The sequence below is a fragment of the Rhinoderma darwinii genome, chromosome 3 (assembly GCF_050947455.1).
Source record: "Rhinoderma darwinii isolate aRhiDar2 chromosome 3, aRhiDar2.hap1, whole genome shotgun sequence".
In the NCBI taxonomy this organism is placed as follows: Eukaryota; Metazoa; Chordata; class Amphibia; order Anura; family Rhinodermatidae; genus Rhinoderma; species Rhinoderma darwinii.
Window position 1 is genome coordinate 42,871,340 of NC_134689.1, and position 72,089 is coordinate 42,943,428.

General features: G+C 42.6%; 1 protein-coding gene across 3 annotated transcripts; it reads right to left on the reverse strand.

Moving 5' to 3' along the window:
* Positions 1 to 2,090: 2,090 nt before the first annotated feature.
* LOC142750960 (F-box/LRR-repeat protein 21-like) lies at positions 2,091 to 29,166 on the reverse strand. 3 transcript variants are annotated; one of them, XM_075859942.1, is made up of 8 exons: positions 28,938 to 29,166; positions 26,770 to 26,818; positions 14,355 to 14,450; positions 10,273 to 10,350; positions 9,975 to 10,155; positions 9,004 to 9,126; positions 7,700 to 7,871; positions 2,091 to 2,852 (listed from the first exon to the last, which is right to left on the reverse strand). In XM_075859942.1, the coding sequence occupies exons 3-8, from the start codon at positions 14,414 to 14,416 to the stop codon at positions 2,209 to 2,211; spliced, it is 1,260 nt and encodes a 419-aa protein (XP_075716057.1). In that variant the 5' UTR covers positions 14,417 to 14,450; positions 26,770 to 26,818; positions 28,938 to 29,166; the 3' UTR covers positions 2,091 to 2,208. The 3 variants fall into 3 exon arrangements, with proteins under 3 accessions (XP_075716057.1, XP_075716055.1, XP_075716056.1); XM_075859940.1 differs by having other exon boundaries at positions 9,975 to 10,350; XM_075859941.1 differs by lacking the exon at positions 14,355 to 14,450 and having other exon boundaries at positions 9,975 to 10,350; positions 28,938 to 29,165.
* Positions 29,167 to 72,089: the final 42,923 nt, after the last annotated feature.

Sequence of the window (72,089 nt, forward strand, 5' to 3'; positions counted from 1 at the left end):
CAGATTTCAGGGCATCGTATGACAATGTTGCTCAAGTGCTTTCTCATGCCTGTATGTTTAGCTGAAACCTACCAGAGGAGCATAGGACATCTCCAAAACTATAGCTGTAAGGTAAGTAAAACTTTGGGGGCAGTATAGGGAGAAGTGTAGTAATAGGCATTTACAGAATTTTCCACAGAGTACAAAAAACAACAACACATAATTGATGCCACATAAAAACATAAAGAAGTATATGATAAACTTGCTTAAAAAGATCTACTTTGTCTGATTTTAGTATTTAAATTGTCACTAAAGTTTAAACAAACTTTGCATAAATCAATTGTGTAAGTGAATATGAAAAACTTTGTGATATATATTTTTAGAGAAAAATGCCTTTCTCCATATGAGGCTTTTTTCCTCTCTCCTCACTGTTCACTCACTCTGGATATACTGCTAAATTCGTATTGAGGGATGAGATGGTCCATCAGCTCACTGAGGGATCAGGTTAGTACTGCCATAGAAGTCTATGAAAAGTGAGGAGGGAGCAGAATGAGAGAGAGGCACAAAGATGCAGCAGCTTCCAGTAAGTGTTGTATCTAACCCCTGTACTGGACTTACAGCTGCACTGCTTATTACTGATGTGTAATCCTCTACATGCTGCTGCAGCTTCCATATATATATATATATATATATATATATATATATATATATATATATATATATATATATATGTGTGTGTGTGTGTGTGTGTGTGTGTGTGTGTGTGTGTGAAAGATAGAGATAGGATGTGCGTATGTCTTCTATGTGTGCAGTGTATGATAGCAGTAAGGCTCAACCAACTAGCACAAAGAAAATTAAGAATTACAGATAGAACGTGTAGAGGGGAAATTAGCTAAAAAATAAAAAAAAATGCTGAATACAAGTCCTATAATGACCAAAAATAGTGTTGTTCCTCATGTGCACAAATATGACAGCTTATTCTGAAAGGTTAGATCTGCTTTAAGGCAATTTGGGTTAATATAGAGGAGCAACTACTCAGAACTGCTCTCACACTAGGGACCCTGCATGTCCCAGTTTCTTATGTGAGTCCCAGCAGAAGGACACCATGTGATCAGCTGTTTATCAGAGGACTCTTCTAACAAAAGGGCAACCCCTTTGAGATTACACTGCAAGGAGTTCTAAGCAAAGCTGCACAGACCACGATCTTTAATAAGCATATGAGTATAGTCACACGGTGCAGTTGCGCTGTGGTTAGAAAAAAACACATTTTAACTGCTAATGAAAGTTGCATGCATGATTGACCAACGCACATGCTGTTTTTGTATTCTATTTTTTCATTTGCATTAATAACGCGGTTTTATCAATAATTCCTCCCTTGGTAATTTTCAGGTTGCTAGTGAGCTGATCTAAGTTTTTTTTATCCGCGGTTTTCACCCATGCTGGTATATTTAATGGAAAGCATGGGAGAGAAACTGCAGTTATCACATTATACACAACCACACATTTATGTTACAATCTATTTGAAAAATGCTACAAAAAAACAAACATACCTCAACTGCCCGGTGTGAATATACCCTAAAGGGGTTTTGTAAAACACTCAATTACCCCAATTATAAACAGGACAAAGCAAGCAAAATAGGAAAATTATTTCACCTGGGTTGCTAGAATTGCACTGTCTTTTAGTAAATTTTTTTTTTACTTGATTCATGACATTACATGTATTCATTCCATAAGTAGCATAGTAATAGGAGTTGAAGACATTGCAACCAAATAAGTACCCAAGTCCCTATTGCAGTGTATCCTACAGTCCTACAAGTAGAGCCTATACTACCTGATGTCATCATATACAGTGGCGCAGTACATTAGTGACCATTGGTGCGGTGGGCCTGGGCATTGCATTTGAATCAGGGTCTTGAAGCTTCCAGCTACACGTTCTATTCAATGCAACGTAGCTTGCATGTTAGCATGGTAAATGAACTCGTGCCATGAAGGCTATTACCCACTGTCCCAAATTGATAGGAGCTGTATAATTATAAACCATATATTACCAGCCCAGTACTCTCTCGTAGAACGGCTTAACATTTCATGTTGGGGCTAAATAATGGTGTTGGTTTTGAAATTACTTTGTTTGGTTTGTAAATACATCTTCATTTGACATCTTATCTATGTAACATATAATTGCATAGCAAGCAAAGGTAAGACACATCCTAAGTCATAGCCTTCTTTAGTCTACCACGTAGGCATCATATCCGGAAACCACATTCTTCCAAGGTGCTTCGAAACTTCATAATGAATTTGATCCAAGTTGTACTTGTTGTCTGGAATAAGTACTTCCTCCATAATAGACAGTTGTGTCAGTCTTCTCCCACACGTTTTTACAAATTCAACAAACGCACTGCAAGACACTTCACACTCCCCAAGACCGATGGCGGTCAAGTTTTTGCAACGGTCAGCAATACGAATCAGCTCATGATCCAAAGGCTGAAGTCCATTTGCACAAACCACCAGCTCAATCAGTCGTGGACAGTTCATGCCTATACGGCCTAGCATTGCCTTGCTCACAGCACGCCCAAAGTACAGGTGAGTTACTGGAGTCTCCTCTCGAAAAAATGCATCGAATTCCTCTTCATACAGGAAGAAGTACATAACAATATTGACTTTTGGAGAGTGTCTGATTAGAGCGTCCCAGCTTTGCTTCTTAATGGTGTGAAATTGTGTTTGACCTGGATTTTCACTGACTACATCAACACGAAGGTGTTCAAGGCGGACATGTTTTTCCGTCGAAAGGGCCAAAAGTAATTCATCGCTCAGAAGATGGTAATTCAGGGCAAGTTCTCTAAGTCCATGACACTGATCAGCAACGCACAAAATTCCTAATGATAAAACAAGAATCATGGTTTTATTAGTGTTTTAGACTACCATTAATACATGGTTTTAAAGGTCCTATCATAGACACCAGCTGACCATCAATCCTTTATTGATTTATTTAAACGTTTTGTCCTCTTTTTGTCCCCATTATCTAGTTCCATCACACACAAGCCTAAGATTTTTTTGTTAACTTGATTGATTACTGCTTTTGATTTTCATACATGTTGGACTGTATCTGCAGAGGTTGTGACCACAATCCACAAACCATAAAGCAAAGATACCAACCCTGTTACACTGTTGGACCTTAGCTAACCCTATTAATAATTAAAGCATACCTATCATTTAAAGGGAGCCTGCCACATCTACCATGCTGTCCAATCTGCAAGCATTATGTTATAGAGCAGGAGGAGTAGAGTAGTTTGATATATTGTTTTGTGGGAAAAGATTTAGGATCTTGTAATCTATTGATTTAAATCACCAGTGACTCTGTGCTAAAGAGTCCAGTGGGATGTTTTAACCAGTGATTGACAGCCTTCCTTGCATTTGTGCCGAAATCACTGCATAGTACTGCCCACTGGACTCTTTAGTCTACAGTGAGTAGAAATCTAAATGAATAATTAAAGATTATCCTGAACTTTTTCCAACAAAACTATATATCCATCTTTTCAGCCCCAACTTCTCTATAACATGCTGCCAAAAGATGGGACAGCATGTTTGATGTAACAAGATTCCTTTAAAAAAAAATGTCTATGGAAAGATAATAAACCTTGTAGTATATCTGATTAAAGAAAAAAATCTCTTTCTCCATTTATCAGATGGCCCCTTCACATCTGTCTGTATATGTTCAGAAACTTTGCCCTCACAACATCTACTATTAGGTTGTGTTCACATATTGTGGTCATTTCACAGTTTTTGCTGATATATAGTACCAAAACTGCTGTGGCTTTGCAAAACAACTGGGCTTTTTGCAGCTATTTTGACATTGTGGTCAGAAATAGTTATTCCCTTACCTCCTGCGGCAGCACAATAATGGGGTATTTCTGCCCCTGTGAACTAGTAGGACAGATGGAATTTTTAACTAAATCAAACTAATTAACTAGAGTCTCCTGCCTACATAAGGACATCTAGCCTGCTTTGCACTGTGTTACTGTTTTCATTTGTTATGCTGAACTTCCTAGATTCCTCGGAGGTGTACTAAGGCTTCGTTCACATCTGCGCTAGGGTCCCGTTCCGACAAAATATGGAAGCACGGCCCGTAAAATCAGAAAAGTAGGACATGCTCCATATTTCCCGGCACGATACAACGGCACGGACACCCATCCGTAGCGCTACGAAAAGGTGTCCGTAGCCAATAGAACCGGGCAGGTCCGTATTTGCGGACCGTATTGTAGTCCGCAATTACAGAGTTTTTTTTACGGTCGTGTGCATGGGGCCTAACAAGGGTCTGTGTGCAGCCCCAGCTGTGGTTGTAAAAGAAAAAGAACCTCCAATTGAAAGCACAATAGCTGCAGGGATTGTGATATCCGCCTGCCTGTAGTTATGAACTTATGATATAAGTGCCAAGATTGTCGCCCTTGTGACCTTGCTGGTGAACCATCACTACAAGATGAGGTCAATAGCTATTGTGAGCTAATTGTGCCTGCTCTTGTCAGATTGCAGAAGCTATATAGCTTAAGGCCTAGCAAGTACCTATATGGAAGACCAGTGATTTAAGGATTTTTCAAAAATCCATGCTGAGATGAAAGAATCAGTCTTCCTTCTATCAGGAAGGTCTAAGCATTGCCATGGGCAATGCCCTCAGTCAATTTATCATTCTAATGGAAATAGTTGAAGTCCACCCGGTCAAGGGACCACGATGTTGACCAGGGGGAAGCTCTAGTCTCTACATCTAGGGGACCTAGGGCCTTCAAAGTGGAAAAAAGCTATGATGGCAGAAGAGTAAACATCCTGATTACAGTTCATGTTTCCTATGGATGAGCTACAATTAAGCAGTGAGGTCCTCCTCCAAAGATTTATAAGGCTATCGCCTAATTTGTCCAGGCTACTGTTGTACCTGCCGAGTTCAGGTCAAATCTTCAAGTGTGCGCTTGAAGGGCCTACTCTGCTGAGCAGGTTCAGTGGCGCAATTTACTACGCGTCGGGCTTCGAATAACATGAATGCATCTTAGCAACCTTTGGCGCTCCAGCTCTTGTGAAACGACAACTCCCAGCATTCCCTGACAGCCAAAGACTTTTTTTTTTTTTTTTTTTAAATACCTTATCCTACAGCTAAGCTAAATGTGCCTGATCTCAGATCTTGCACGGCTGTGGGCCAGGCGGGTGTCAGCATGGAAGATTGGCTGGGAATCCCTGGTTCCATTGTTTTCTGGAAATTTCCAAGGCTCACCAAAGTTGGATTCTACAGATCCAAGTTGATATAGATGCCAGAGCTACATGTGATGGTATCATTAGTTTGGCCCCTGACTACCAGGGTGATACTATCCAAACAAGTAAGGTTGTCAGACAAGACAATGGCCCTATCTACCACTGGTAGACATTCTCTCTGGCTTAAACTCTGAGTCGCAGTCGAGCTGATTAAAATTGTTGAGAGCTTCTCTGACAAGAAGGGGTAATCTTTATCGCAGTATTTGAGGTAGACATAGACACTTCAGTCATGGAAAAATTTCCTCCGATGCCACAGAAGTAAATATCAAGGCAGAACAAGATTCCCTAGAAGGGTATTAAGAGGCTCCATAGCCCTTAACAAAGTCAATCAGGATGACCGAGCAGTCTTGGGCTCTGCATGAAGGACAGGTTCAGCGCCAAGGTGGAAACATTTCTTTCCCTTTATCAGGGAGACAATCTCTCGGCAGTGGATGTCCTGTGTATCCCTAGGAGGTTCAGGCTGGTCTATGTTTTTCCCTCTGGTTTCCTTGATACTCAGTGTATTGATGAAAATCAGGCAAGACAAGGCCACGGTAAAAGCCATCATACCGTTCTGGCCACAGAGGTTATGGTATTCCTACCTCATTCAGATGAGTCGAGGATGTTACTTGGCACTGCCCCCAGTGCAGAACTTGGGGTCTCAGAGCACTCAACTCTGCCAGCACTAGAAGGGTTTCAACCTGACAGCCGGAAGGTTGACCAGCCCCTTTTATAATCTAAAGGACTCTTTAATGAATTTATGAAGACCTTCTCACAGTTTGGGTCTGGATCTACCAAGAATACTTACACAAGGTTCAAATTGATTTTTTTCAGCTTCGTATTCCACTCAAGGAGTGGATGGTTCAAAGCTGCGGATTAACAACATCCTACACTTCCAGCAGGAAGGATTCTGAAAACAACTGAGTCTACCAACTTGAAAGGTCCAAACTTAGTTCAGGTCCGCTTTTTTGGGTAAGATCCTTGTCACAAAAGCCCTTGGTCAAAAGGTTCCTGAAATGGTCTGATAGAATGAGATCTACTATCGTCAGACCTATGGCAAAATTAGACTTTGTTTTAGTACTAAGAGGTTTATGCTCGCCTACCTCTGAACCTCTGGAAGAGGTCCCACATAATTACCAATCCTAAAAAGTTATTTCCTCCTGGTCATAATCAAGGGCTGACACAGGCGGTAGAGAGTCCCTGGTGTGGGATGTGTTGGCCCCTATGCTCTCCAATAATTTACCATGGCACACTACGTGGTGTCTCTCCAACGGTGCACCAATAACTTTGAGACACTGTCTCAGTCCCTTACATGCAATGTACTGAGCTCCTGCACGGTTTGCACATGTGATGCGTCCGCCCCTAACCATAACATCTGTCAAGAGAAAGGGGGCGGACACATCACAATCCATACATCCTATTCCTCCATGACATGGTCTCGCTAAGGCTACTGCCAAACTTCACTCCAAAGCTCCCTCATTTGTACTCCCTTCCAGTGTTCTGGCACGTGTCTTCCTCTCATGAGGAGCATAATCTCCATTCCTAGATCTGTGCTGTTGTCTTCAGATCTATTTGGCTGGAGTAAGAGATTAGGAAGGTTGAGAATTTATTGTTTCCTGTAAGAAACAAAGAATTAAAATTCACCAAACGTACCCTGGATAGATGAAGTGTAGAGGCCACTAAGGCTGGCTTACATTGTTAAATCTCTGATTCACCTCATTTTTCTAGAACCTACTCTACTAAAGCAGTGGCCACCTCTTGGGTTGAATAAAGTCTGATCCCGCTGGATCAGATTTGCTGTGCAGCTTGGAGCTATCACTTAATATTTATCAACCATTATAGGCTGAATTTTTGGTTCTCCGAGGAGACGGCTCTTGAGCGGTGAATTTTGAGTTACATTAGTCAAGAGGGCCCTCCCTATGGGGTTATTTCTTGCTATTTCCCCATTATTGTGCTGCTGTAGGACGTAAGGGAAGAGTAGATTTCTATCTGTTTTCCCCTAGTCCTAACAGCAGCACAAGCTTGCCGTCCTAATTAAGGCTACTACTTTATAATAAACACATGGTAGGAGGGGTTAGATGTCCCTATGTAGGGAGGGGGCTCTAGTTGAATAGTTTGATTAAATAAAAAATTCCATCTGTTCTACTATTACACAGAGGCAGAAATACATTATTGTGCTGCTGTTAGGACCAAGGGAAAACAGATTAACGTTAGAAATCTAATGGCTTATTCTGATTATTTATCTAGAATTATAGGTATACAAGTATATAAGATATATAAGGTATATAAGACTTCAAGAAGTACAGGATAAAACTGCTGACTGATATGGAATAGGGAGCACAATTATGTTGAGAAATATTCTAAACTAAAGTTGAAGAATGTTAAGTATAGGAAAAGATACGCAGATGATACAACTTTAGCAAAAAAAACCTCGACTAGCTTCTCTTACCAGCAGGTGATACATGAGGACAGCTGCTCATTTTCAATAGCTTCAAAGTGTCGCTGTTGTTCGCCACTAAAACCTTTAATGAAGGGTCGTCCACAGGAGTATCATCAATTTTTATTGAAGACAATGACTTTGAGTTGACAAAGACTACAGTCAGTGCAGATACGAAATGAGACTGAAACAGAAAATACATTATTACTGATTATATATTGTACGGCTATTATAACACACGGTTAACCCATGTGTCAGGCATAAGTGATTGTCATTTATAGAAAGCATGTTATGAATATAAATCTCCTATACCCACTTCCTTTACCGCTATCTACACAATGAGCCTCATCTAATTGAGCACATTTAACCTATGTTAACAAACCAAAGGCTGTCGTGGCCGTTCTGGAGCAGCAGCTGGTTGGCAGCTCACGTGTAACATCCGGCAAGGGTAGACGGAGAGTAGTGCAAGAGCATACACATTTAAGCTTATTATATTGTGTGGCTGGCACTGTTATTTGGGCACTGACTATGAATGGCACTGACTATGGCTGGCAAAGCTTTTGGGCCACTGTGACTGACTCTATTAAGGGGGTGCTTTATTAGGGTGGTCATGTGGTTATTTCATTTAAAGAGGTGCTCTTTTATGGGATCAATGTGGCTTGTTCTATTATGCACTTCAAAAATGGTAACTTATAAAGCATTTATCACACTGTACGCAGCTCGCCTCATGTGCCTGTTCTTGTTTCCCATCTCCAGAAGTTAGGCGACATGTTTTTACACAAATATCCTCTTTGTCAGTAGTTACCATGATAATAGTGCATTTTACTATTGTTATCTTTTAATGCACAAAATGGTCATCGGCACTTAAAGTGTAGCTAAACATTCGATAAACTTCTGACATGTCATAGTGACATGTCAGAAGTTTGGATTGGTGGGGGTCCGAGCACGGAGGCCCCCACCAATCTCTAGAACGAAGCAGCTGAAGTGTTCGTGTGAGCGCTCATCTGCTTCGTGTCTGTTCGGCTATTTCCGGAAATAAATGTATCGGTGTAAGGACTCAATAGAAAGTCTATGAGCCCGTACATCGATACATCGGCTTTCCGGAAAAAGCTGAACAGAAACTAAGCAGCTGAGCGCTCACACGGACGCTTCAGCTGCTTCGCTCTAGCGATTGGTGGGGGTCACAGTGCTCGGACCCCCACCAATCCAAACTTCTGACATGTCTCTATGACATGTCAGAAGTTTGTCGAACGTTTAGCTACACTTTAACACAAATCCTCAATTTGAAACCCTAATATAAATCCTATTATTTTTACCTTGGAAACATTCATGAAACTGGGTTTTGCTGTAGATATTAACCCAAGAGTTTTAATGGAACAATTTACAAGCTGAGAGAGAATGTCACAAGCTGCTTCTGCTGATTCTGTGCAGCTATCAACCTGAAAAATAAAGAGAAAACTCAATGGTATACAATCCATATATATCAGTCATATTTAATTTATAATGAGTAAATATAGTGAGGGAGTGATAGCAGAGGACCTCTCTTAAAGTAACGCTGTGCGTTATCCATTCCCCCCTCCGGATCGTACATAAAATAAAAAAAATATATGCTCACCGCTCCTCTTCGCTTCGCCTCTCCGGGTTCCTTCAGGCTTCCTTATAATACCGCAGCTCACACAACATCCTGAGTGCTGCGTCACATACAACGTCTTAACGCTGCCCAGCATCGGGACCTTGTATGAGCAGTAGCATGCTGAGAGTGCCTAAGAGGACAAGGAGGGGAGGGGCTGTGAGGTAAGTTAACTTTTTTTTAATTGTCCAATCTGGGTGGGGAAGGAGGGTAGTTCGATTAATGGGGGGCAAGGTACAGGGCCTTTACCTTGCTGCACCACACAGAGGAGCTGGCGTAGACTTCCGCTATAATTTTCTTGCTTAAATTATAAATCCATTCAAACTCCTACTAGCTGGCGTCTTGCGACTGGGGGGAACGGTAACTGTGGTATCCCATTTTGACGATAGGTGATCAAACCGCTACAGATGTAGCATTTATCCACCTATTGAGTGGATAGGTGAAAAATGCTAAAGGCTAGAATACCCCTTTAAGGATTAAAGCCGAAACTTCAGGCTGGTATATATACAGATAACAGAAAAAGGATGGTACTCCCAACAGAACATCAATATCAGAGATTTTCTTTCACTGACAAATAAGGTTTAACGAATTTAGGATTTTATTATCACATTAGTTTCTTCATGTATTCTATTATTGCTAAAGTGTTCTGTACAATACCTTGAAACTAACATACTGAAGATGGTTAGCATGTCTTTTAATGATTTGCTGGATGAGATCAGGGTGAGTAGACTTCAAGTATGATGTAGCTGGCTGGTTCAGTTCAAACTCAAACTTTTTCCATAGTTCAGGAATATGAAAAACTTCATTCCAACGGCGACAAACAGATGATGCACGAGCCCTGTCAACAAGTGGAAGGTACTGAAAGATATGCAAGACCACATGGTGAGGCAGACTCCCCCAGTCCAGCATGCAGGAATGCATTTGAGATTTCTGAAGTTTAGGTGATAGAGCGTACTTTTTTTGTTTCTTTATTCTTTTTGGTCCTTCGACAACTTTGCTGTCATTAGTAACAGTCAGTCTAACTCGTTTCATTCTGAAGAGGATAAAATATTATAAAAGTCAGTATTGAGAAAAGCAAAAACAGAGTTGTAAAATGGTTGCACATTACTTTGTTCTGTATTATGTTAACTATTATTCATGTTGTCACCAAAAACAAACCAAAAATCCAACTGACCGCCTATTCTCCATGCCATGTATAGTAGGCAGGTGTTAGGCATAAAGAGGGGATTGATCATCTAGCGATAGCTGCCCTTTTCCTGCTCCCAGCTATCAATTTAGGGTTACCCTTAATAATTATGTTACTCAGAGAAAAAATACATTTAGGTAATGGGTTTCAAGGTCAGCAAATTTAGTTTTGGGGTTTTATGTAAATTAGGCCTATCTACTGGTTTGTTCACATTTTCACCCTTTTCAAGATATCTGTATGACTCCTTATGTCAGGTATCTACATACTCTCCCCTTCTATATACCACGTACCTTCATTCGCTTCTATTCACTGGAATTTAGCTCTACCTACCCCTATCTATGAGTAATGGCTCTTGTGAGCTAGAAACGCGCCAGAGGGGACAGACGTTTTACGTATTTTGTCCACTTTAAGCTGTTCAGCCTTCCGCTGGCTATCTAAATTAATAAAAAAATATTTATTTTTCAAATTCCACAAGGAGTGCTGATCTTTTCCTCCTGAATGTTGTTCCTATAGCTTGGAGATCGCTGTCTTCTTTGTTTACCTGGAAGGGTGAGCTGATATTTCCATTTATTTATTGCTATACCTACTCTGCCCTACTGGACTCTAGGTACCTGCCTACTATAATGACCCTCCTTTCTATATCTCCGGTGACCTATCTACCATCTTCCACTGTACGTTAGCTATCTACTCTCCAACTTGCATATACTCTCCCCCACTAAAAACCAGGCTATCAAAAGGACAACTAGTACCTACCTACCCTCTCCCTCCTGGACACAAGGTATTTGACTATTCACTTCACTTTACAGCAGGTCACTTACTTAACATCCTCTCTGAACATTAAGTACCTACCTAACTACAACCACTGGACACTGGTCCTACCCTCTCCAACTGGACCACAGGTACCTACATACAATTTTTTACTCAACATCAGCTACATAACCTCCCACCACTGGAGACCAGGCCAACCTACATACTTAATAGTCATCATATCAATCTAATCTAATTGGACTTTAGGTACTAACCTACCCTCTCCACTCGACACTGGTCCTGGCTATGATTGAAATTGGACATCAGGTACCTACTTATTGTATTCCACGGAAAAGCAGGAACAGCCCTAAATCCTACAGTTCTACCTATTCTTCAAACTAGACATTGGTTACGAACCTATGCTCCTTCACTGGACGTCAGGTATCTAACTACCCTCCTCCACAATAGACACCTGAAGGTCTACCTACAGAACAATAGATAACCTAGATACTCTCTTGCTCCTAACAAGACATCTATGGGATACTTTACATCTATTTCTAAAAGAAAATTGTCTCTAAAATGGGATGTGTGAACCTGTGAATGACTAGGACAGGTGTTAAGATATCAATGATCTTTATTGCACAGGGGCCAAGAATGCTTTCAGTGTGCACTCGGCCAGAGGTGCATATTGCAGATTGCTTGTGGTATTTGGAGAAAATATAGAAGACGAGCGATATACAGGATGTGTATGGTCAATGCCCTGACAAATATTGCTGAAGTCCCTATGTATAGAAATAGCAATATGTATGTATTGTTCTAACTTCTGATTACTAATATATGACAAATTTATAGATATGACCACATGGTCCTGGTACTCGATTTGCATAGGAGACATGAATGGTAGTTTGGAGTGGCGGATGGATCCTCGAAGGGGGAGAAGGTTTCTTTTTCTTAGGATATCTATTGATTTGTGTCATATCCTATTCAATCCCTTCAAATAGTCGTATCTTCCATAACCTGAGAGCAGAGTCCAACATAACAATTCTTCATCTAAAAAAATAGAGTAACAGTCAATGAAAACTAAGACTACTTTCTAAAGTTCAAGGGCTTATACACTATATATGGAGCTTGGGTGGCTGTTTGGAGCTCAGTGAAAGGAGGAGGATCTCAGCTCATGTTAGCTTCTGCTCCGAATTGAATGGCCAGTGTGGAAAGGGCTCCTCTCTCCACAGACCACAAAATGTTAGCAAAAAAAGGTTATATTGTCCATCTCTCCTCCAGGAAGGGGTGAACAATGCTATTAACTTTTTCTGCTACCGAAGCCCTTTGGAAAGTTCACAACAGAAAATCCAAGGTGGGAATCGGTCGCACCCCCAGTGCTGAACTATAGAACTAGTAATGTGAGTAATTCTAAATGACCACCTCTAAAGTTGTCTGCATTTAATGAAGAAAAGATTGCAATGGCGCTCTGGAATGAAGGTCACTGGAGTTTATGTGCGCTGTTAACTATGCTGTATATGGCTAATAGGATTATCCTCAAAATGATTTTGTGAACCTCCACAAAAGTGAAATTTTAGGGTCAGTTCGCACTGAGTTTTTCGGCACTGTTTTTGATGCAGGAACCGCGTTGGAATCTGCTCCAAAAATGTCCTAAATCGCCCCTCTCCCATTTCAATGGGAGGCAGAGACGGTTTTTTCCCGGGTGGCTTTAGGCCGCTCGCGGGAAAAAAAAGTGTCATGCTCTTTTTTTTGAGCGGTTTCCGCCTCTAACCTCCTGTTGAATTCAATGGGAGGCAGGGAAAACCCACGGCGCTCATTTCTGAATGGTTTTGTGCGGTTTTTTTTACAGCAGTCCTTGCATTAGATTCAACGGTCACGGGCATACTACACCACAAAATAAAAAAGCGTTAAAACAACGCTGGCAGTTCAAGATCTGCCTCAAAATTCCTTCAGACTATTTCTGCCTGCAAAAAAACTCTGTGTGAACTAGGCCTTAATCTGGTGTTAATCTAACGCAGAATGATTTTGGGCAGATCTTGGAAGATATTTGTGGCTGCGTGTGGATAAACCAACTTACTAGTTAGGTGTGGCCTTATCACTGCTTCTTTACTATGATGTTTTATTTGTTCCTTTAAATTTTTATAATAAATCTCTAGTGTTTTCATTGGTTTGTATGTAAATTATATATTTTTATATGATATATTTGTGAATGTAAAAGTTGAAAATGTCCATTAAATGAAATAATCTTAGAATAATTTATTTTAATGTCTCAGAAGATTTCAAAGATGTTATTCAGCTTTCATTTTAACTTAAAGTGAAAGTGCACATTTTAACATCATGTCATTTTTAGGTTGAAAGCTCTGTGCTGAATAATCTCTTAATTTATCTTAATAGTGGTAATAGCTCAGTTTTTCTGATACAAAACACCAATTCCCTGAATCGTAAACTTCTAGCTTCCTGCAACTACCACTAGAGGGAGCTTAGGAGCAAACCGCATACTGTATATATTTATTGAACTCAACAATAACAGTGTGCAGTAAGCTCCTAGGCTCCCACTAGTGGTGGCTGCAGGTACAAAGACTACAATTTTTTTTAAATGCAACCTGTCAGCAACTTTATGCTGCGAGTTCTGTGCGAGTGCTGGGAGGAAGGAGTCCAACTTTATTCATGAGCTGCCGCTCCCACCGCCCAGCCGCCAATGATTGACAGCTTTCTCCCTATTACTGTGCGCAGGGAGAAAGCTGTCAATCAGCGGTGGCTTTGCGGCGGGAGCGGCAACTCAAAAACATGCTGGACTCATTACTCACAGCGCTCATATCGCGCTGCAACACAAAGGGCAGCATAAAGTTCACTTTAACTTTGTCTATTCAGAGGATTTGGAGATCTTTATCAGAATCAGACCTAAAAATACAGTTTATAAAATTAATCAGCATAGAATTTTGGACCAGTTAAGATTAAAAAAAAACAACGAAATGGTGTTAGATAGTGGAAATTCACTTTAAACTGAAATAAAACAAGTGATGGACACAATGAACTCAATTACATCTTTTCTGGTTTTCCTAGAGTAAGAAGTGCATTTCCATAATGGGAAACAAATTTCTTACCTAAACAATGTTTCCAAGTTATAGCTTGTACTCGATGAATGAACTGAGATAGCCGCTGCCATGGGGCATTCACCAGCATCCGTCCACTGTGACCTCCTACCTCAGCAGAACACCATAAAAACAGGCCCGTCAGTGTATATTAAGACATGTGCAAGACACTCACAAGACCACAAACCATACTATTACTATGGAATGTACAGAAATGTCCATAAATGCTAGGTGGGGGCGAATTTAAAAAATGACATACAAAAGGTTTAAAACACCAAGTATAAAATAACTAAAAACATTTTTTAATTAAGCACCCAACAATAAATGCTTATTCTGTGTAAGCAATCAGTGTTACTAACAAATTATTGACACAGAGCCCATGGCACAAATAGGTTTATGGTCGAAACTAAAACTATGGTAATGGTCAAATTTCGTGTACATATTTACATTTAATGGCCAGAAGAATGTGGCACCCAAACATCACATTCATACTGTATGTGCTCATTCCAAAACCACAGGAATTAATATGTATTTTGCCAAAATAGTAGCTTCCACTCCACTCCTGGGAAGGTTTTCCACTACATGTCGGAATATAACTGCAGAGATTTGAGCCATAAGGGTACAAGGTTATTGTTGTTTTGCAATAAGGCCGGGTTACAGTTTATTGATAAACCATTTTTATGGATATATTTGGTCAAGGGACCAGGCTCAAAGCTTTGCCACAAAATTGAAAGTAGTCAATTAACTGGAATGGTGAAAAAGCCTGGCCTAAACCATAAAAGGAATGCCAAAATCACTATCTTGCTTCGAACATACTGTTGTAAATGTGCATATAGGCTGGAAGTATTCTCCTGTCATCCACCAAACCCATATTCATCCATCAGAGTATCCAATGTTGGAGCGTGATTCAATGCTTCTGAGCTTAAGACCTCTCCAGCTAACACTTGGCATTGTGCTTACTGATCTGGGGTTTGTATGTAGCTGCTCGGCCAAAGCTCCCTTCATGAGGCAACTAAAAGAAGGCAATTTTTTTGCACTACAGGCTTCAGGACTATTACTTTGTGGCTCAGCTGTTGTTCCTTCTTCGTGTTCCCACTTTACAATAAGAACAAAAAAAAGTTGACCAGGGCAGCTCTGGCTGGGCAGAAAATTGGTAAACTGACTTATTTTGACATCCTATGACATTGTCATAGTTAAACTAATCTCTTTGGTATGACCCATTCTATTGTGAATGTTTATGTTTGTCACAATGGGTGAGGCTGAAATGGCTAAGTGAACTAATTAGAATGGGTGCCCAGATACTTTTGGTCAAGAGGTGCTGGAGTACTGAAAAGTTGTCGCGTACATAGGCAATATAGCCACAATGAGCATTGAATTTAAAGCACAGTATATAAAAGTAAAGCAGATCACTCCTTTCTATTCCTTTAGGCCCTATGCTTGAGGTCTGATAGTTCCCATTGCTAAAAAGCTGATGCCCCAACTGGAGACATAGTAGGATCATTCTTTTAGAGGGGACTGTGCAGGAAACATGGCACTTGCCTACTATGACCCATTTAGAGGAACACATCCTGCTGCATTCGTCAAGGCTTTGCAGTTTTAACGCCTCAAAAAGAATAATGCAGATTACCAGTAATTTCAGACCATCATTTCCAGATTAACAACATTTATGACCACCATCACAGAACTTCATCAGAAGTGTATTGTAATCGAACCTGTTCATGTCATTTTAGACAATTTATATAAATAAATATACCATGGTATTTGGCAGTGATTTTTAGTACCACTGGAAGGGGTTGATACATAGACCAAATAATCTTGCTAGTCTACATTACCCGAAGAGCCAAATTATGCCTTTCCATAACACACATAGTTATGTATGGAACATTGTCTGCTATAGAACTCATATTGCAGCGGTGCTGAAGAACAACAATTATACTCTTCTTCTAGTTTTAATTATCTAGTGTACACATGCTATCATATTACTAGATGAAAGTGTTACTGCAAGCAAAATCTTCTAATTTAGCTTTTGGCTAGTTTAAGAACTCTACATGTCCCCCAAATGTTCACTCACTTTAGTGGCACCATTTAAAAAATCTCTACTATCCTTTTCTAGCCTTAGCTGGTTGCCAATTGCCAACAAGACCATCCAGCGTCACTGTCATGGGCCACTTGGGAGATTGCATAAGAAATACTCCAGCTGCAAAAATCTATAGTTGGCATCACACTATGATAAAAATCTATTGCTGGTGCTTGAAAAATTAGGCGTCTAAGCTATTTTCTGGTATTTTAATCTCAGAAGGTTGCATTATTGATATAAAAAAGCTTTTTTAAATTAGTTCCCAGTGTCCCAATAAAAGCCGAGTGGAGCATTGTGTGTCTGCAAAAAAAGAAAAGCTGCAGACGTTCAAAAAGGAATCACGACCTTGACCTGATTACCAAGCACAAGACACAGCATGTCGAAATTTACTTGTCGTGATGCAGAGGATGAACAAGTCCTTTATCACTTTCATTATTACTGTGTATCTGCCGAAATTACACTTTTTTCAAATATGAGGTCTAATTATTGTCGCTTTGTCATTTGTGTTAATTCAGATGAGTTTAAAACGAAATTACATATTACATCAAAATCAGGGGCGTAACTATCGCGGTAGCAGCCGTAGCGGCCGCTACAGGGCCCGCGGCTTGAGGGGGCCCATGCCGCCAGCCGACACGCCCCCCCCGCCCCCCATATGCCCAGTGGCGCCACTAGCAGCCGTTATGGTTACTACAGCAGTAGCGCTGCTACTACGGGGCTCGCGCCGCCGAGCCTCCAACAAGTATGGGCCGACCGACACAGGCGTTCTCATGCCCGCAGGCGTCGCTAGGAGGGGGCCCCGATGCTGCTACATGTGGGCCACTATCTACAGGGGGGTCTATATGTGGGGCACTATATACAGGGGGAGCTATATGTGAGACACTATACAGGGGTGGGCTATATGTAGAGCACTATCTATAGGGGAGCTATTGTTTAGGGCACTTTCTATAGGGGTGGGCTATATGTGGGACACTATATACAGGGGTGGGTTACCTGTGGGCACTAGCTACAGGGTGGCTATATGTAGGGCACTGTCTACACGGGTGGACTATATGTGGGACACTATATACAGGGGGAGCTATATGTGAGAGTATATACAGAGGTGGGCTATACATGGAGCACTAGCTATAAGGGAAGCCATATGTAGGGAAGCACGGTGGCTCAGTGGTTAGCACTATTGCCTTGCAGCTCTGGAGTCCATATGTGGGCACTATCTACAGAGGGTTGTATGTGGGACACTATCTACAGGGGCTTATATGTAGGTCACTATCTACAAAGTCTCTATGGGGGTCACTATCTACAGGGGACTATGGGGGCACTATCTACTGGGGGCACGGTGTGTTACAGTGTATGGTACTATTATAATCAGGGACACAGTGTATGGTGCTATTATAATTAGAGGTGCAGTGTATGGCGCTTTATTATATTTAGAGGTGTTGAGAATTTTAACTTCGTTTATAGGTGCAGAAATGTTTAAAAAGTGAGAAGCTGAAGACATCTGAGCGGAAAACTGCAGAAATGGGTCATGGCCAGTAGAAATCCATCATAGATGTCTGGACCGGAGGGAGAAGAAAGACTAGAATCTGAGACGTCAATGGTGAGTCACTTAATGTAAATGTTTATTCTGCCTCTAATCAGCACTGTAGTCACTGTATGATCTGCAGTGAGATGATGGTGGTATGATTTTTTTTTGTGTGAAACAGCATCTCCCAGCATATCCTCACCATTGTTCGGCCCTGCTGGAAGCTGTAGTTTTTCGCCGTACAAATCTATACCGCAGGGGTTGCACTAAATTGAGCTGTATTTGTTCTTGTGTTGTATATATGTACTGATCTTGGTTCTGGTGCTGTATGTAAGTACTGAGCTTTGTTCTGGTGCTGTATATACGTATGAGATTGGTTTTGGTGCTGTATATATGTACTGAGCTTGGTTTTGGTGTTGTATATATGTGCTGAGCTTGGTTTTGGTGTTGTATATAAGTACTGAGGTTGGTTTTGGTGATGTATATATGTACTGAGCTTTGTTCTGGTGCTGTATTTATGTACTGAGGTTGTTTCTGGTGCTGTATATATGTATGGGCTTGGTTCTAGTGCTGTATTTATGTACTGATCTTGGTTGTGGTACTGTATGTATGACCTGAGCTTGGTTCTGGATCTGTAATTATAGAGGATATATTTATAATAACAAAATTGCAGGGCAGATGGAATTGTTCTCAATTCATTGTATATTTCATGGGAACCTATCTGGTAGGTTTAACCCCTTGAACCGCCACCATGCGCTAATACACGACCTGTCAATATTTCCAAACATTCCACTGTATGTTTTTTTCAGATGCAGCAAAATCCACTTTTAAAACGGCGCACACTATATGCTAATTACTCATTAAAGGGTCATGGAGCGCTGCTGCTATCCTGAAGTGTCACATAGTCCTGCCTCCAAACCCACCTTTCCATGTTTGAGTGACATCTCCCTGGCTGATACAACTTTCTCGGATGCGCCATTGCCTTGTGGCACTATACACAAGGAAGGGAGCTGTGTGGCACTATACACAAAGGGGGGCTGTGTGGCACTATACACAAGGGGGAGCTGTGTGGCACTATACACAAGGGGGAGCTGTGTGGAACTATACACATGCGGGAACTGTATGGCACTATTTACAAGGGGCTGAGTGTGGCTCTATCTACAGGGGGCTGAGTGTGGCGCAATCTACAGGGGTCTGTTTGTGGCACTATCTACTAAGGGGGGCTGTGCTGCACGTTCTACTAAGGGGGTGCTGTGTGGCACTTTATACAAGGGAGGGGGGCTGTGTGGCACTATATACAGTGGGAGCTGTATAGTGCTACATACAGTGGGGGCTTTATGTCGATATCTACTGGGGGGCTGTATGGCACTATCTACAAGGGAGAGGTGGGGGCGCTATCTATAAATGGGGTGTGACAATGTCTATAGGCGGGGCTATATAGCACTGACTACAGGGGGCACTATTTATAAGGTGGGCTGCTTGTGGCACCCGGGGGTGGCCCCGGTCAAGAGTTTGCTATGGGGCCCAGTCTTTCCTACTTATGCCCCTGATCAAAATGTTTCTATTATTTTTATTATTTACCTACTGTGTAAATTTTAGTGAAGGCTGAACTATGATGGTTTTATATTCAGCTCTAGAAGTATTTTTTATAATACCTACAGTATAGCTGCTACAAACAAATCGAAGCTAAAATTTAAATGTATTCTCCCACAGAAAATAGATGTCATATGAAATTGCTACAGTTAGGTCCAGAATTATTTGGACAGTGATACAATCTTCATGATTTGGGCTCCGAATGCCACCACATTGGATTTGAAATTAAACAACTGAGATGCAATTGTAGTGTAGACTTTAAGGTTTAATTCAAGGTGTTGAACAAAAATATCCCATGAAACGTTTAGGAATTGGAACCATTTTTCTACACAGCCTCCTCATTTCAGGGGCTCAAAAGTAATTGGACAAATTAACATTACCATAAATAAAATGTTGTTTTTTTTTAACACTTTGTAGAGAATCCTTTGCAGGCAATCACTGCCTGAAGTCTGGAACCCATGGACATCACCAAACGCTGGGTTACCTCCTTTGTGATGCTTTGCCAGGCCTTTACTGCAGCCGTCTTCAGTTGTTGCTTGTTTATGGGTCTTTCTGCCTTAAATTTTGTCTTAAGCAAATGAAATGCATGCTCGGTCGGGTTGAGATCTGGTGATGGACTTGGTCATTGCAGAATATTCCACTTCTTTGCCTTAAAAAACTCCTGGGTTGCTTTCGCAGTATGATTTGGGTCATTGTCCATCTGTACTGTGAAGCAACATCCAATCAACCTTGCTGCATTTGGTTGAATCCGAGCAGAAAGTGTATCCCTGAACACTTCAGAATTCATCCGGCTGCTTCTGTCTTCAGTCACATCATCAATAAACACTAGTGACCCAGTGCCATTGGCAGCCATGCATGCCCATGCCATCACACTGCCTCCACCATGTTTTACAGAGGATGTGGTGTGCTTTGGATCATGAGCCGTTCCAAGCCTTCTCCATACTTTCTTCCTCCCATCATTCTGGTACAGGTTGATACTAGTTTCATCTGTCAAAAGAATGCTGTTCCAGAACTGGGCTTGCTTCTTTACATGTTGTTTGGCAAAGTCTAATCTGGCCTATCTATTTTTGAGGCTGATTAATGGTTTGCATCTTGTGGTAAACCCTCTGTATTTGCTCTCATGAAGTCTTCTCTTTATGGTAGACTTAGATACTGATACACCTGCTTCCAGGAGAGTGTTCTTCACTTGGGTAGATGTTGTGAAGGGGTTTTTATTCACCATGGAAACGATTCTGCGATCATCCACTACTGTTGTCTTCCGTGGACGTACAGGCCTTTTTTTCAAGAATGTACCAAACTGTTGATTTCACCGCTCCTAACGTTTGTGCTATCTCTCTGATGGATTTCTTCATTTTTTTCAGCCTAACGATGGTCTGTTTCATTTGCATTGAGAGCTCCTTTGACCTCATGTTGTGGGTTCACAGCAACAGCTTCTAAATGCAAATTCCACACCTGGAATCAACACCTTTTACCTGCTTAATTGATGATGGATTAACGAGGGAATAGCCCATGAAGCCCATTAAATAGCATTTGAGATAATTGTCCAATTATCTTTGTTCCCTTGAAAAAGAGGAAGCTACACATTAAAAAGATGTAATTCCTAAACCCGTCCTCAAATTAGGATGTGAATACCCTCAAATTAAAGTTGAGAGTCTGCACTTTATACTCATATTGATTATATAACTGTATATTCAATATGTTTTGGTAAACAGCTAAAATGGCAAAACTTGTGTCACTGTCCTAATAATTCTGGACCTAACTGTAGATATAACAGATCTTTATTTTATTTTAAATTAAATGAGCGCTGATTCCTATCTTCTGACATTTTGGAAGATAGTATAAGAGGGGACTGCCTGCTCATACCACTAGGGAACATTCTTGTGCTCTCTACTTGGGACAGACATTGTTGGTCCATTGACTGTAATGGTTCAACCAGAATAACATTTTTCTTTTATCCAGGGCAAAGATTTAGTTTGGTGCATCTCCCTCACAAAGCATGGCCCTGTTCACTACACTCGGCCGTCTTATGACAGATAGCAACGCTGCCTGACGGAACTCATTGACTTATAATTTGTTTAGTTAGGGTCCTGTTGTGATGTCTATTTTGACTATAAGAATATCGCTGCATGCTGTGCAATTCTTTTTACGTCAAATGTGACGGAACTGCCGATGGAGGGTCCAAAAGGACCCTTCGACGGCAGTGTGAATACAAACTAATACATACTATGATGGCTTGTATTCATGGATCTGTATTTTAGTTTTCTAATCAGTCTGCCCTGTCACTGCTGCTACTTGGTGGCAGACCCTTCCCCATCAAGCAAAATGAATCTGCTGTCAAATTAATATAAATCCCCATTATTATAAAAATGTATTATTAATGCTTGCTGCTGGTGCTAGTGACCATCAAGGGGTCAAGCTTTGCTAGAAAGAAGGGGCTGCAACATTATCAATCGGGGGTGTTTGCGCCTATCTATCTATCTATCTATCTATCTATCTATCTATCTATCTATCTATCTATCTATCTATCTATCTATCTATCTATCTATCTATCTATCTATCTATCTATCTATCTATCTATCTCTATCACTATAAATGTATTCCATCTATCCATCTCTCTATGTATTGTTTTGTGGTGATGATGTAAAATAGTTGAACCCTTTTCTTGGGGGGGCATATTTTTCTTACTGTGTATATGTTCCCAGTTATGACATTTTTTATTTATTCTTTTCATAAGGACATTACTTTTCCAATGAGTGATATCTGGATCACCAGATTTTTTTTACTCCCAAGCTGCTAACGGGGCTGGAATGGTATGTGAAAAGCATTGCCCATATACCTTTATAAGATGTAATTATATTAAAAGAAAGCAGACTGACACTGCCATACCCGGATCATGGATCGTTAGCACCCTCAGAGTTAAAGGTAAACTTATTTCATGGACCTCGCAGTGCAAGTGCTTAGGTAGTGCTCTGTGGTGTATACAGCAAAGACCATTCGTATACAGTGAATAGGAAAACTGTGGCACTCGCCACTGTAGCAAAAATCTTCCTTTAGTAAGATCCTGGTAATGGGATGTGGCATATCGGCCTACGGCCGTTTCACGTGAGGTCATGCTTCATCAAGGACTCTGGAGGTAGAGAGGTGGCGGAAGTCATGGGTCTGATGGAGTACGACCAAGAGAGGAGAGCACCAATTAGAGCAACAGTAGATTACACCCATCCATCTTTTCTTCTCAGCCTATGTACAATTGCCGTCGTTTATCTTACAGAATAATTTTATAACCATATTGACATATATTGCTGCTTAAAGAGGAGCTGGCATGTCTGCTTTAGTAGAGATGAGCGAACCGGGACAACCGAACCCGGTTTCAGTCCGAACATCGGGAAAAGTTCGGTTCGCAGAGATTCCGAACTTCACCGGGTTCGGCCGAACCCGTTTTGACCGAACCCGGTCAAAAATATTATACAAATCGGCAGCCACTTGTCTCTATCAATCACTGATAGAGAAAAGAGGCTGCTGATTAAAAATAAAATAAAAAGCATTTCATACGTACCCGGTCGTTGTCTTGGTGACGAGTCCCTCTTCTTCCTCCAGTCCGACCTTCTTTCCTGACGCGGCAGCCTGTGATTGGCTGCAGAGGCCGCTGCAGCCTGTGATTGGCTGCAGAGGCCGCGGCAGCCTGTGATTGGCTGCAGCGGTCACATGGGCTGTAATGTCATCCAGGAATGTCGGGCTGGATGTCGAGAGGGACGCGTCACCAACGCAACGGCCGGGAGACCGGACTGGAGGAAGCAGAAAGTTCTCGGTAAGTATGAACGTCTTTTTTTTTACAGGTTACTCTATATTCTGATCGGAATTCACTGTCCAGGGTGCTGAAACAGTTACTGCCGATCAGTTAACTCTTTCAGCACCCTGGACAGTGACTATTTACTGACGTCGCCTAGCAACGCTGCCGTAATGACGGGTGCACACATGTAGCCACCCGTCATTACGGGTCCTCATGCACACGACCGTAAAAACACCCGTTATTACGGGTTGTAATTACGACCGAAATAGCGGGCCCATAGACTTCTGTTAGCCACGGGTACCTTCCCGTTTTCTCAAGGGAAGCTGCCCGTGCCGTTAAAAAGATAGAACATGTTCTATTTTTTTTATTTTACGGGCCGTGCTCCTATACTTTATAATGGGAGCACGGCTCGGAAAAACGACCGGCTGCCCGTGGCCGGCCGTGCCCGGCCGTGCTCATCTCCTGAAATACTCTGTGCTGCCTTAAACTCTGTGGACAGGTCAGGATCCTGTTTCTTTTAAACGCTGCTGGGGAACCCGCTCGATCCACTATATAAGGCTGCGCTACAGTGCTTGGGAATAAGTGACTGGGGCAGAAGAGGATGGAGGCGCAGCCTTATATAGTGGATCGTGCGGGTTCCCCAGCAGCATTTAAAAGAAACAGGATCCTGACCTGTCCACAGAGTTTAAGGCAGCACAGAGTATTTCAGGAGATGAGCGTGCGGATCTTGTGCGGGGTGGTGACTTGCCAATCATGTGAAGATGTTATTGAGCACAGGAGTGGAGGAGAGGTAACAGACTGAGAGTTACGTAATGGTAAGAGCAGAGTTCACAGCAGCACAGAATCTGCACGCTCCTCTCCTGAAATATTCTGTGCTGCTGTGAACTCTGCTCTTACCATTACGTAGCTCGCAGTCTGTTACCTCTCCTCCACTCCTGTCCTCAATAACACCTTCACATGATTGGCAAGTCACCACCCCGCACAAGATCCGCATGCTCATCTCCTGAAATACTCTGTGCTGCTGTGAACTCTGCTCTTACCATTACGTGGTGACTTGCCAATCATGTGAAGGTGTTATTGAGGACAGGAGTGGAGGAGAGGTAACAGACTGAGAGCTACGTAATGGTAGGAGCAGAGTTCACAGCAGCACAGAGTATTTCAGGAGAGGAGTGTGCAGATTCTGTGCTGCTGTGAACTCTGCTCTTACCATCACGTAGCTCTCAGTCTGTTACCTCTCCTCCACTCCTGTCCTCAATAACACCTTCACATGATTGGCAAGTCACCACCCCGCACAAGATCCGCACGCTCATCTCCTGAAATACTCTGTGCTGCTGTGAACTCTGCTCTTACCATTACGTGGTGACTTGCCAATCATGTGAAGGTGTTATTGAGGACAGGAGTGGAGGAGAGGTAACAGACTGAGAGCTAAGTAATGGTAAGAGCAGAGTTCACAGCAGCACAGAGTATTTCAGGAGAGGAGTGTGCAGATTCTGTGCTGCTGTGAACTCTGCTCTTACCATTACGTAGCTCTCAGTCTGTTACCTCTCCTCCACTCCTGTCCTCAATAACACCTTCACATGATTGGCAAGTCACCACCCCGCACAAGATCTGCACGCTCATCTCCTGAAATACTCTGTGCTGCAGTGAACTCTGCTCTTACCATTACGTGGTGACTTGCCAATCATGTGAAGGTGTTATTGAGGACAGGAGTGGAGGAGAGGTAACAGACTGAGAGCTACGTAATGGTAAGAGCAGAGTTCACAGCAGCACAGAATAGTGAAAAAGTTTGATGAGTAAGAAACAAAGACTTTGTGGGGGTGGCAAATGTATCTTGTGCTTGTAAATAACGCTACTTCACCTTGCCACATAGAAGAAGTGGGCAAAATGAAGGAAACATAATGGAAACCAAATACCAATTAGTTTCAGAAATAAAAAAACAAGTTGCAAGTTGAAGCTCAATGGGGAGATGTACTGTGCGATTTGTGCCAGTTTTTTTGGCAGGAAAAGGGCATAAATTTTGGCGCATCTTTGTTTTGAGCAAAAATGAAAAACGAAGCTGCAGAAGCGCTCAAGTTAAACGTTTACCTCAGAGAGATTCCTTAGAAACGTCGTTCCCGCGAAGAGCATCTGGTAGTGCTCGGCCCAGGGATTCCGGCCCTGGGGAAGCTCCCTGACATGACGTGCTGTTAAGGGCTCTTCTAAGGAGTCTCTGGGATTGGAGATCGGAGCGTCAGAAGCGCTCTGGCCGGGGACTTCGGGATTGGAGAAACCACTGACGTCACGGTCCATACCTGGGGCTTCCCCATGAGCGAAATCCCTTACCAGGGCATTGTCAAAGCTTTGGCCGGGAATTCAGGGATCTTAAATCTGCTAATGTCACTGTCTATATATGGACAGTGAGGTCAATGGCTTCACTAGGACTGGAGCCCTTGGTCAGAGCACTTGCATTGCCCTGGCAGGGGACTCCGGCATTGCAGCTTCTGAAATCACTGTTCATATATGGACAGTGACGTCAGGAGCTTCCCCGGGCATAGCACTTCAAGTAGCGCTAAAAAAGGGGAGTTCGGAAGACGTATCCCACTATGTATATACAGTGGGATACATCCCATGCTTCTGTCAGAGCTCTACGTTTATCTCGGATGAAAGGAAAAAACATGATGTGAACCAGGCCTAAATTATGGCTGGCTCACTAGATAACCTAAATTGAACAGCTGTCGGCTGAACAAGCATTTGTGGGACAGTTAAGACAGTCCCTCTATTCATTCTTATGAAAGCCTCGATGTGAGTCTCATAGAAATGAATAGAGAGACTGACTGCCAGTCCACACAGCAGACACTGTAAGGCTATGTTCACACAGAAAATTCCTCCTGCAAAAACTGCTCCAGACGGTTTTTGCACAGTGGTTTGACAAAAACACGTCAAAACACTAGTCGAGGCGTTTTTTTCCCTCTTTCTGACTGATTGAAATGGGGTTTTGGAGGTGGAAACCGCCTCAAGATGGGTCATGACGCTTCTTTTTACCGCGACGCGTTTTTTTTTACTCGCGGTAAAAAAACTCGTCCAACTCCCATTGAAATCAATTTCGATGCATTTTCGGGCGGTTTTTGAGGAGTTTTGCGGCGCGGTTTCCGCGTCAAAAAACTCATCAAAAAACTTCGTGTGAACATACCCTAAGATTTAGTTAGCCAGAGTGGGGGTCACGTGGTCCAACAGAAGGACCGAATGGAAACTGAAAATAGAAGATGGAGCACTCGGTAAATATTTTTGAACTGCAGTGTCAGGTAAGCAGTCAAAACCTAGTTCTCAACTTCATACCAGAAAAAGAAAACAAGAATCATATTCATTACTAAATTTACTTGAAATTACATCCAGCAAAAAAAAAAAAAAAAGTACATAAAGAAAACAAATGTAAACTCAAACTATATACAGTATTGTCTTTATATTCACTTACCTGTTAGTGAAGTTCTAACTTTCTTTCTGTAAGAGACCTCAGGTGGATTCTGGGAGATAAATTTGACAATAAACTGTAGGAAATACAGACATTTCTATGTATATGCATGTTTCAAATAACAATAAATCTTAAACTTGCTACTAACCACATACATACAAATATTTATATTCTCCCTATTGTAAGTAGATTTAGCATGTAATGCATATTTATTTTTATTTAGTGGTTTAGGTTCCATTGGTGATCGCAGTGTGCTGTTGCCATTTTTTTGTGTGCTGTATAAATTTGCAGTCACATTTGTTCTTGCACCTGCGTACACATTTTGTATCATTTTGTTGGAATGTGCTGTTCAAAATTTTGTGTTGTTTATGTGATCCATATATGTGGGGTTAGTGACTGCCTCCATTTTTTGTTCTTGTACTCCTCCCATTCTGCCCTGGGTGATTTTAATTAGTTTAAAGGCTTATTCAGATGAACGTATAATACGTCCGTGAAAAGCGCGTGATTTTCACGCGCCTCGCACGGACCTATGGGGGCCGTTCAGACAGTCCGTGATTTTCATGCAGCGTGTGTCCGCTACGTAAAACTCACGACATGTCCTATATTTGGTCGTTTTTCACGCATCACACACCCATTGAAGTCAATGGGTGCGTGAAAATCACGCGCAGCACACGGAAGCACTTCCGTGTGACGTGCGTGATTCGCGCAACAGCAGTAAATACTATGAATGAAAACAGAAAAGCACCACATGCTTTTCTGTTTAGAAACATACAGAGTGTCATAATGATGGTGGCTGCGCGAAAATCACGCAGCCACGCATCATATGCTGCTGACACACGGAGCTATTATGTACCTTTTGCGTGCGCAAAATGACGCGTTTTTTTGCGCGCGCAAAACGCATACGCTCGTGTGAATCCGGCCTAATGCTGGTTCCTACCATCCCCAGATATATGTAGGCTTAGTACCTGTTCTGTGTGTATGTGCAGAGTAGGTCCCAACCTATGGAGGACGCCTTGTCATGGCAGGTGGGCAAACACATTTTGATCAAAATGTGCACTAAGAACCACCCTATTGTAAGTAGATTTAGCAGTAATGCATATTTATTTATATTTAGCGGCTTAGGTTACATTGGTGTTCGCAGTACTGTCGCCATTTTTTTGCGTGCTACAAATATTTATATATATATATATATATATATATATATATATATATACACACTTATATACATACAGCGTATCACAACATATCCCTTCATACGACAGTAGCTAAACATTCTTTTTCTACATACTAGAACATATTATAGCAAAAATCTGAATTATGAAAAAAAAACTTTTTTACCCCACATAGGTAATTCTTGGCCAATGATGTTAGATGCCATGACCATCAGCAGGGAAAAACTTACAGGTAAATTATCCCACTGATGGAAATAGTTAATTGGAATTTATTATGTTGTTCCAGAGACAAATTACGGGAAGTTGTGACAAAGACAGCCATGACATTTACGAGCCTAAGATTCCATTTCAGTATTAAGCAGGTTGTAATTTTGCACCATGTTTTCCTGTGAAGAGCTGTGTTACAAATCCCCTTTGTCTTCTAGACATGAAGTCAACATGCTCGAGATACATGTGAGGGTATCTTCTTTTAATCCATGTAACTTCTCCGAGTGCGTCATATGTGCCCCAAATACATGACCTGATCACTTTAAGTGCTAGAAAATGCAGTTCACATTCCTTCCGAAAAGTTTAATACTCTGAGACGTTCTGATAGATCTAATGTGATATATTATACATAGTACAGGTGCAATCCTACGATTGACAATATACGCAATAAAATAATTGAGTCAATAAATGTATTCCTTTTGAAAGATTATTCTTCTAAGACAGATTTGGTGGCATGGACTTGCCTGAACATAGTAGCCTAGAATGTTCACATAAATGAATGTACTTATACATATGAGTAGTACATAAAATTGGAAGGAAATAGAGAAAGGGAGAAAGAGAGCAAAAAATTGTGAGCCTGTTGCATAGTAACCTGACCCTACTTCCTTAAGGATTTGACAGCTCGTTGTAGATATTGCATATGAAGCACTCAGACAACAGAAAATCAATATACATATATACATATATATATAGATTATAGTCAGCATTGAATGGTTAATGAAGAAGACTTACCTTCAATGTATTTCACCAGGATCTAGTGGTATATCAGTATATCTCTTCAGAATGTGAGATCAGACTGGTTGTGACTCGATGACTACTGAGCTCCTACGTCTATCCTCCTCCTCCTCCCTCCCTGCCTCTGTGTTTCTCTCTGAAAAGTAGGCCACAATATCGCTGAGGTCTATGGGAAGGAGGAGACCTGGCGAAGCTCCAGTACACGACCTGCAGTCACCAAAGAGAACTCTCAGCAACTTCATTCTGTATTGAAAACTGTTTTATTTATAGGGTTTGTCTATGGACATATTTTCATATGCTCTACATGGCATGTTTAGCTATAGAGGGGAGTCTTCAGCAAGGAAATTTCTTGTATTCGCTAAAGCATTTTTATTTTGAGGCCTAATCAACAAAGAACCATGCTCTGCCTCGAGGACCCACCATCTAAGATGGAGTTGTCCGAACCATACAACACATTTAAAGGATTACTAAACATAAAGTGCAAAGCTTATAAAAGTAAAGCTTGTAAAAAAAACAACAAAAAACATACTAGTATATGTAAATGTAAATGTGTACATAAAGGTGACAGGGCCCTATAGCAAAGAATGGACTTTCCCTATGGTCTGTACACACTTGTATATGCAAAGCTGCACTGTTCATGCTACAAAAAGAGCATCTCATCTCAGGCGGTACTCCACTAGGACTGCTCGGTGTGGCAAGTAAGCCTCCATTCTTGCACTCCTGCACGCATTTGTGCCTTTAGTGCAGTTGCACACGACCGAGTGCCACTCAGGCCGTTTTTCACGGCATCCTAGTGGTACCCGATAGTTTTCACTTTAGCAATAGTTTTCATAGCATGCGGCACACCAAACTCTATAGCCCAACCCTGGGATTCGCCCTTTTGGCTTCCTCTGGGGCATGTCCCAGAGGAAGCCGGAAGTGCGAAACCCAGAGTTGGGCTATAGAGTTTGGCGTGCCGCATGATATGGATTATGCTATGTTTTAAACCTTTTCCCTTTTTTGCACGTATGGAATAAAAAGCGTGAAGTGAACTAGTCCAAAAAGTGTTGCACTATTTGTTTCCTTGTTCCCTCTTTGGAGATATAGTGTGGTGTTCGACTGGGCTTACCTGGGTCGTAGCATCTCTACATCCCTGTGTGGAACTACGAGTTGAAAAAAAATCCAAAAAGCACATGATTTGGACTAAGGAATTGCCTTCTTGCATATAGGCTGGGGGAGTTTGTACCCTTCGAAGATACATATCAGACTGTGGAACTGTCTTCTATACGACCGTCAGAGCGGTAAAATAACTGCTATATTTTATTTGTATTTGGGTGTTGAGGATTTCACCTGGTTTAATTTTACCTGCTCCGGTGAAAATAACACATATTGAGTAAAGAGCCGGGGATTATCTAATATGTGTGTATAGGTGTCTCTGTGCGTGTATTTGTGCGCCTATATATGTGTCTGTATGTGTATATGTTTCTGTGTGTGTGCATCTACTATATTATCTGTAATCAGAGCGTTATCACTGTGTGTTATTTGTGGTGTTACATAGGACTGCAGGTAACACTATAACATTACCTTTGCTCAGAGAGTTATCACTGTGTTATCTGTGGTGCTACATAGTACTGCAGATAATATCCACATTATCTGTGTGGTGTTACATAGGACTGCAGGTAGCATTAGCTGGATTATCTATCTGTACGCAGAGTTATCACTGTGTGTAATCTGTGGTGTTACATAGGACTACAGGTAACACTATAACATTATCTGCATTGTTATCACTGTGTTATCTGTGGTGTTACATAGGACTGCAGGTAACACCATAACATTATCTTTGCTCAGAGAGTTACCACTGTGTTATCTGTGGTGCTACATAGTACTGCAGATAATATCCACATTATATGTGTGGTGTTACATAGGACTGCAGGTAGCATTAGCTAGATTATCTATCTGTACTCAGAGTTATCACTGTGTGTTATCTGTGGTGTTACATAGGACTGCAGGTAACACTATAACATTATTTGCTTTATCACTGTGTTATCTGTGGTGTTACATAGGACTGCAGGTAACATCTACTACATTATCTATACTCAGAGAGATATCACTGTGTGTTATCTGTGGTGTTACATAGGACTGCAGGTAACACTATAACTTTATCTGCATTGTTATCAATGTGTTATCTGTGGTGTTATATAGCACTGCAGGTAACATCTACTACATTATCTGTACACAGAGAGTAATCACTGTGTTATCTGTGGTGTTACATAGGACTGCAGGTAACACTATAACATCATCTTTGTTCAGAGAGTTATCACTGTGTTATCTGTGGTGCTACATAGGACTGCAGGTAACATCTACTACATTATCTGTACACAGAGAGTAATCACTGTGTTATCTGTGGTGTTACATAGGACTTCAGGTAACATATACTACATTATCTGTGTGGTGTGACATAGGATTGCAAGTAGGATTAACTACATTATCTGTACTAACAGTTATCAATGTGTGTTATCTGTGGTGTTACATAGGACTGCAAGTAAAAAAAAATAACATTATCTGTACTCTGGGAGTTGTCACTGTGTTATCTGTGATGTTACATAGGACTGCAGGTAATATCTAGTGCATTTTCAGTACTCACAGAGTTATCAATGTGTTATCTGTGTTGTTACATAGGACTGCAGGTAACATCTACTACATTATCTGTAATCAGAGAGTTATCACTGGCGGTTATCTGTGGTGTTACATAGGACTGCAAGTAACATCTACTACATTATCTGTACTTAAAGAGTTATCACTGTGTTATCTGTGGTGTTACATAGGCCTGCAGGCAACACTATAACATTATCTGTACTCAGAGAGTTATCACTGTGTATAATCAGTAGCATTACATAGGACTGCAGATAACATTTACTACATTATATGTGTGGTGTGACCAGGGCCGGCCTTAGTGGTGTGTGTCCTGTGCTATTGCACTGGGCGCACCACTCCAGCTGGCTCCCTCCCCCTGCTTGTTTCAGAAGCGCCCGGGCCCGGCGACTCAGCAGTCGCCTTTCCGCCCAGGCGCTTCTTCACTCAGTGGCTTCGCTACCACTGTAGCAGCCCAAGCGGCTACTAGCAAACATCGGGCATGAGTGCGCCAGTGCCGCCCGTCGGGACGAGCCCCCACATGGCCTGCGGTGCCGCTAGTAGCCGCTGCGGCCGCTACAGCGGTAGCGACGCCACTATAACAGAGCAGGAGGGTATCTCCCTGCTCTGCTATCTGCTAGTGCCACTGTAGCTCCCTGAAGGAAAGCAGCAAGGCAGGCTCGGCTGGGACTAGGCAGCAGGTAGAAGTCAGGTGAGGTGAAGCAGGTCAGATGTGGAATACAGCACAACACGACTTTGGCACAGCACAGTGCTCGACCAGGATAGTATGGAATGCAGGGAACAGGAACAGGAATACACTAGGAGACCATTGCATAGACAAACTAGGGAAACAACAACAACGCTCAGGCATAGAGGCAGGGGACTGGAGCCCTCTTATAGTCCAGGGTACTCACGGGTTCAAGGCTCATCAGAAGTCCGGTGCGCGCACTGCCCCTTTAAGAGCGGGCACGCGTGCGCGCACCCTACGGGATCTGGCTGAGGTGAGTGGAAGCGAGATCTGGCGTCTCCTGAGGAGGAGGCTGTTGCCAGCGCTTGCCGACTCGTGGTTGCGGCTGTCAGAAGGAGATTAGAGCTGACAGCCCGCAGCCACGGACATTACAGTATCCCCCCTCTTATGCCCCCTCTTCTCGGGACCACAGCGAGAGAGAAACTTTTTCAGAAGAGTAGGGGCATTGAGGTTCTCCTCTGGCTCCCAGGACCTCAAAGGTGTCCGAAGGACCACTGGAGGCAACCACAGGGCTAGGAGTCTTGGTATAGCGGTTCATAACCACCGGTTTCAGGAGGGAGACATGGAAGGAGTTGGGGATCCTGAGGGTGGGAGGCAGCCGAAGCTTGTAGCCGACAGGATTGATCTGCTGCAGGATCTCGAAGGGTCCGAGGAACCTGGGAGCAAATTTGCACGACGACACCCTTAGTCGGATATTCCTAGAAGACAGCCAGACCTTTGTGCCAGGAAGAAACTGAGGAGGTTCTCTTCTCCTTGTGTCAGCCTTCCGTTTCATGTGGTCGACTGTCATTAGGATGGAGGATTGAGTCTGCTGCCAGATCTGCAGGAAGTCTCTAAATGCAGAGTCAGCTGCTGGTACCTCGGAAGTATCAGGCACCGGGAGATGAATTTGTGGGTGCTGGCCATAGACAATGAAGAACGGTGTATTCCTTGTAGACTCGCTGGTGTAATTATTGTAGGAGAATTCAGCCCATGGGAGCAACTGCACCCAGCCATCGTGCTGCTTGGAGATGAAGTGGCTTAGGTAGTTCTCCAAGATCTGATTGATCTTCTCGACCAGACCATTGGACTGAGGATGGTAGGCTGAGGAAAAGTCCAACTTCACACCGAGGAGTCCGCAGAGGGCTCTCCAGAACTTCGAGGTAAACTGAACCCCCCCATCAGACACAATATGCTGCGGAAAGCCGTGCAGGCGGAAGATGTGTTGGATGAACAGCTTGGCCAGCTGAGGAGCAGAAGGAAGACCGGTCAGAGGAACGAAGTGGGCCATCTTTGAAAATCCACCACCACCCAGCCAGTACTGCATCCGGCAGAGAGAGGCAGGTCCGTAATAAAGTCCATAGCTATATGCTGCCAGGGAGCATTGGGCACAGGCAATGGCTGGAGCAGGCCAGCAGGTCTGGAGTGAGCGGCCTTGTTGGCTGTACATACAAAATAGGAAGAAACAAAGTCCATAAGGTCCTTGGGCAGCGTGGGCCACCAGAAATGATGAGCAATCAGATAGCGGGTCTTACGGACCCCCGCATGACCTGCCAGTCTAGAGGAGTGTCCCCAGTGGAGGATTCTTCCACGATCAGCCAGGCGCACAAAAGTCCTCCCTGGAGGAATGTCCCGAACTTGCAAGGGATTGACAGAGACAATGCAAGACGGATGAATAATGTTCTGTGAAATCTCCATGGTGTCTTCCGTCTCAAAAGACCTGGAGAAGGCATTGGCGCCTAACATTCTTGTCGGCCGGGCGATAATGGAGCTCAAACTGGAACCTGGTAAAGAACAGTGACTAACTGGCCTGACGAGGGTTCAGCCGTTGGGCCGTCTGGAGGTAGGTCAGATTCTTGTGGTCTGTAAAAATTAGGATCGGATGTGCTGCGCACTCTGGTAGATGTCTCCACACTTCCAGAGCCAATTTGATGGCCGGTAACTCCCAATCCCGTATCGAGTAGTTGTGTTCTGCGAAAGAGAAGAGCTTAGAGAAATATCCACATACCCTTGACTTGTCCTTGGGACCACTCTGGAACAGGAGTGCACCAGCACCGACAGAGGATGCTTCCACCTCCAACGAGAACTGCAGAGAGACATCCGGATGATGGACGATAGAGGCTGACGTGAAGGCACTCTTCAGGCTATTGAATGCGGACTCTGCCTTGGGAGTCCACACCTTGGCGTTCATACCCTTCTTAGTGAGGTTAGAGATGGGAGAAGTCAGTGAGGAGAAGTTTAGAATAAACTGTCTGTAAAAATTGGCGAATCCCAAAAAGCGCTGTATGGCCCTCAAGCCTTGAGGGCGTGGCCATTCCAGGACAGACTTTACCTTCTCAGGATCCATCTCAAGACCTCGATTTGAGATGATGTAGCCCAGGAAGGATAGAGCATCTCTGTCAGACATGCACTTCTCCAACTTGGCGTACACACGATTCTCCCTTAACCGTAGCAGAACTTGACGGACATGTCTCTGATGCGTCATAGGATCTGGAGAAAAAAATCAAGATGTCATCAAGGTAGACTACTACAAAAACATAGAGGAGGTCACGGAAAATGTCATTAACAAACTCCTGGAAGACCACGGGAGTATTACACAGGCCAAAGGGCATTACTAGATACTCATAGTGTTCATCATGGGTGTTAAATGCAGTCTTCCATTCATCACCCTGGCGAATCCGGACAGTGACCGAGGCAGAGAAGGCTGAACCGAACGAATCTGCACCAGGCAACGGCTTTGACACTCAGGGCCCCACTGGAGAACCTCTCCAGAATTCCTGTCCAGGATTGGGGCATGCAGTCGGAGCCAAGGCAGGCCCAGCAACACAGGGTTAACAGCTTTGGATAGGACATAGAACGACAGAAGTTCCTAGTGAAGAGCCCCTACTTGGAGCCTCAGCGGCTTGGTCACAGCTATAACTGGGTCTGGCAGAGGTAGTCCATTTACTGAAGCAACTGTCAACGGGCTCTCCAGAGGGGTGGTGGGTAATTAAAGAAGGTCCACCAGGTCTCTACGGATGCAATTAGCAGCGGATCCAGAGTCCAGATGCTCAGAGACCTGATGCGTTCTTTCTCCGGACACTATGGTCACAGGTATGGACAATTTAGACGTAAGTCCATTCTTACCCAAGGTTGTCACTCCTAGCAACCCTAGGCTTTGGGATCTTTGGGGACACAGGCGCACAAGATGGCCACCGAGGCCGCAATAAAGACAGAGTCCAGAAGTGCGTCTGCGTTGTCTCTCCTGTGTGGATAGCTTACACTGGTCCATTATCACAGACTCCTTAGGAGGATCGACATTTGAGGACAGCAGGAGTTGCTGCAAAGTAGGAGCCAGACTGTGAAGGACTCCCTCCCGTCTAACCTCTTGGAGGTGTTCTCGGATCCGTATATCAATCCGGGCGGACAGAAGATGAGGTCATCCAGGGTAGATGGCAGATCTCGAGCGGCAAGTTCGTCCTTAATTTTAGGAGCCAGTCCATGCCAGAATGCAGCCACCAGGGCCTCATTGTTCCATAACAGCTCTCCCGCCAGGGTGCGGAAGTGGATGGCGTACTCACTCACGGAGGTGTCTCCTTGGTGTAGGTTAATTAAAGAAGCCGCTGCAGATGAGACCCGACCAGGCTCCTCAAACACCATACGAAAAGTCCGGAGGAAGGCTTGGAAGTCACGGGTCTCTGGTCCTTGTCTCTCACAGATAGGGTTCGCCAATGCAAGAGCCTTGCCAGTGAGGAGAGAGATGATGAGAGCAACCCTTGCGCCATCAGACAAAAATTTCCTATTATACAGGCGGAAGTGGATCTGGCACTGATTCAGAAATCCACGACAGGTACTTGCTTCTCCATCATAGCGATCAGGAAGTGGCAAAGAAAAACGCGGGTCAACACTGCCAAGAGGTGTAGTCTGAGGATCAACACTGCCAGGAGGTGTAGTAGGAGGAACGGCAGCTTGTGCCTCCTGCCGACGTGCAAGAATGTTCAACGCCTGGAGGAGTTTGTCCTGTCGAGACCGGAGGTCAAGCATATCCGCCCGCATCTCTTGAGACGTCGTGATAGTCTTGAATCGACCAGCGGGGTCCATGGCCTGAGCGTACTGTCACGAAGGGTCTGTGGACCCACTGGGCCATACCGCCTTGGCGGTGTGAAGGATGGAGTGGACAGAAGTTAATGTTTATAATAATTTTCTTTCTTTAATAAAATATAGACTATAGAGTTGTGTACATAATTGTGATGAAGCAATAGTAGGATTAGATAAGTATACGTGGCAAGATGGCCCCTGAACAGGGACTACGCACTAATAAAATAACAAGTCACTTCCTGGTATGAACGAACTATGAAGACATATCTAAAGGACCAGATAAGGGTGAACCTATCCAAGGATGACACAAGTATCAAGAGGCTTACAGTGATACGTGCTTTTATAAAAGTGTGATAACATGTACCCACCCCCAGGAGAAAGGGGATATAGAACAAATGTGTCTAATAAAGCAGTGACGCCTCTCCTGATGCTGAGTGAGGAACTTTATACCAGACTTTGTGTGGTGTGATTCCTTTCGTACGAACTCAGCGTATTATCCCTGCCGGTTGAGACTGATTAGTACCCGAACATTTTGGCGCTCGACGTGGGGCCATACTCGAGGGATAAGCCGTTTCCGTGATCGACGACCCCCAGACGCCTCAACATCGAATCGCCAGCCACGCTCCCAGGAAGTCTGATCAGCTTCAAATAAAACACGGTAAGGTTAAGTTCATGTTTATGAATATTGGCTCTTATCCGTGTGGGAGAGTGAGCAGGTGATAAGATACCGAGGTATTTGGAGTCGATCCCGGCCACACTCTCAGCGACAGAGAGTTAACCCGCTGTGTGGCTCCAAGAATCATAGTATAGATAGTCGCGTCTCGCCGGCATAGGTGATAAGTATAAGTGTAATAATTTAATTCGTCGCAGGGTATAGTTTGATACCATTAAGACGACAGAGACAAATAGTCGCAGGGTATAGTTTGATACCATTAAGACGACAGGTGTAAGTGTAATAATTTAATTCGTCGCAGGGTATAGTTTGATACCATTAAGACGACAGAGACAAATAGTCGCAGGGTATAGTTTGATACCATTAAGACGACAGGTGTAAGTGTAATAATTTAATTCGTCGCAGGGTATAGTTTGATACCATTAAGACGACAGAGACAAATAGTCGCAGGGTATAGTTTGATACCATTAAGACGACAGGTGTAAGTGTAATAATTTAATTAGTCGCAGGGTATAGTTTGATACCATTAAGACGACAGAGTTTTGTGTTCAGAAACATCGAGAATAAGGTTTCATTCTCAGGACGGTGTTAAATATAGAACAGTATGTTTAATGTGTTTAAAAAAAAAAAAAAGAGACAGGCAAAGGAATGTGGTTCATTAACCGCAAAAGAGTGAAAAAAAGTAACAAAATCAGAGATAGTAGAAAAAAGAGAAGGCAAGAAGAATGTAGAAAATAGTAAGAAAGTTATGGCATATTTATAGATGGAAGAATGGGCTGCAGCTCTTAGGGAAAACAAGGGAAGATTAAGTGACGAAGGAAAGTTAGATGAAGCATTAGCTTGGCAAAGAACAGCCATAGCCATAACTAAAGACAAGTTTACTGAGCAAGAAATACGAGACAGAAAGGGTAAAATCATCAAATATGTGTATTACAAAGAACGTGTCCAGCCACCGCCCTATAATGGCGACGGTGGAATTCTAACTTCGTGGGAGTGTCCCAGTTGTGGTCAACAGAACCCGCCCCAAGTTGAATATTGTGTATCATGTCACTTTCCACGCCCCGATCCTCCCATATATGCCACGCCTTCGGCACCACTCCCCGCCCAAGGAGGCCATCTTGGTACACCTAAACCTGTTGTTCCGTTATATCCGGTACTCACACAAGAAGGTGGATTTTGTAAGCCCCCTCCGGAGGATGTGGCCACGCCCGGCCCAACCAAATCAGTATGAAATAATCACCTTGTTAATTTTGTCATTTGTAGTGTTTTTTCTATTTACAGAAGTTCCAGTCTAGTTCACTGATGAAACAACACGTCATCATAATATAGAGATGGTGGCCGTCAGATTGTACTGTTGAACATTAACGTAGATAATTCCTGTACAATGGTGTGATAAATGATTGCAGATACGTATGTTGTTTTGCCGGCATTGAAAGTGTTAAGATTGTGAGAAGTTGTGAGAAATGAGTGTGTGACCTCCCTCCCTCCTTCCCCCCTAAAGTGTGCTGTGTTTGGGAGGAGGAGGAGGGGGGCTGACTGGGTGCAGTCTGCAGGGCTGATGAGACAAAGGGATTTCAATATGCACTGCTGAGATATATATATATCAGTAATGTGTACAAACCGAAATACATTTCTTCTCTTTTGCGCAAGCGCTGTTGGTTATAAAAGTTACGATATTTATGTGTTATGATGTGATCAGATTTCATGTGTTTTGATGTTAATTCAGATGTATTAAACTACAGATACTGTGAGACACGGGGGTTTGAAAATGTATGTGCCCCCACCGTTCCCTATTTTTATATACTGTTTATTGGTTTGCAGTAATTAATGTGATCAGAGATAATATTTTCTGTTTTATTGAATAACTAACTACAATTGTTCTATTTTTGATTTCATATAGAAATTATGTCATTGTAAAGATCAAATGTTTGTCAGGAAAAAGTCATTTTTGTTTCAGGCTGTTGTACACTACAGGGGGTTAAATTAGTGTTATGTTGAGATGTAGTTTTGAACTCTGCTACATCACTCTCGCAGAGTCCACAAAGGGGGGAAGGGTGAAGGAACTGATCAGGTACAATTTTGGTTTATGTGTAAGAGACCATCCCCCTCCAGCAAAGTTACACAGGAGGCGATGTGACATCACTCACACGAGTCTTTATGGATTTAGATGAGGGAGAAGGCAAAACAAAACTTGTCTGGACATTGTTAATTTGATGTAAAGTTTTTAGGGATGTTTTATTTTTATTTGTTTTTGTATTAATCAAGTATTTGCAGAACCTGATAAAAGTGAGATTCTCAAAGTATTCTGGATTATCAGCTGAATGAGGAGGAGTTGTGTTTGGTAGCGGCTCGTGACACCAATCCATGGAGTACCTCTACGCAAGCATATACTTTGTACTGTACTGAACAAAATGGACATGCCACTGCAGTTCTCACACAAAGTCATGGACCACAGCAGCGCCCGGTAGCATATTATTCAGCTAGACTAGACCCTGTGGCCCGAGGTTCCCCATCATGTGTGAGAGCTATCATTGCTGTAAATTCAATGTTAAACAAGGCCTCAGATTTGGTCCTGGCATTTCCACCACATGATATTACTGCTATTCTAACTCAAGTACAACCGAAGCATTTGTCCACTGCAAGACATTTGAGATTAATCTGTGCGCTTCTTCTCCCTGAGCAGGTTACTTTACACCACTGTACTACATTGAACCCAGCTACCTTACTGCCTTTGGAGCAAGGGGGAGAAGACGTAGGTAAAGTATGGTCACAATTTTTGCCTGATACTGATGAACATGATTGTATGGCCCTTATGGCCCAGGAAACAGTGGGGTTCGCACATGTAAAAGATACCCCACTCCAAAACCCAGACCTAAATACTCTTTGTGGATGGTTCAAGGTATTTTGTAGAAGGATCTTTTCTTACAGGATATGCAGTAACCACCGAAGATGTAGTCCTAGAAGCAGCCTCCTTACCAGCGTCCCGCTCAGCACAAGAAGCGGAGCTTAAGGCCCTGGCAGCAGCATGCCAACATGCAGAAGGAAAGACAGCAAATATATACACTGACTCTCGAAGTAGCAGTAGTAAACATTAAAAGCTCACACCAAGGTGAGTTCACCAGAGACAAAAGGAAATGCTTTGGCAGACCAAGCCGCAAAAGCAAGCAGCACAGAAGCTACCCGTGTTAGCAGCCGTATGTCAGATAAAAGATCCAGAGGAAACAAGACCAGCTGTAAGCCCGGAACTACGGCAAAAACTTCAAGGACAAGCAACAAAAGAAGAAAAAGACAAGTGGACGGCCCAAGGAGCAACGCTACGAAAAGATGGCTTCTGGCAAGGCCAGAATAAACTGTGCCTGCCTAAGACAATGTTCCGAATGATGGCCCAAATAACACATGGAGAGACACACCAGTCAAAAACGGCAATGATGGACTTGGTAAACAAGGTGTGGTATGCCCCAGGGTTTAGTGTGATGGCCAGCAGTTTTACACAAGGATGCATGATCTGTGCAACACATAATATTGGAAGAACTGTAAAAGTACCACAGAAGCACACACCCAGACCTATATATCCGTTCCAGAGACTGCAGATAGACTATATTCAACTACCCAAAGTTGGTACCTAGGAGTATGTGCTTGTTTGTATTGATCTCTTTTCAGGATGGCCAGAAGCTTTTCCAGTAACCAAAGCTACAGCCGTAGCCACAGCAAAGAAACTGATCAACGAGGTGGTGTGCAGATATGGAGTTCCAGAGATGATCGAGAGAGACAGAGGAACTCATTTTACGGGTGAAATCATGAACCATGTGTTGTCAGCTCTAGGCATAAGTCAAGCCTTACATACACCATACCATCCACAAAGCAGTGGGAAGGTTGAGAGACTAAATGGGACTCTCAAATTGAAAATCCAAAAAGCAATGGTAGAAAACGGGAAACCATGGACCGAGTGTCTACCATTAGCCTTGTTCTCAGTAAGATACACGCCCACAAAAAGAACAGGTCTCAGCCCATATGAGATCTTATTTGGGTCGGCTCCCAGATTAGGATGTTATTTTCCACAGGTGCTCCAAATGCAGTATGGTAGACTAACAGATTATGTATCAACGCTTGACAAACAATTGACCAAGGTGCATGCACAAGTCTTTGCTTCCATTCCAGGTCCTGATTCAGTTGAAGGGACGTATAAGCTAGAACCAGGAGATTGGGTCATTGTCAAAAGACACGTGAGGAAGAGCCTTGAGCCACGGTTTGATGGTCCTTTTCAAGTTTTGCTCGTTACAAGCACCTCAGTGAAGCTCGAAGGAAAGGCAAGCTGGATTCACGCCAGTCATTGTAAAAAGGTTCTTCAGCCAGAAGAATGAAGATCTTTGCGGTTGTTGCGGCGGTTGTTGCGTGTGCTCTTATACAAAAGGGCAGAACTGCTACTCCTGTACACGTAATCAGTACAGAATCACTGGAACAGTTCAGGACAGGGTGGGCGAATGCCACAGTGGATAGAAAGCAGGGTAACTACACCTGTAAGGCCAATGCCCCGTGTTATACTACAAATGTGACTACAACCGAAGGGACTTGGAAAAAAGGGCCACATGGAGGGACTGTGTACCTTCACATAGACAAAACAGCCAACATTAGCATACAAGAAGAGACGCCGGGGCTGTTGTTTTGTTGTTATGAACCAGATTTACAGTATCTATAGAAATATACAACCAGTAAAAATAGAAATGAAATGATAAATAAGACTTATGAAAGATGCAACAAGGAGAGGCTCAACTCTACGATTGTAATAAAAGAAACTGATGGGATGATATTATGTATGAATAATAGCCAAATAAGAAATAGAAGATATTTTGTATTCTTGATAACAATTTTAAGAGATAGTTTTAAGCCACATATAACAGTACAAAGTCTGGAAAGAATCCCACACACTTGTAAGAGCGCTGTAACCCAACAGCAGAAAAAGAATGTACACTTCAATATTTCCTTCCCTGAATCCCCCAGCTGTCATAGACAAAAAAGAGAATGGTATGACCCGCTATTAGGAGGGGTAGGAACGGGATTAGGAGTATTGAATGGTATACAGTTAGAAACAGTTCGGCGGATAGAAGGGAACTGGAAGGGAGAATGCACCCTGGCGAAAGCGATCATGCCTTTTCATATACTCTCTGAGACCCAAGAGACCACCTCTCAAAATAGTCACATATTTACAAGGGAAAAAAGAGATCTGAAAGGAAGTTTTGACCCCCATGTGTATATAGATGCTATAGGAGTCCCAAGGGGGGTCCCAGATGAATTCAAGGCCCGGGATCAGGTAGCAGCTGGATTTGAATCATTAATCCCTATGATCACAGCTAACAAAAATGTAGATTGGATAAATTATATCTATTACAACCAGCAACGGTTTGTTAACTATACTAGGGACGCTTTACAAGGTCTAGCTGACCAGTTAGGACCCACATCTACTATGACTTTCCAGAACCGTATGGCCCTTGATATGATACTAGCAGAAAAAGGAGGCGTTTGTGCCATGATAGGTACTACCTGTTGTACTTTTATTCCAGATAACACAGGACCAAACGGCAAAGTAACCATGGCAATCAAACAGATTGTTTCTTTATCCGAGGAATTAAAACGAAATTCAGGTTTCACAGACCCATGGGATCAGTATTTCTCATGGTTAACCGGATGGCAGAAAATTCTGGCCCAAATTGGGATTGTAATCTTAATTTTTCTAGTGCTTTTCGCAGTTATTGCTTGTTGTGTATTACCATGTATAAAGAAATTAATGACTAAAACTATAACTGAAGTAACTCCCACTTTTATGTTTTCTTCAGAAATTGAAGGACTTTTACCAACTCCATCCATGAAAACAACCACCCTTTATCGAGACTATTGTTCTGAAGATGAATAGATAGTGTAGGGTGTGCACCGACTCTTTAAGTCCAGCTACAAAGGGGGGTCTCCTAATAGGGGAGGCTCGTCTCAAACTGGTGAAAAAATCCTTTTACTCCCCTTTCCCAGAGCACGGACACACTTAGGTTAAGAAATGAAGAAAATAATGATAAAAGGGGGGACTGTGAAGGATGGAGTGGACAGAAGTTAATGTTTATAATAATTTTCTTTCTTTAATAAAATATAGACTATAGAGTTGTGTACATAATTGTGATGAAGCAATAGTAGGATTAGATAAGTATACGTGGCAAGATGGCCCCTGAACAGGGACTACGCACTAATAAAATAACAAGTCACTTCCTGGTATGAACGAACTATGAAGACATATCTAAAGGACCAGATAAGGGTGAACCTATCCAAGGATGACACAAGTATCAAGAGGCTTACAGTGATACGTGCTTTTATAAAAGTGTGATAACATGTACCCACCCCCAGGAGAAAGGGGATATAGAACAAATGTGTCTAATAAAGCAGTGACGCCTCTCCTGATGCTGAGTGAGGAACTTTATACCAGACTTTGTGTGGTGTGATTCCTTTCGTACGAACTCAGCGTATTATCCCTGCCGGTTGAGACTGATTAGTACCCGAACAGCGGTAAGGCAGCTGGCCAACAGGGCGCAGGTCAATGTCTATAGTTCGTCTAGGTACCTGTGGCAGCTCGGACAGCAGCAAGGCAGGCTCGGCTGGGATTAGGCAGCAGGTAGATGTCAGGCGAGGTGAAGCAGGTCAGACGTGGAATACAGCACGACACGACTTTGGCACAGCACAGTGCTCGACCAGGATAGTATGGAATACAGGGAACAGGAACAGGAACACACTAGGAGATCATTGCATAGACAAACTAGGGAAACAAAAACAACGCTCAGGCATAGAGGCAGGGGACTGAAGCCCTCTTATAGTCCAGGGTACTCACGGGTTCAAGGTTCATCAGAAGTCCGGTGCATGCGCTGCCCTTTTAAGAGCGGGCACGCGAGCGTGTACGCGCACCCTACGGGATCCGGTTGAGGTGAGTGTAAGCGAGCGCTGGCATCTCCTGAGGAGGAGGCTGGGGCCAGCGCTTGCTGACTCGTGGCTGTGGCTGTCAGAAGGAGATTGGAGCTGACGGCCCGCAGCCACGGACATTACACGGAATCCCTGTGTAGCTGGGGATTCCGCTCCTGGACGTAGCGCTTAATTTCTCTGTCCATATATGGAAAGTGATATCAGGGGCAACTCCTGAAGCGGAATCCCCGTCCACAACGTGGGCGACTCAGTAACCGAGGATTCCACTCCAGTAGAAGCCAGTGACGTCACTATCCATAAATGGACACAGATGACAGGGGCTTCTCCTGGAGTGGAATCCCCTGTCAAAGCGTCGGCAACGCTGTGGACGGGGATTCCACTTCAGGAGTTGCCCCTGATGTCACTGTCCATATACGTAAAGGAAATGATGGACTGCATTCCTTGCTGAAATATTCAGGTGCTATAAGGTTTCGGGTCTGGCCAACCCACAATTTGTACAAAGAAGTTAACCCAAGCACTTAAAGAGGCTCTGTCACCAGATTTTGCAACCCCTATCTGCTATTGTAGCAGATAGGCGCTGCAATGTAGATTACAGTAACGTTTTTATTTTTAAAAAACGAGCATTTTTGGCCAAGTTATGACCATTTTCGTATTTATGCAAATGAGGCTTGCAAAAGTACAACTGGGCGTGTTGAAAAGTAAAAGTACAACTGGGCGTGTATTATGTGCGTACATCGGGGCGTGTTTACTACTTTTACTAGCTGGGCTTTCTGATGAGAAGTATCATCCACTTCTCTTCAGAACGCCCAGCTTCTGGCAGTGCAGATCTGTGACATCACTCACAGGTCCTGCATCGTGTCAGCACCAGAGGCTACAGTTGATTCTGCAGCAGCATCAGCATTTGCAGGTAAGTAGCTACATCGACTTACCTGCAAACGTCGATGCTGCTGCAGAATCATCTGTAGCCTCTGGTGTCGATGTGTCCTCGCTCGTCTGACACGATGCAGGACCTGTGAGTGACGACACAGCGTGATCTCTGGAGAACACGGCTGTGTCTGCACTGCCAGAAGCTGGGCGTTGTGAAGAGAAGTGGATGATACTTCTCATCAGAACGCCCAGCTAGTAAAAGAAGTAAACACGCCCCGATGTACGCACATAATACACGCCCAGTTGTACTTTTACTTTTCAACACGCCCAGTTGTACTTTTGCAAGCCTCATTTGCATAAATACGAAAATGGTCATAACTTGGCCAAAAATGCTCGTTTTTTAAAAATAAAAACGTTACTGTAATCTACATTGCAGCGCCGATCTGCTGCAATAGCAGATAGGGGTTGCAAAATCTGGTGACAGAGCCTCTTTAAGTATGAAAGTAAATTATGAGAAGGATACTTTTTCTCAAAATTTCCAAAGATTTTAATTTTCAAGATATGTTTTATCTTCGTAGGAGTAGTACAGTTGTAACATGCGATTTTTTTAGACGTTTCGACCCATCCCAGTCCTTTGTCACAATCGCTTAACTGGTATACAAAAAAGAAAATAGAGTATAAACAATACATAAACAATAAAGTACACATACATATGTAAGTAATAGATGGTCGCTTCGTGTAAGATATACATATAGTCAGGGCCGCCATCAGGGGGGTATTAGGGGTAGTGGTGTGAGGGGCCCGGCCAAACCTAACTGAAAGGGGGGCCCGGCAACTGCAGCAACATTCTTTTGGTAGGAAAAAACGGGCCTGTAATGGGGCCCGTTTTTTACACCAAAAGAATGTCGTGAGCTGCTGCTGCTGCTGGTGCTGCGGGCCCCCTCCCCTCGTCATGGGGGGCTGTCAAACAGTCCGCCCGCGCGCGCGCACTCGATCGCGCGCACAAGGAAACTCCCGCGCGTGCGCACTCGCGAGCGCGCACCCACGAACGCCCGCACCCGCGATCGGCCGCGCGCGCACCCGCGATCGGCCGCGCGCGCACCCGCGAACGAAGCGCGCGCACCCGCGAACGAAGCGCGCGCAGCCGCGGACACACATGGACAAAACTTACCTGGAGCCTGGCTGGAGGTGAAGGACTGGACGTCTGGACCGAAGACCTCGCCTGGAAGACATCGCCGGAAGAGGACTTGAGTGGGAGCAGCTCTTCTGACACGGTGAGTAAATTATCTCAAAGTGCTGTTTATGTATGGCCCTGTTCACACAGTATTTTGCAGGCAAAAAAAAATCTGCCTCAAAATTCCTTAAAGAATTTTGAGGCAGATTTTGACCTGCCCACACTATCTTGCCGCGATTTTTTGCTGCGTTTTTTGCTCGCGGCGATTGAGGACAGCAGACAAAAAACGCAGCGAAAAATGCATTTTCTGCCTCCCATTGATTTCGATGGCAGGTCAGAGGCAGAACCGCGGCAAGAAAGGACGTGCTGCTTTTTCTTTTTTCAGCGACTGGCTCCCATTGATTTCAGATTAAATCAATGGGAGGCGGTTTTGGAAGTTTTTTGGTGCTGATTCTGACGCAGTGTCCGAGTCAATATCAAGGCCCAAAAACTCTGTGGACTTGGCCTTATTGTTAGGGCTTATTCAGACGAACGTGTAATACATCCGTGCAACGCGCGTGATTTTCACGCGCCTGGCACGGACCTATGTTACTCTATGGGGCCGTGCAGACTGTCAGTGATTTTCACGCGCCTCGCACGGACCTGTGTTAGTCTATGGGGCCGTTCAGACTGTCAGTGATTTTCACGCGCCTCGCATGGACCTGTTACTCTATGGGGCCGTGCGGACTGTCAGTGATTTTCACGCAGCGTGTGTCCGTGTGTCCGCTGCGTAAAACTCACGACATGTCCTATATTTGTGCATTGTTCGCGCATCACGCACCCATTGAAGTCAATGGGTGCGTGAAAATCCCGCCCAGCACTTCCAAGCAGTATAAACTATGAATGAAAACAGAAAAGCACCGCGTGCTACAAACATACAAACAGAGTGTCATAATGATGGCGGCTGCGCGAAAATCACGCATCATACGCTGCTGACACACGGAGCGGTTATGGATCTTTTGCATGCGCAAAACGCCAAGTTTTTTGCGCGTGCAAAAAGCACATGCTCGTGTGAATCCGGCCTTAGGGTAGGAACACACTAGGCATTAACGCTGCAGTTTTTATGCAACACATTTTATTGTGGATAATCTGCAGCGTATCACAGTCGCAGCCGAGGGGGTCAGATATGAACAAATCTCATCCACACGCTGCAAAAATAATGGACCTGCCGTGTGGCTTTTTGGCTTTTTAAGCCGCAGCGTGTCAATGTATTCTGTGGGATCGCTGCTCCTCTGTTGCAGAAATGCTGCGGTTCTGCCGCAAAAATCACAAATGAGAAAAAAAAAAGGTACTTTTTTAAATTGATAAAAAGTTTAGACTTCCCCGGCCGTAGTCCTGGTGACGCCATCCTCTATTCTTAGCGCAGCCCCGCCTCCTGTCATGACGTTTCATCCCATGTGACTGCTGCAGGTCACATGGTCTACAGCGTCATCCCAGGAGGCGGGGCTACGTTCAGAAGAGAGAGATGCGTCACCAGGACTACGGCCGGGGAAGTCTAAACTTTTTTTTCCCTGCAGGATTCCCGCAGCGGACACGCCTCACCAAACCTGCGCCACTATTTGGTGCGGTTTTGCTGGCGGAATTCCCTGCGGCTACCGGGGGGGATAAGCTGTGTCGTTTTACTCAGCATATCCGCCTAGTGTGTCCCTTATGATGTCGCTCCTGGGGCTGCTGCCGGTCTCTAAATAGGCAGTTGGTTCAGTAGAATTATTTTTTTTTGGGAACCAGCTTAAAAAAAATACAAAACTTTTGTGTTAGGGCCTGTTCACATCACCGTTCGCTTCCGTTCCGGGGTTCCGTCTGAGGTTTCTGTCGGGTGAACCCCGCAACGGAAAGTGAAAGTGACAGCACAGCTTCCGTTTCCGTCACCATTAGCGCAGTCGACTGCGCTATTGATTCCGCCCGAAAACCTGCCGGAATGGTGACGAACGGAAACCATTAGCGATGTTTCCGTCACCATTGAGATCAATGGTGACTGAAACGGAAGCTGTGCTGTCACTTTCACTTTCCGTTGCGGGGTTCACCCGACAGAAACCTCAGACGGAACGGAAGCGAACGGTGATGTGAACAGGCCCTAACACAAAAGTTTTGTATTTTTTTAAGCTGGTTCACAAAAAAAAATAATTCCAAATTCTACTGGACCAACTGCCTATTTAGAGACCGGCAGCAGCCCCAGGAGCGACATCATAAGGGACACACTAGGCGGATATGCTGAGTAAGACTACACAGCTTATCCCGGGAGCCGCAGGGAATTCTGCCAGCAAAACCGCACCAAATAGCGGCGCAGGTTTCGTGAGGCGTGTCCGCTGCGGGAATCCTGCAGGGAAAAAAAAGTTTAGACTTGCCCCGGCCGTAGTCCTGGTGACGCATCTCTCTCTTCTGAACGTAGCCCCGCCTCCTGGGATGACGCTGTAGACCATGTGACCTGCAGCAGTCACATGGGATGAAACGTCATGACAGGAGGCGGGGCTGCGCTAAGAATAGAGGATCGCGTCACCAGGACTACGGCCGGGGCAAGTCTAAACTTTTTTATAAATTTTAAAAAGTGCCTTTTTTTTTTCTTCTCATGTGTGATTTTTGCGGCAGAACCGCAGCATTTCCGCAACAGAGGAGCAGCGATCCCACAGAATACATTGACACGCTGCGGCTTAAAAAGCCAAAAGCCGCACTGCAGGTCCATTATTTTTGCAGCGTGTGGATGAGATTTGTTTAAATCTCACCCACTCTGCTGCGACTGTGATACGCTGCGGATTATCCACAATAAAATGTGCTGCATAAAATCCGCAGTGTTCATGTCTAGTGTGTTCCTACCCTAAGGCCGGATTTACACGAGCGTGTGCTTTTTGCACGCGCAAAAACGTGGCGTTTTGCGCTTGCAAAAGGTCCATAACAGCTCCGTGTGTCAGCAGCGTATGATGCGTGATTTTCGCGCAGCCTCCATCATTATGACACTCTGTTTGTATGTTTGTAGCACGCGGTGCTTTTCTGTTTTCATTCATAGTTTATACTGCTTGGAAGTGCTGGGCGGGATTTTCACGCACCCATTGACTTCAATGGGTGCGTGATGTGCGAACAATGCACAAATATCGGACATGTCGTGAGTTTTACGCAGCGGACACACGGACACACGCTGCGTGAAAATCACTGACAGTCCGCACGGCCCCATAGAGTAACATAGGTCCGTGCGAGGCGCGTGAAAATCATTGACAGTCTGCACGGCCCCATAGACTAACACAGGTCCGTGCGAGGCGTGTGAAAATCACTGACAGTCTGAACGGCCCTATAGAGTAACATAGGTCCGTGCGAGGCGCGTGAAAATCACGCACGTTGCACGGATGTATTACACGTTCGTCTGAATAAGCCCTAACAATAAGGCCCAGTTCACAGAGTTTTTGGGCCTTGATATTGACTCGGACACTGCGTCAGAATCAGCACCAAAAAACTTCCAAAACCGCCTCCCATTGATGTAATCTGAAATGAATGGGAGCCAGTCGCGGAAAAAAGAAAAAGCAGCACGTCCTTTCTTGCCGCGGTTCCGCCTCTGACCTGCCATCGAAATCAATGGGAGGAAGAAAATGCATTTTTCGCTGCGTTTTCTGTCTGCTGTCCTCAATCGCCGCAGGCAAAAAACGCGGCAAGATAGTGTGGGCAGGTCAAAATCTGCCTCAAAATTCGGTGCGCGGTTCCAGGCGGTCGCCGGTGCGCATGCGCGGGAGTTTGCGGGTGCGCGTGATCGGTCGCACGGGCGGCGGTGTTTGACGGCCCCCATGACGACCCCCATGCTACCCAGGGCCGCCATCAGGGGGGGTATTAGGGGTACTGATGTGAGAGGCCCGGCCAAACCTAATTGAAAGGGGGGCCCGCAGCTCATGACATTCTTTTGGTGAAAAAAACGGGCCCCATTGCAGGGGCCTGTTTTTTTTCTACCAAAGGCAAGTCGCGGCAGTTTGCCGGGCCCCCCTTTCAATTAGGTTTGGCCGGGCCTCTCACATCAGTACTCCTAATACCCCCCCCTGATGGCGGCCCTGGGTACCATGATATAGTGCTGGACGGAGTACCGTTAACAGGCGGTGCCACGGTAGGGGGGCCCAGAAAATTTAGCTGTAGGGGGCCCTGAAATTCCTGATGGCGGCCCTGCATATAGTATAGTAAAGTTGACGTAAACTAGAAAAACATGGATATCAAAGAGCGATGACATATAGGCTTAGAGAACATAGATTAGCCCATATTTGTGGGGAGACACGTTGCAAGCTAAACAAACAGGCATGGATAATATGGCATGTAACAAAATAAACAAACTTTGTTATAATTAATGATCAAATATCCTAAACAAAGCACAGAGAAGCAGTTGAAAATAGTACATTATTTAGAAGTTGGAGGGGTATTGTTAAAGTGCCCCTCAGGACCATACCCTAAGATACCGGTGGTGATGTGAGGTGATGGATAGAGACATCAAGCAGAGTGCTCCGGGAGCGGAATCCCCGGCCACAGGGTGATTCCGCTCCTTCAGGGAGCTACAGTGGCGCTATCTACAGGAGGGGAGGGGGTGCTATCTACAAGTGGCCTGTGGGCTGTGTGGCACTACCTACAAGGGGGCTGTGTGGCACTACCCACAAGGGAACTGTGTGGCACTACCTACAAGGGAGCTGTGTGGCACTACCTACCAGTGGGCTGTGTGGCACTACCTACCAGGGGCTTGTGTGGCACTACCTACCAGGGTGCTGTGTGGCACTACCTACAAGGGGCTGTGTGGCACTATCTGCAGGGGGCTGTGTGGCACTACCTACAGGGGGCTGTGTGGCACTACCTACAGGGGGCTGTGTGGCACTACCTACAAGGGGCTGTGTGGCACTATCTACAGGGGGCTGTGGGGCACTACCTACAAGGGGACTGTGTGGCACTATCTACAGGGGGAATCTGTGAGTGGCGGGCTGATCGTCATTTTATTGTGAGTGGGAGAGCTGATGGCTATTTTAATGTGAGTGGGGGGCTGATAGTCTTCAAGTTGTTTCCACCTTTGAGCTCCAATTGAAATTTGTAGGAGTCAGAAAATACCTGCGGCACTCGTTTGAGTGCCTCTTTGCCTGCATCTTTTGCATTAGCTTCAACGGCTTAAAAAAAAATGAAAAAAAAGGGCAAACAACGTTGTCAATTCAAAATCTGCTTCAAAATTTCTGAAGGAATTTTGAGGGAGATTTTTGTTGCCTTACAAAATATGCTGTGTGAACATTCCCTAAGAGTGTAGTGCTTTGTTTTTAACCGTTTTCTGTCTTTCTCGAAACTATTTTTTCGTAGGGGTGCCCTGAGGAAATTTTATTTTTCCAGTGGTGCCTCGAGTCCGAAAAGGTAGGGAAACTCTGTACTAGGCTACAGGATCATGCCGGCTTACGCAAGGATCCCGTAGTGGATCAGCTCAGTTCGTGGTGGGAACGGGACTAGGTGAGTAAATTTATTTTGGAGGCACTGTCTACAAGAGGGAGTTGGGGGGCTGTATGGCACGATCTACAAGGAGGAGTTGGGGCATTATGGCACTGTCTACAGGGAGGCTGTATGGCACAATCTACAGGGGGGCACCATCTACAATGGGGGGATGTGTGTGGCAGCCAGGGGAGGGGGGCATTATACTGTGTGGGGGCCACTGAGCTGGCATTATACTCTGTAGGGGTACTACAGGGGCAATATACTGTGTGTGGCACTTAGGGGGCATAATACTGTGTGGGCACAATTAGGGGACAAAATACTGTGTCCTTGAAGGGGTTATAATATATTATATTATTAAATATTAGAATTATAATGTATGGGTGGCACTAAAGAGGCATTATACTGTGTGGGGCACTATATAGGGCATTATACTGTGTGGGGCATTATACTTTTTTTATGGGCCATTTTTTTTATGATGGGGTGGGGCGCCGAATGATAATTTTGCACGGGGCGCCATCTATCCTAAGCCCGGCCCTGGATGTGACATAAAACTGCAAGTAGGATTAACTACATTATCTGTACTAACAGTTATCAATGTGTATTATCTGTGGTGTTGCAAGTAACAATATAATATATCTGTACTCAGAGAGGTTATCAGAGAGGTTATCACTGTCATATCTGTGGTGTTACATAGGACTGCATGTGACCTCTACTGCATTATCTGTATTCAGAGAGTTATCACTGTGTGATATCTGTGGTGTTACATAGGAATGCAGATAACATCTACTACATTATCTGTACTGTGTATACATGTGTGTGTTTATATATGTGCCTTTATGAATTTGTACATGTTCTAGTATGTCTATATGTATGTGCCTCTTTGTGTGTGTGCGTGTGTGTGTGTGTGTGTGTATATATATATATATATATATATATATATATAATTTTTATTTTTTTTGCCTATAGTTTTAACCCCTTCCCTCTTTGGCCACTTTTGACCTTACTGACAGAGCCTCATTTTTCAAATCTGATGTGTTTCACTTTATGTGGCAATAACTTCGGAATGCTTTCACCTATCCAAGCGATTCTGAGACTGATTTCTCGGGACACATTGGACTTTATGTTACTGGCAAAATTTGCTCGATACATTCAGTATTTAATTGTGAAAAACACCTAAATTTTAAGTGCCCTATCTCCTATATAAGGAGATTGGCGCTATAATGTAGGTGACAGTGATGCTTTTTATTAGAAAAATGATCTATTTTAAACCACTTTATTAGCAATTTTTAGCTTTATGCTAATGAGTTTCTTAATGCCCAAGTGGGCGTGTTTTTACTTTCGACCAAGTGGGCGTTGTACAGAGGAGTGTATGACGCTGACCAATCAGTGACCAGTCAGCATCATACACTCCTCTCCATTCATAAACACAGCAGCATCGCGTTCTTACTAGAACACGATGTGCAGCCACATACACAGACGTTAACGTTAATCAAGTGTCCTGATAATGAATATACATTACCTCCAACCAGGACATCATGTGTATTCAGAATCCTGACAATTCTGAATCTTTTCTGTGAGATTCCAGCAAGCTACGCGTAATCTCGCGAGATTACGATGTAAACGAGATTTCGTTTCCCGTGCTGGAATTCATTTTTAATCCATTTTTTTTTGTAACACAGAAGGTTTTACCAGAGAAATGCAACTCAATATTTATTGCCCAGAGTCAGTAGTTTTTTTTAGAAATATCCCGCACTTCCGCAGCATTATAAACTATGAATGAAAACAGAAAAGCACCACGTGCTACAAACATACAAACAGAGTGTCATAATGATAGCGGCTGCGCGAAAATCACGCAACCGCGCATCATACGCTGCTGACACACGGAGCTGTTATGAACCTTTTGCATGCGCAAAATGCCACGTTTTTTGCGCGCGCAAAAAGCACACGCTCGTGTAAATCCGGCCTTAGGGTAGGAACACACTAGGCATGAACACTGCGGATTTTATGCAACACATTTTATTGCGGAAAATCCACAGCGTATTACAGTCGCAGCAGAGTGGATGAGATATAGAATAGAGGATAGAGGATCGCGTCACCAGGACTACAGCCGGGGTAAGTCTAAACTTTTTTATAAATTTAAAAAAGTGCCTTTTTTTTTCTTCTCATTTGTGATTTTTGCGGCAGAACCGCAGCATTTCCGCAACAGAAGAGCAGCGATTCCACAGAATAAATTGACATGCTGCGGATTAAAAAGCCAAAAGCCACACTGCAGGTCCATTGTTTTTGCAACGTGTGGATGAGATTTGTTCAAATGTCATCCACTCTGCTGCGACTGTAATACGCTGTGGATTTTCCGCAATAAAATGTGTTGCATAAAATCCGCAGTGTTCATGCCTAGTGTGTTCCTACCCTAAGTCCGGATTTACACGAGCGTGTGCTTTTTGCGCGCGCAAAAAATGTGGCGTTTTGCGCATGCAAAAGGTCCATAACAGCTCCGTGTGTCAGCAGCGTATGATGCGCGGCTGCGTGATTTTCGCGCAGCCGCCATCATTATGACACTCTGTATGTTTGTAGCACATGGTGCTTTTCTGTTTTCATTCATAGTTTATACTGCTGCGGAAGTGCTGTGCGTGATTTTCACGCACCCATTGACTTCAATGGGTGCGTGATGCTCGAACAATGCACAAATATAGGACATGTCGTGAGTTTTACGCAGCGGACACACGCTGCGTGAAAATCACTGACAGTCTGCACGGCCCCATAGAGTAACATAGGTCCGTGCGAGGCGCGTGAAAATCACGCGCGTTGCACGGATGTATTACACGTTCGTCTGAATAAGCCCTAACAATAAGGCCCAGTTCACAGAGTTTTTGGGCCTTGATATTGACTCAGACACTGCATCAGAATCAGCACCAAACAACTTCCAAAACCGCCTCCCATTGATTTAATCTGAAATCAATGGGAGCCAGTTGCAGAAAAAAGGAAAAGCAGCACGTCCTTTCTTGCCTCTGACCTCCCATCGAAATCAATGGGAGGCAGAAAATGCATTTTTCGCTGCGTTTTTTGTCTGCTGTCCTCAATCGCCGCGGGCAAAAAACGCGGCAAGATAGTGTGGGCAGGTCAAAATCTGCCTCAAAATTCGGTGCGCGGTTCCAGGCGGTCGCGGGTGCGCATGCGCGGGAGTTTGCGGGTGCGCGCGATCGGTCGCACGGGCGGCAGTGTTTGACGGCCCCCATGACGACCCCCATGCTACCCAGGGCCGCCATCAGGGGGGTATTAGGGGTACTGATGTGAGAGGCCCGGCCAAAGCTAATTGAAAGGGGGGCCCGCAGCTCACGACATTCTTTTGGTGAAAGAAACGGGCCCCATTGCAGGGGCCTGTTTTTTTTCTACCAAAGGCAAGTCGCGGCAGTTTGCCGGGCCCCCCTTTCAATTAGGTTTGGCCAAGCCTCTCACATCAGTACCCCTAATACCCCCCTGATGGCGGCCCTGTGTACCATGATATAGTGCCGGACGGAGTACCATTAACAGGCGTTGCCACGGTAGGGGGGGCCCAGAAAATGTAGCTGTAGGGGGCCCTGAAATTCCTGATGGCGGCCCTGTACGGCAATACCCCATATGTGGTCATAAACTGCTGTTTGGGCACATGGCAAGGAACAGAAGAGAAGGAGTGGCATTTGGCTTTTGGATCACAGATTTTGCTGGATTGGTTTCTTGATACTATGTAGCTTTTGCAAAGCCCCTGAGGTACCAGTACAGTGGAAACTACCCAAAAGGGACTCCATTTGTCATACAACACCCCTAGAGGAATGAATCTACGGGTGTAGTGAGCATTTTGACCCCACAGCTGTTTCATAGATTTTATTTGAATTGGGCAGTGAAAATAAAAATTACATATTTTTTTCCAATAAGACGTAGATTTAGCGCAAAAGTTTTCATATTCTCAAAAAATAAAGCAGAAAAAGAGCCCCAACATTTGTTAAGCAATTTCTCCAGAGTACGACAATACCCCATATGTGGTTATAAACTCATTTTTGGGCACACGGCAGGGCTCAGAAGGGAAGGAGTGCCATTTGGCTTTCGGAGTACAGATTTTGCTGGATTGGTTTATGGGCACTATGTAGCATTTGCAAAACCCCTGTGGGACCAAAACAGTTGAAACCCCCCAAAAGTGACCCCCATTTTGGAAACTACACCCCTCAAGGTATTCTCCTAGGGGTGTAACGAGCATGTTAACCCTGCAGGTGTTTTGCATAAATTAGTGTGCACTCGATATGGCAGAGTGAAATGGGATTTTTCAATAGATATGCCAATATGTGGTGCTCAGCTTGTGCCACCATAACAAGACAGCTCTCTAATTATTATGCTCTCTTTCCCGGTTTTAGAATCACCCTACATGGAGCACTAATCTTTTGCCTGGACATTTGACAGGGCTCAGGAGTGAGAGAGTACCATGCGAAATTGAGGCCTAATTTGGCGATTTAGACAGAATTGGTTCACAATTTCAGAGGCTCAGATGGGAAATAATAAAAGAAACCCCCCAGAAGTGACCCCATTTTAGAAACTACACCCCTCAAGGCATTTATTAAGGGGTGTAGTGAGCATTTTCACACCACAGGTCTTTTCCATAAATGAATGCACTGCGTATGGTGCAAAGTAAAAATTAACATTTTTCCCCAGAATTGCCAATTCAGTGGCAAGTATGTCATGCCCAGCTTATACCACTGTAGACACACACACCAAAAATTGTTAAAAGGGTTCTCCCGGGTATGGTGGTGCCGTATATGTGGAAGTAAACTGCTGTTTGGGCACACTGTATTGCTCAGATGGGTGGGAGCGCCATTTGGCTTTTGAAGCGTAGATTTTGCTTGGTAGTAGTTTTGTTTGAGTATTACTGGTATTTCAGTTTATAATGTGGGGGCATATGTAAGCTGGGCAGAGTACATCAGGGGCATAGTCAGGGGGTATAATAATGGGGTAAACAATAAAATAATCCATAGATGTGTGTTACGCTGTGAAGTAATCCTTTCTGCACAGGCCGGTGTCGCACTGATAAACGGTGTCTTTACTTATCCCCCTTTTGGTCCACACTCCGTACCTTTGCAGTTTGGGGAATTTTGCTAGGAAGTGTTGTCCTGGTATAATATGGGCGCCCTCGCTTCTAGCAGATATATTTGGGCCCCCCTTCCTGGTTCCCTAATTTTAGGGCCCCGATAAATCGCCTCTTAAAACAGACGAAATGTTCCCCACTGATCTTCACAACCGCATATTTTTTATTTCCTGACTTATGGAAGCCTTAACTAATTTTATTTTTTCATAGACATAGTGGTATGAGGGCTGTTTTTTTACGGGACGAGCTGTAGTTATTATTGGTACAATTTTGGGGTACATTCGACTTTTTTTATCACTTTTTATCCTATTTTTTGAGAGGCAAGGTGACCAAGAAACTGCAATTCTGCAATACTTTTTTAGGGTTTTTTTTATACAGCATTCTCCATGCGTTATAAATAACATGTTAACTTTATTCTGCGGGTCAATAAGATTCCAAGGATACCAAATTTATAGCACTTTTTTATTTTTTACAACTTTTTGCACAATAAAATTACTTTTGTAAAAAGAATGTATTTTTTCTGTCACCAAGTTGTGAGAACCATAACTTTTACATTTTTTAATCGACGGAGCAGTATAAGGGCTTGTTTTTTGCCAGATGAGCTATAGTTTTTATAGGCACCATTTTTGGATACATGCGACTTTTTGATCACTTTTTATTTCAATTTTTGTAGGGCTAAGTGACCAAAAAACTGAAATTCTGGCATTATTTTTTAAGTTTTTTTTTTTTACGCCGTTCACCGCGTGGAATAAACAACATAATATTTTTTATAGTTTAGGCCGTTACGGTAGCGGTGATACCAAATATGTATGGTTTCTTTTTTTTTTCAATAATAAAGGATTTGATAAGGGAAAAAGGGAGATTGTGTTTTATTTTATTATTTAAAACTTTTATTATATTTTTTTCAAATTTTTTTTTTTACTTTTTTTTACACTTTACATTAGTCCCACTAGGGGACTTGAAGGTCCAACTGTCAGATTTTTTTTCTAATACATTGCACTACCTACGTAGTGCAATGTATTAGATCTGTCAATCATTCACTGACAGCAAGCCAATTAGGCTTCGCCTCCGAGCGTGGCCTAATCGGCTCCAGTAATGGCAAACAGAAAGATATTGTTAGGTCTCCTGGTGTCATAATAGCAGTCGGCAGCCGTGCGATTGTAGGGCACAGCTGGCGATCTGCTACCAACCACAAAGATGCAGCGATCGTATCCAATCGCTGCATCTGAGGGGTTAATGACAGGGATCGGAGCTAGCTCCGGTTTCTACCGTTACAAGTGGATGTCAGCTGTAACAGACAGATGATATCCACCGCTGATGACGCCGGCTCAGCTCCTGAGCCGGCACCATCTTGCCAGCGGCTACGGAAGTCTTTCACGCCCCGCCTCTGGGCGGGGGCTGGAAGTTTTCCATGCTAGGCACACCGGGAGGCCACTATTAGGCCTCCGGTTGCCATTGCAGCCACCGACACCCCGGCGATTTCATTGCTGGGGCGTCGATGAGCTGCAAACACCTTAAATGTAGAGATCGCTTTTGACGGCTGCATTTAAGGGGTTAATGGCGGGCATGGAAGCTAACTTCGGCCCCCTGCCGTTACAGCAGGATGTCAGCTGTCAGATACAGCTGACATCCGGGGATGATTGCACCGACTCAGCTTATGAGCCGGTGCCAAGCATTTGGCGTAAGTATACAACATTTTGCGGGAAGCACTAGCTTTCCATGTCGTATACTTACGGCAAATGTCGTAGGTAGGGAAGGGGTTAAGCAGTATGACAACGAAAGTAAAGTAAAAAGTAAAACATTTTAATATAAAAAAAATATAAAATATTTTACAAAGAAAAATAAATAATGTGTATAATAAATAAAATGGAGATAGTTAGTTAAGCCTTAGAGTACGGAAAAATTTGTTGAAAAACATCTTCAAGTCTTTCCCAAAACCCGGTAGCCGTCACATTTTTCATTTCATCACATGGATGAATACATGCAATTTTTTCATCCTAAGGAGAAATACATATTACATTACATATATATTATTTTTTTAATAATTAAATATTTTCATATACAATATTCCTTGCTTTGTTAAATCATGTTCGGTTAAAAGTTATTTCTTCCTGTTAAATTGAAAAGATATTTCCTAATTGAGGGCACATGTACATTATACCCACCAATGAAACATATACTTTCTAACATGCTAAACAGTTTGCTAGTAACTAAGGTTCTCTTTTAAACTTTTAAAGTTGTAATAATTGTGGGAACTACCACCTTTAGCCTAATTTAATTCATGATTTAGAGGTTTTGTATTTAAAGGGCTTTTCTTATTTAGAAAACCGATCATCAAATATCCTATAAGACTGGAGTGACACATTCAGTTTTTGATGCAGTTTTCTTTTTAACCAAACACAGGAGTGGATAGAAAAGAGATGATACATATTAGTCTTTCCCTTGTATGTTTCCATCTTTTTGGAGAGACTTCTGTGTTTCGATCAAAAAACTGCAACAAAAACCTCATGTGTAATTCCAGCTTTAGGGAAGGCTAAATTTATAGAGGATGATACTATATTAACAATTTTTATCCATTATCTAATTGGGAGAGTGGCTATAAAGATTTTCTTTCATTCTGGAGGAAACTTCACTCAATGGAAACTGTGTAATAAGTCCTTTACCCAGTGATGCCGCTGCAGGAGAATGGAAACGCCAGTCTTAATAAATCTTCCTTTCTATGTGTACTGTCATAATGGATTTTACTTGGAAGATCTGAAAACTATTCTTTGGTTTTTACTGGACAGAAGTCGGCCTAACATTTCAGTGGGGAGAGGGGAATAGGCCGCTGCCAGGTACCTCTAGTGTTTAGTAAATCACAGTACAAATACACTCCTATACACATGAAATTGTCGGCTGATCCAGCCAAGTTCTGTCTAATGTGTCTGGGCAAGTTTAGGCACATAGATAGATATACCCCATTTATACTGGTAATATTTGTATATTTTTACAATGAACAAATGTAGGAAAATAATTACTGTACTTACTTTACAACTCGTAACTCGTTTCCGAAAGGAATAAACAAACTTTTTCAGCATTTCATTTGTAGTCTTTCCTTTATATCTATAGACCCCAGTTTTGAAACAGGACAAATTGCAGTTTGTTTGCTATAACAGAGAAAGATTTTTTTTAACATGACGACAGAAAATGCTGAGTTTAGTTATCTAATTATTTATTTACTGCTAAACAAAACATTTTTATTATGGCATCTGAGGTTACATCGCAAATGGATTTAAATTGAATCCAGGATCGTGTGAGTGTAAATCTTTTAGGCTTGCAGAATTTGAAGTAACGATACAAAAAGTTTCCATGTAGCGCTTAGCTGATATGACATCTTGTGTTGGCATAGGGGCTATATATTGAAGTGTTGATGGAGAAGTAGCCTGGCATGGACAATGGAGGGGGCAGGAGGGCAAGTTTCTACAGGATTGCTTCATTGAAACAATAATACATTTTACATTTCTGAGAAATCACAATGACTACTTCCTAAAAAGATCAACATAAATGATAACACTATTGTACATTTTACACTAAATCTCAGAAAAAAGGATATTATCACTGATATAACTTCCTTTACCAGTTGAATCAATTCAAACCTGGATGGCTTCAAGAAAAAGAACTGCACTTGCCCTGCACGGGACACTAGCAGAATGAAGCAATCTATTGCCAGAATACCGGCAGTAACAAACAGCTGAAGCTTCTGCAGAGCAAGATGGTTGGAAACAAAGGGCTTAAATGCTGTTTTGCACAGGTAGTTGCTGGCGCTGTCAATCACTTTTACATAGGACTGCAGAGAAATTGACTGGTCTAATATAGAGAGTTATCATGCAAAAAAATCCCAAATGAAATTCTGTTCATTTGTATAAAATGTCAATGTTTAACCAATACTAACGTTTTCTGGAACTTGAAAACAATTACATTCATTTTGAGTGTCGTCACTCTGATAAGAAAAAGACACAACCGTTATTCATCTACCAATTTTTTGAGTAGATATTATAGTGAATATATAGGTAATAGATCTGTATAATAAGCAGTAGAAAAGATGAAGGTACCGAGAAAGATTGATTTCTGTGCAGAGGTATAACTTAAAGCTCCTGGACCCCAAAGCAAAATGTGTAACGGGGCCCCCCAAATATCATGTGTTATAGTAATGGTCTCCTCCTATGTGGCGATGGGATATTTCAAGCCTCTTTAGGCTCCAGAGCCCAAGTGGAATGGAGCTTCATCCCAGGAATGACGTGTAGAGGTCTCTCACCCTTTCCTCTATAGCCACTACCAGTAGCAGAAGTTTAACAGCACATATATAACTTTATCTGCTCACAATATATAGACATATTAATGGAAAATTATAAATTTTTACTACTGGACATTTCTATCAATACAATCGTCATACCTATGACATTTTGGAGACATGTAAGTTGGTATATGGATTTTAGGCGAAAGGGCAACCTATATCAAAAGGAAGGAGTATGTTCTGTATCGTATAAGGATCTATTACTGTTACTATTACTGTTTTTGGTAATAATAGACCTAAAGAAGGCCCCCAGGTTTGCCATTTTTGTGCTCGTATTAATCCCTGCCAGAGGGAGGGCTTAATAGTAGCCTGTAAAAATCATGATATACTGCAATACATTGGTTTATTAGATCCCTACGGGGGCTAATAAAAAAATTATATACAGTTAAATAAAGTTGTTTTAACATATAAGAAAAAAAATATTAAAAGTTCCAAAACCCCCCTTTTCCCATTTTCCCTTAAAAGCTATGTAAAAAAAGAAATTAAATAACATACCATAACTGGTATTTTTCGTAAAAGTCTGAACTATTACAATATAACATTATTTAAACTGCATAGTAAATGCAGCACAAAAAATAAAAATGACAGAATCACTGTGTTTTGGTCACCTCATCTAAAAAGTGATCAAAAAGTAGCTATGCATGGACCGTGGAAACCACGGTTGTGTGCATGGGCACATGGAAATGAATGGGGCCGCAATTCTCACGTGGATTTTCGGGGGAATTGCGGCTGCAAAAGCACGTTCATGTGCATGGGGCCTTAGATGTTTAAAGGGAATGTGTCGCTAGAAATAATTTTTTTTTTAGTCAAACAATTAGTATTTGAGTGATTACACATTGTTTTCATTTTTTTACATTTTTCCACAAGTCAGGAAATATTATAAATTAGATTCTAATTTATAACATTTCCATGTGCTGGTCACTAGAGGGAGCAGTTCCCGAAATTGCAGCATGGTCAATGTGGTAAAGCAACCTCATTGCTTTATGCTGCAAATTTGGGGTAGACACGCTCGCTCTAGTGTCCTCACACAATCCCCCCTCCCTTGTTCTGGCTAGTGCCAGGAGAAGGAGGGGGTTGAATCTTCAAACCTCCTACACTGTGTGCCGCCATTTTCTGAGCGAATGCACAGTGTAGGACGATTAGATACAGTTCTAAGCAGACAGTATAACACTAACATACACGAACACAATACACACATCACATACACAAACATAACATACCTGCTCCTGCCGCCGCTCCCGCCTCCGCTCCTATTCCTTGCGCCTTCGCTTCCTTGAACATATGGCCGGAAGCCGGGGCCGGAAGTCTTCATCTGACTGTCCGGCAGCAACTTCCGGTCCACATGAAAATGGCACCGGATTTCCCTCTGCTAACGAGCTTAGTTTTGGTCTGTGTGGGAGCGGCGCATGAGCCGTTCCCACACAGACGGCGTACGCTGCAGTGAATGGAACGGCTCCCGTTCCCATTCTCTATGGGGATGTATGTGCCGTATTCCATATCTGTATGTGTCGTTAATCGACACATACAGAGATGAAAAAAGAAATGGCAGCCCCCATAGAGAAGTAAAAATAAAAAAAAGTTAAAAGTAGAACACAAGAACACAAATAAATAAATGTTATTTTTTTATCATACTAAAAGCAATATGATTAAAAAATAAATAAATGTCATGACACCTTCCCTTTAACAATGTTTTTTGTCTTACATCTCAAGCACCAGTGATGCTTAGTTGTTTAGTAATGAGTTGAGAGAAGGTGGAATGACCACATTGATAACCATGCCGTTTTTTGTTGCACCTAATCACATTATGTCAATTTAGCTAAATAAAAATCAGTAGAAAATGTTTTACCTCAAATAAATGACTATTCGCAGCACATTTAAAATATGCATGTAAATTTCCTAATACCGTAAAGGTACATTTTTACATAAGGTGCTATAACACAAGAGCTTGTAATAACTGTAGATTATAGAAGATAAATGTCATTGTCTGCAAAAATACTTTCCACACACAGTAAACTTCCTGTTACTAATCATATTGAGAGTGCAGCCACAAACAGCTGATAGCAGGGAACAAAAGATTGCAAAACAAATGTAAAATAAAAGTTAAAAAAAATAAATCTCATGTTTGGTTTATCAACTTTTTTCTTGACTTAGAATGATTGTAATACTGTTATACAGCATGTATACTGTACTGTCAGGTTTCAGTACAGGTAAAACACAAGTGCATTTTACAACCGGGTTGTCCAACTATTAAATATCATATTTATTGTATAGATTATAAAAAAGAAACAATGTTTTCCATTTACATGTTGTTAAAAAAACGATCCAGTGAATAGTTACGACATTTGCTTACATAGTATGGCATCACATGCTTCCAAGTGTAGAGCAATGTGCATGTCCCCTTAAGGAGCTAAGTAGACACCCATACCCAGTCCCCACAGCTAGGTCTCTGTGTAGTGATCTTAATTTCACTGCAGAGCAGCCAATAGAAATATATTTCTTCCCTGCTTGTCAGGAAAGGAGCAAAGCTTGTGCAGTAGCATGGCAGTATACCTGAGGAGATTCCTTCTTATCAGCATGTTAGGATTGTAAAGCTCTAAATCCTGACAGGTAATATAAACCATGCACATGCCCACTGAATCTTTACTGTTTTACGTTATTATATTTCCATTGCTTTGTAAGGGAGTGCACACTGTGGATGATACAAAATGTACCTTCACTACTTTGAAGTCCATGTTACCTATCTGCAGGTGAATTAAAAAGGGATCATGTTGTCAGCTGCCAGAAAATGACCTATTTCCCAAATCTAGTTTTTATGTCAAACATATTTTTTTAAGATTTTTTAAATTTAATTTTCTATGTCATTATCTTTGCCCACCAAGCCTCACAATAGACTGACACTTCCTGTTCTGTAGAGATCACTTCTCAGAAGTCATTTTATTATCATCACAGGCAGGATTACACTGATAGGTAACACCTCTATTTAGGTAACACAGTATCTACAATTCCCAATAGACTGACACTTCCTGTTCTGCAGAGATTACTCCTCAGCAGTCATCTCATTATCATCACTGGCAGGATTACACTGATAGGTAACACCTCTATTTAGTTAACACAGGATCTACAATTCACAATAGATTGACACTTACTGTTCTGCAAAGATCACTCAGCAGTTATCTCATTATCATCACTGGCTGGATTACACTGATAGGTAACACCTCTATTTAGGTAACACAGGATCCACCATTCACAATAGACTGACACTTCCTGTTCCGTAGAGATCACGTCTCATCAGTCATCTCATTATCATCACAAGCAGGAATAAAATGACAGGTAACATCTCCATTTAGGTAACACAAAATCCACCGTTGACAATAGGTAATGGACACAGCTTCCCTCCTATCCCTTCCTGCACAATGACTTCTACACAGCTCACAGAGCATGCCTAGAAAACTCTCCCATAAAGTCAATGGTTCCCTTTCTGTTCACAGGTTACTATGATCCATGTGGCTGCAGCTCCGGCAAGATAACTGCCCACATAATCAAGTAAAGAAAATATATAATTAAAAAATCGAGTTAGAAAATAAAACAGACTAGAAAAAAAGATTATGTTTCACTATCTGCTTTTATTTCGAAAAAAAAGTATAGAGCATACATCCCCTTTAAGATTTAAATCTGCACTCATTAACCACGCCACTGAAAGTTATGAAATCATATTCCTTATTGTTAGAATCACACTTGCAGTTTTTGTGGCAGTTCCTGATGCAATTTTTTGAGTCAAACACAGAAGTGGATCCAAAAGAAAAGAGACATACCAGTTTTTACTTTATACTTAAACTATTTTTATGATATACTTACATGAACACCGGATGTTTCACTACATGGACATTTCACTTCCATCTGAAAGAAAGGAAGACAATTTTTCACACTTTTGTACTTTTTTTCTTTAAAGATTTTTTAAATGAGTAAATATAAAACACAGAGAAAGTTAGTTTTATACCTTCTTAATTAGTTCTCTTGTCTCGCTGCTGTCCCTTCGGGGTTCTGCTACTCTACATTTTTGGGCTGATGAACCTTGCAAGCCAAAAAGCATAGAAAACAGTAAGACATAAGTCAGCATCTTTAGTTTGGAGGTTTACTCAAGTGATGGATCCCTGGCCTGAGAAGAACTGCTTTAAAGTCACAGTCTTATTTACATACTCCCGCCCACAATCCCTAAGTGCATTTTGACTCTTGGTTTTGAGTGGGAATATTTTTTTTTTATCTCTCTGGAAAACGTAAAAATCTTTTTGTTTCTAGAGCATCTTTGCTATATTAAAATAGGGGAAAACCCTATTCAGCTGAAACTTTGTACGCTCACTTTTCTGTAGTATATTGTAATTTTAGTCATACAAACAGACAATACATCATTCAGACCAGGGAAATTTACGTCATCAATACGTATGTAATGGACTTTAAGGAAAAAAAAGAAATTACAATACAGGAAACAGGATATGTAAATATTTCACCCATGTGGTAATTTTTTTAAATCTAATTTCTTTGTATTCTTGATTGTGTTATTTCCATTGCTTCTTAAAAATGTGTTTTTGAAATGTATATGTTATTTTTCCCTCAATAACTATTTATAATGTATAAACTTGGATGTTAATGTAATTTAGCTTAGCATTCAGGAGAGGAATTTCCTTGTGTAGTGTGAGTGCTCATGCACACAGTGTTTTGTGGCTATGTTTAACTAACTGAACTGTAATAAGACACCCATATTGGTCTATAAATACACAGGTTTTTTTCTGTCAGATTCTGTATCATCTAACAGAAAACAAACTCATACTGTATTATAGAGATTTTCTCCCATATAAGCAAAGCTGTACGGAACACCATATGGCGGCACTGTATTAGGAATACACAGCATAGAGTATGACTTACAGTCGTTGTGTTTCTTTTTGTCTGTCCTGTCTGTCAGTCATTTTTGCGTTTCCACATTTATCATGTCCTTGGATGGTATGGCTGCTCAGTAATTATTAATACCTTGCTGCATTGGATCTACAAGTTCAAATCTGACCAGCGCAAATACACGTAAACATAATAAACAGGTGAAGAAGATGTAGTAAAAAGATGTTGTTTCCAAACAAAAATAAACCCTAATCAAGTTTACATGACAGTTAATCTGGTCATTATTAGAAGGTAATGAATCGAGACAACCCCTCTTCATATGTCCTACTATAGCATATGGACATCATATACTGGTAGCCCTCACTTGAGCACCTCATTAACCAGAAAAGAGACTCACTGGTTAGAGTAGCCTGATTTGGAGGGCATGACCACGTATTGCATGATCATCTATTAACTTGAATCGGCATCATATAATATTGCTTTTCCCCTGGAGTGGAAATAGGCGGCTGCATGTAGATTCCCCTAGAAGTATTCGATTATCTTCAGGGCTTAAAGGCTGAATTTACACATTGTGTATTTGATGCAGATTTTTGAGCCAAAGCAAGAAGTGGATTTAGGAGGAAGTAAAAGTATAAGTTCTTCCTTTATATTTTCCATTCCTTTTGAAACCACTTCTGGCTTTGGCTCAAATATCTGCATCAAAATTTGCAATAAAATCGGCAACAAATACACGATGTGTGACTCCAGCATTAGTAGACGGACCCACAACGATAAGCTGATTGTTTAATTAATTTTATTGTCAGGCTGTCCTTATAATTGCCCTATAGTATAGTACACCGTTTGATCCATTTTCCTTAAAGAACTAATGTCTCCTCTAAAAGTGATATTCCCAGAATTGTCACCTTTTCACAGCACAGGTGATAATTGTCTGCCTCCCACTGAGACCCTCACCAATCGCAAGAACAGGGGTCCCGAAGCCATAGATCCTTCTTACTCCTCGACCGCAGAGAGAAGTACATCGATGGAGCAACAGTCGAGCATGCGCTCTGCCGCTCCATGCGTATGACGGAAAGAGCTAATTTCAAGTCAATACTCATTGCGGGAGTTCGGGAACCCCCGTTCTTGTGATCAATTGGGTTCCCAGTGGTGGAGCTCCTAGAGATAAGAGAATTATCACCTATCTTGTGGATAGGTGACAATTGTCCAGTCTGGGACAACCCCTTGAATTTATAGCTATAGTTCATAAATTAGGCCCTGGGGCCTAATAGTTAGGGCTGTTCTCTTAGAGTAATAGGCTCCTGGAGGATACAGTACATGACAAGAGAAAAGTTACAGGAGCAATAAAGGGAAGGTAAAGTGGCAAGTCTGTGCTACAATTACTTGGGACATCACAAACGTTTTTTGTTATTTTACGATTTACTACTGATTTGGAAGTTTTTATGATGTATGACTTCTTTGTGGTCTGTACCACCTTTATTGATAGTTTAAGACATTAATTAGCAGCCAGTGAAATAAAGGACTGCTAAGGGAGTATTCACGTATATCATTCATGTCCAGTGAGGTATTTTTTGCCTGAGCTGGACACAACTGATAAAAAAAATAGTGCACTCTGTGGCTATGGATGCTGGACAGAGAACCATTACATGCAATGTTTCTCTATCTGGTACAGGGAGATTTCTAGTGTCAGAACTGATGCCACCAAACACAAAACTCACCCGAGAGGACATTAGGGTATCAGTTTTACACAGATAGATATATACTTAGCCCGTGTGTCGACCCAATAAATCCATCGTCAGAGCAACTAAGTACATATTTATCTGAGTATATTTTGAAAAAGAGATCTTTGGGACTACTCTTAAACGTTGCCAGCTCCGACCTTTTCTTTTGGAAAAAGTGTGCGTAACACAATCTCATATATCTGTATTTATACATTTTCATCTGTATATTGATATTGTATCAGTTTTGTCTTTAGTTTTGATTTCAGCATTTTTGTACTATGTCAGAGGCAAAAGACACTGGAAGACTGGACATAAGTGAATGGGCTCTTGTTGGTACAATATTTATTTTTTTCCCCAAAATTATTTTCATTTACATTTTTAAAACTTTTACAATGATAGTGGAGAAAGGGGAGAGAGAGGGTGTATAAGGGAAGTGTAGGGTATATCTAAATGCAAAATGATCCTGTTTATGTGGGAAAGTAAATTATGATCATTTCTGGTGGTTGGCATCTACAGTTGATTCTAACAGGTGTTACAATCTGTGTTCCAGCATTGTTTTCTATTTTATATGTAAGTTGTTATGTTCAGATTTGCACATTTACAAAAATTTTATATACAATCAAATGAAACATCATGAAGCACTGACTTTCTGATAGAGATCTCAGCTAAGGTCAAGCTAGTGATAGAATGAAAAACATATTTTCCAATGAACATAGCATGCCCTAGCATATGACTGTCTGGGCAAGTCCCATTTTTTTCTTACAACATTTATCATTGACAATGTTAGTACTATCTTACTCTAACAATTGCCATATTTTAGATTTCTAGTAGACAGCTTTTACTTTCTGAACTAAATGATTTTTAATACTTAAAGTGTATGTCTCAAGTATATAATTTTATTTTCATTACTTAGATGTAAATTAACACTCTGGGTAGGTTTTTATCAGTATGATGGACCTAGTAAAGTCATGTTACATACCAGGTCAGTTCTTTTTTAAAATCTGGTCTCAAAATGCAAGTTTCAAGCTGTTCTATATATAATAAGTCCTTAACAGCACGGGAAATAACAAACTGGTAGCATATTACTGGGCTCTACAGGAGAGATTGGGAAAATGACTCCGCTTCTCTCACATCACTCAGTGCTCTGAAGCTATTGGCTGAAGCTGCACCTTACATACTTCCTACTCAGCAGCTGTTGGCTGAAGTTGCACCTCACAGACTGCCTGCTCCTCCCACAACCCCCACTAAGTGATTTTTTTTAGAGAAGGCGGCGTCATTATGGCAACTTCTTCTGTACAGCCCAGTAACATGCAGCCATTATGTAATTTCTTGTAATGTTAAGTACTTAAATTGTACACAGCACCTTAGAAACTTGCAATTGAGGGACCAGAGAGAAAATAATTAACAACCCTGGTAGGTTACATGACACTAGTACGTCCATTTTTCTAATTATGAAAATTTGGCCAGTTTCACTTTGTCTATAAAACAGAAATAATTTGTATGTTATTTTTCTAAAATAATAATTATTTGCGACTTTTTAACGCCACTAAAGTGGTGTAAACCTGTTGATTAATTCCCCCCAATGTGTAACAAGTTTGAAGTGGAGGAACTGTAGTGTCCTGCACAGAGCCCTGACCTCAACCCCATCCAACACCTTTGGGATGAATTGGAATGCTGATTTCGAGCCAGGCCCTCTCATCCAAAATCAGTGCCTGACCTCGCAAATGCTCTTTTGGCTGAATGGGAGCAAATTCCAACAGACACACTCCAAAATCTTGTGGTAAGACTTCCCAGAAGAGTGGTGGCTGTTATAGTTGCAAATGGGGGCCCCATTCCACATTAACACTCATGGTTTCGGAATGGCATGCCCAAAAAGCTCATATAGGTGTGATGGTCAAGTGTCCACATATTTTTGACCATATTGTGTATTTATTCAAAAGAGATAGATAGATAGATAAATAGATAGATAGATAGATAGATAGATAGATAGATAGATAGATAGATAGATAGATAGATAGATAGAAAGAAAGAAAGAAATCATCAGATAGAAATATTTATTTCTTGCAGACATATAAATGAAATCAGCTACAGAACTGCAAAATTAGTCTTGGGAATTTCACAAATAAAATAGTAGGTGGGAAAACTACAGCCAGGTATTTACATGTTTATAAAAAATTGTTTTTCTAGTCTAATTCCTGGAAAGTTTCACAAAAGTCAGACAATATTATCTATTACGCAGAGGAAATATTGCAATGTTTAGAATCCAGCGAGATAACATCATATATGGTTAAATAACTCCAAGGTTAAAACTGAGCAATAGTAACCACAGATCAGTTTAATTTACAGCTTTTACTATGTACTATAATTTGTTTCAACAAAGCAACAGTTATTTACACATGCTTACCACTTTATTGTAAAAGGTGGTCTAGAAGACCACTTTTATGACACAATATAAAAGAGTCACATGTGTCTGATGAAGTTACACAGGGACTAATAATAACAGATAATTTTAAGTGTATTAACGTCAGAAAACGGGAGTTTTTATAGCTATATTCACCGTATACTTTTGGCTTAAATGCCAGAAAATTTCCGACATATAGGCCGAATGTTTTCATAGCTTATAGTGGGCTCAACGTTTGCCTTAATGGCACTATCGGAGCCAATGAGTTACCTATACAACTGTATGGCATACAGTCACATATCTGTTATGGCAATATGTATAGGTTAGGAGATTTTCCAGAAGTGAATAGAGTCTTAGCTATAATGACACTAAATGAACTAAATAAATCTTAATAAATTATAGAGATAATATTGTTAATAATGTGAAGAAATTTTGGAGCAAAATTTTCTATAAATTTCTTCACTGCTAAGAATACTCATTGACACAACCTTTATAGCCCATGAACATCATATTGCAAAATAAAATTCAGTAAATTCTCACTGAGGACTTTGTCGTATATCATATTTATATCTGAGAGAATATGTGAAAATTGATTTTGCCACCATTCATAAATCTGTGAATGTTAGGGGCCTTTTACACAGCACGATATGGGCCAAGAAAAAGAGCGCCGATCAACAAGACACAACAATGATTGATTATGTATGGGGACGAGCATTTTCATCATGTCAGCACCACATTTCCCTGTTTATACAGGGAGATGTCCTGCCGACTAGCGTCCATTTTATTAGCCACATCAACTAGCTGATCAGCTGATGAACGAGTGTTTTTTGTTCATTGGCTCATCCTTGGACCCTCTTTACACAGGGCAATGATTGGAAATGAGTGTTTGTATGAATACTGTAACATCCATGGCCACGGACAGTCAGGATTGCTCAAACCTCGATGGGTGCAGCCAGGGGCGTAACTAGAAAGACTGGGCCCCATAGCAAACTCTTGACCGGGGCCCCCCGGGTGCCACAAGCAGCCCCCCTTATAAATAGTGCCCTCTGTAGAATGTGCCATACATCGCCCCTGTAGACAGTGCTATATAGCCCCGCCTATAGACAGTATCATACCCCATTTGTAGATAGCGCCCCCCTGTAGATATCGCCATAAAACCCCCACTGTATATAGCGCGATACAGCTCCCACTGTATATAGTGCCACACAGGCCCCCTCCCTTGTATATAGTGCCACACAGCCCCTCCTTAGTAGAAAGTGCAGCACAACCCCCCCTTAGTAGATAGTGCCACACACAGACCCCTGTAGATTGCTCCACACTGAGCCCCATGAAGATAGAGCCACAGCCCTCCCCTTGTAAATAGTGCCATACAGCTCCCCCTTGTGTATAGTGCCACACAGCTCCCCCTTGGGTATAGTGCCACACAGCCCCCCTTTGTGTATAGTGCCATACAGCCCCACTTGTGTATAGTGCCACAAGGCAATGGCGTATCCGAGAAAGTTGTATCAACCAGGGAGATGTCACTCAAACATGGTAAGGTGGGTTTGAAGGCAGGACTATGTGACTCTTAAGGATAGCGGTACCGCCCCATGACCCTCTAATGAGTAATTAGTATATAGTGTGCGCCGTTTTAAAAGTGGATTTTAAGGATTTTGCTGCATCTGAAGAAAACTTACATGGGAATGTTTGGAAATATTGTCAGGTCATGTATTACCGCATGGTGGCGGTTCAAGGGGTTAAAACTACCTGACAGATTCCCATTAAATATACAATGAATTGAGAACAATTCCATCTGCCCTGCAATTTTGTTATTATAAATATATCCTATATAACTACAGATCCAGAACCAAGCTCTGACATATATATACAGTACCACAACCAAGCTCAGTACATAAATACAGTACCACAACCAAGATCAGTACATAAATTCAGCACTAGAACCAAGCTAAGTACATGTATACAACACCAGGACCAAGTTCAGTACATAAATACAGCACTAGAACAAAGGTGACATATATACAGCACCAGAACCAAGCTCAGTACATAAATACAGCACTAGAACAAAGCTCTGATATATATATACAGCACCAGAACAAAGCTCAGTACATATATACAGCACTAGAACCAAGCTCAGTACATAAATACAGCACTAGAACCAAGC

Excerpts from the sequence above, each read along its gene's own strand:
- LOC142750960 (XM_075859940.1), bottom strand. The coding sequence starts at position 14,416 with ATGGCAGCGGCTATCTCAGTTCATTCATCGAGTACAAGCTATAACTTG. Across the intron at positions 10,351-14,354 it reads AACTTGGAAACATTGTTTAG|AATGAAACGAGTTAGACTGA; the intron begins GTAAGAAATTTG and ends TATCCTCTTCAG. Across the intron at positions 9,127-9,974 it reads TTCAGTATGTTAGTTTCAAG|GTTGATAGCTGCACAGAATC; the intron begins GTATTGTACAGA and ends TTTATTTTTCAG.